At 42.4% G+C, this 71,850-nt stretch overlaps 2 protein-coding genes across 4 annotated transcripts; one reads left to right on the top strand and one right to left on the bottom strand.

The window, feature by feature from the left end:
- The first annotated feature begins 27,739 nt into the window (after positions 1-27,739).
- Positions 27,740-38,422, top strand: ENPP5 (ectonucleotide pyrophosphatase/phosphodiesterase family member 5). 2 transcript variants are annotated; one of them, XM_027127436.1, is made up of 4 exons: positions 27,740-27,809; positions 30,474-31,337; positions 32,828-33,004; positions 36,177-38,422. In XM_027127436.1, exons 2-4 carry the CDS (start codon positions 30,509-30,511, stop codon positions 36,602-36,604), a joined length of 1,434 nt encoding a protein of 477 aa, XP_026983237.1. In that variant the 5' UTR covers positions 27,740-27,809; positions 30,474-30,508; the 3' UTR covers positions 36,605-38,422. The 2 variants fall into 2 exon arrangements, with proteins under 2 accessions (XP_026983237.1, XP_026983236.1); XM_027127435.1 differs by lacking the exon at positions 27,740-27,809 and adding an exon at positions 27,827-27,955.
- A 4,355-nt stretch (positions 38,423-42,777) lies between these two features.
- Positions 42,778-54,188, bottom strand: ENPP4 (ectonucleotide pyrophosphatase/phosphodiesterase 4). 2 transcript variants are annotated; one of them, XM_027127432.1, is made up of 4 exons: positions 53,853-54,188; positions 47,265-48,123; positions 45,884-46,054; positions 42,778-43,853 (listed from the first exon to the last, which is right to left on the bottom strand). In XM_027127432.1, the coding sequence occupies exons 2-4, from the start codon at positions 48,097-48,099 to the stop codon at positions 43,489-43,491; spliced, it is 1,371 nt and encodes a 456-aa protein (XP_026983233.1). In that variant the 5' UTR covers positions 48,100-48,123; positions 53,853-54,188; the 3' UTR covers positions 42,778-43,488. The 2 variants fall into 2 exon arrangements, with proteins under 2 accessions (XP_026983233.1, XP_026983234.1); XM_027127433.1 differs by lacking the exon at positions 53,853-54,188 and adding an exon at positions 53,419-53,517.
- Positions 54,189-71,850: the final 17,662 nt, after the last annotated feature.

Genomic DNA, 71,850 nt, shown 5'->3' with positions numbered 1-71,850 from the left:
TTAAAATGGTAGATGGAACACGTATGTTTACTGCCCAACTGATCCTCTGAAATTGCTTGGAAATTACAGCAAAAGTTAGCAAAAGAAAATATACTTAATAGCTCTGAAACCCAATAAAGGGTGTCATCAGCTCTCCAGAAGATGAGTCACTTGTGGAATACAGAAAGCGGATCCACAGAGAAACCAGACCTGATGAAGCCACAATAGAAAACCTACAGGTGAAGGCGACCGTTGGGGTGGGAGCCATTCTTTCCAGTTGAGGCTAAGAGAAATCCAGAGTTCAGAGCCAGCAAATAGAGAGGAGTGGGCGGGGAGAGGAAGGAGGGTGTTGGGAACAGCTGAGGCCAGTGGAGCCTCTCTGCACCACCAGCACTGGCCACAGCTGCAGAATGGCCTCACGGCCAAGTCCCCGAGACTTGTTCCCTGACCAAGTGAAAGAGATTCCTGGTGGGTCCATCAGAGCCTCGAAACCACGTTTGACCTCCAGTGAACTCACGGATGAGGAGAAAGGTGTCTAGTTTTGACATAGGATATTTTTCTGTAGCTTCCCTAACAAAGGAAGCATGAAAAGTACATTGTACAAGACCTCACAGGTCTGAAAATGGCGTTATTATACCTTCACACTTGATGATAGTTTGGTTTGTTGGAATTTCTTCTGAATGGTGAAGACATCACTGCATTGCTTTTCTAGCTCCTACAAGCCCCATGTCATTCTAATTTCTGAATCTTTTATGTACCCTGTATTTCCTCCCTGGATGCTTTTAGGACTGCTTTGTCCCAACTGTTCAGAAAATTCAGATGCTGGTTTCCTCATGGGTCCTTTCAATATAGAAACTCATATTCTTCAATTGTGGACATTTTCCTTGAACTAATTACTTGAAACTTCCCTCCTCTGTATCTTTTATGTGCTCTCTTTTGGAAGAGCCATTACTTGGATCTTATATCATCTGAAATTATCCTCTAATTTTTTTCTTTTCTCTCTACAATTTTCTGTCTCTTTGCCTTTTTTATTCTATTTTCTAGGGAATTTCTTCAACTTTCTCTTTAACCTTCTATTTAATTTTTTCTTTCTGTTAACATGTATTCTATTTATATTTCATTGTCAGAATTTTTCTTTCATATTGCCTCCTGTTCTTGTTTTATGAATACATTATCTTCTCACTCTGGAGATATTTTTTTTGCTTATTTTTACTATTTCCTGCACATTCTCTTTTCTTCCTATTTCCTTTTTAACTATTTATTTATTTATTTGGATAATTCTCTCTCCCTCTCTCTCTCTCTCTCTCTCTCTCTCTCTCTCTCTCTCTCATACTTGAGCAGAAGTTCTCTACAGAGAAATATTTTGTTCACAGGGAACACTTTTGTTGTCACAGCTGGGGACTTGTGCTACTAATAGCTGATAGGTAGAGACCAGGGACGCTGCTGAGGGTTTTACAATGCACAGTAAGCCCCCACGAGAAGAAATTATCTGGCCCCAAATATCAAGAGTGCTGAGGTTGAGAAACTCTGTGTTAGGAGTTCTCTCCAGGGTCCTGTGATCCTTGGTGCTTTGCTCATGTTTTGGGTGAAACAATGAACATGTGATTGGATTCCTTGTGTGGTTATAAGTGGATCTCATTAACTATGAACTTCACTGCAGGTTAACCTGGATGTCAGTTTCACTGTAGGGCTTCGAACTCTCTGTATCCCTCCCTTCTTTTTATAGACAATATAACCCTATTTTTTAATTTTTACTTTACATGGGACTATAGTTGGTTTACGATGTTGTGTTAGTTTCAGGTGTATAGCAAAGTGATTCAGTTATACATATACATGTATCTATTCTTTTTCAAATTCTTTTCCCATTTAGGTTATTACAGAATATTGAGCAGAATTCCCTGTGCTATACAGTAGGTCCTTGTCGGTTACCTATTTTAAATACAGTAGTGTGTATATGTGTATTGCCCCCTTTTTGGAGTTTAGGAATAATTTAATTACACAATTATGGAGTTCGATACAACACTTAATCGCCATTTTTCCTATTAGACTTTATTTTTAAGAACAGTTTAGATTTACAGAAAAGCTGTGCAATGAGTACAGATGGTTTCTATAAACACTGTTCCCAGCTTCCCCTACCACGAATCATTTACATTAGATAAGGTGCATTTGTTACAATTAATGAACCAATACTATTGCATTATCATTAACTAAAATTCACAACGAAGAGCCGATCTCCTGCCTAGAGGGTTGAAGTCTGGCTGCCTGCAGTCTAGGGGCCCACAGAAAAGACAGCCATTCAGTCTGCAAGCTGCCTTCGTGCAGAGGCTCACTCCCACCGCCATGTGCCCCAGTGGTACCCAGTACCCCCGATGCCTGAGGCTTTCTAGTTCCGACTCTCCAGGGAGGAGATCTAGATGAACAAAAGTTAAATGAATAGCCCAAAGTGCTGAGCTTCGAGCTCGGGCAGTCTGTGTCTAGAGACTACAGGACACTGCACCTCACCCCTGTTGGGGTAGTAGTAGTAATGATGGACAGTGGTGGCAGCTAGAGCTAACCCATACCTCACCGCTGGACCTGAGGGTTGACAAAGTGCTGGCACACATGCTACATTATTTGACCTCATTTAATGCCCACGGGACACTAGCTGATGCCACAGGTGAAATACCCAACACCGAATAGACGGCAGGGACACTAACACAAAGTGTGAAACTCTCCAGGGTGGCAGGACTCCTTCTGCATTACTATTCATTCCTGTCCTAGGACTTTCTCAGCCCCACTCTGGGTCTGTCACCAGCTCAGTGATTTCCTGCAAAGGGCACAGTCTTGGTTTGTGTCTAACGTTGTTTCTGGTCCCAGAAGGGTACGCAGACCTTTCCAGGAGTGATGGGCTCAGGTAGTGACAGTTCCGATCTTTGGTCTCTTGTCGTTCTTTCTTTCTGGAATTGGACAGTGGAAGTTGGCCCTGAGTCCCTGGATTCATCGATCCCTGAGCAGAGAGAAGCATGAGCAAGACAGGTTCAGTTTCCTACACTCAGACAGGTCCGTAGCTGATCTATGCAAGGCCCCACAGGGAACTAAACAATTCAAAAATACTGGGGAAAATCATAACAAAATAAGTGGGATCCAAACATGCAAATGTGTAAAACATGGATCGAGTTATCTGGGGATTAAGGAGTGACAGGGCAAGCCCAAGCTGCTGGCCAGCTTCAGATTCAGCAGGACTGGCTGTAATTTGATGCCACCTTGCGGCGGTTATCCTTTTCAGCTTAAATACTGCTGCGGACAGCTCTGGGTCCTGTGGCTGCCTGGGATTCCCAGGAAAGGCAGCAAAGATGTGAAGAATTTCCTCATAGATGTTGGCACAGTCTGGGAAGATCAGTCAGGAGGGTCCTAAAAACATAGGGACCCGTCCGCCCCTTGCCTGCTTCCAGAGCCGGGCTGCCTGCCATGCACTGCAGTCCTTCCCTCCCTTCCTCAGCCTCCTTTCTCCCCTCCCTGCACCTTTGAAGATAAATACTGGCGCGTGCTCCTATTTGTGTATGGGAGCGTGGCAGAAGGTGAGAGGCAATCACAAAACACTCATTTCTTATTCTCTCAGGTGCCTTGTAATGGAGTTTTACGCGAATAAGTTTTAAAGTGCTTCCAAATCTTACCTGAACTACTTCTACCAGTTCTTACGCAGCCCTGCCATCAAGAAAGCTTCACCTTCTAGCAGGTATCCTTTCTGTTTTACTTAGGATTAGATTCTCTTACTAATCATCAGGGAAGCAAAGTGGGCTCTTTCAATGGTTCTTTTTTGTATATTATAGTTCTGTGGTTACATAACTGCTCCCCGAGGTCTCCACATCCCTCAATAAGCACGTGGCAAATGTTTTAGGAGTAAGGAAGGTGTCTTACCCTCCTTAGCTTGACCCACAGCACTCTGATCCTGTGCTGAGCATCTATTAGGTGCTCAATAAATCTTAGATGAACGAAATGGGTGAATAAATCTGATGATTCGATATCCTAATGATATACACAAATCATATAATAAAACTGAAAAGGACTTTATACAAGACAATGTGAAAACTGTCCACCTTTAATGAAAAAATATATACCTGGCTACTTGGCTTATTCTCACAGACTCCTCGATTGTGATCTTAATCAGATGGGAAAGAAAGACTCCATCATTCATTCACTCAACAAACATTTTTTGAGAACCTACTAGGCTCCAGGCACTGTAATAGGCCTTGGAAAAATGAGACATCTTGGTGAAAAAGACAATCCAAGTTCCTTCCCTAACTGAGCTTACTTTTTATAGGTATTTAGGGGTTGGAAAGTGTTACAGACTGAGTTGTGTCCCCCCACTCAAAATCCATATGTTGAAGCCCTAACACCCAATGTGACTGTATTTAGCAGCAGGGGCTTTACAGAGATGATTAGTATTCAATAAGGTCAAGAGAATGGGGCCCTAATCTGATAGGACTAGTGTCCTTATAAGAAGAGGAAGAGGGACTTCCCTGGTGGTGCAGTGGATAAGACTCCGCACTCCCAATGCAGGGAGCCTGGGATTCAATCCCTGGTCAGGGAACTAGATCCCACATGCATGCCGCAACTAAGGAGCCAGCGAGCGGCAACTAGGGAGCCCACCTTCCGCAACTAAGACCTGGGACAACCAAATAAATAAATATATATTTAAAAAAAAGAAGAAGAAGAGGAAGACACACCAGAGATCTCCGTCTCTCCCCACACACGGGGGAAAGGCCATGTGAGGACACGGCAAGAAGGTGGCCATTTATAAGGCAGAAGGAGAACCCCCACCAGAATTGAACCCTGCTGGTACCTTGACCTTGGACTTCCAGCCTCCATAACTATGACAAAATAAATTTCTGTTGTTTAAGCCACCCAGCTTAGGGAGTTTCATTATGGCAGCCCAGGCTGACTAATACACAAAGCATCAGTGGTTACTGTGAAAGATGGGAGAGGAGAAAGGAAAGAAAGAAAATTGCTCACAGGACAGGAGTACTGAGTGATTTTGATCATCAATTCGAATTCTTGTTATTTATCTAACAAGTTAAGATCACTCCTATTCTTTCAGGGATTCCAGTAAAGGAATATCTACTTCTCTTGAGACTCCTCTTGATGATTACCTGGCATTCTCAGCCCTGTCGAAAGCCTTTCACTGCAAGGTTATGTTCATTGTTTATCTACCTCCTGAGACTCAGAGTCTCCTCCCATGTGGCAAGTCTCAGCCTCGTCCATATGCCAGCTGCTGTTGCTCAGAGTCTGGCCTAAATATAGCTGCATCCCTCTCAGGGTTTTCTCATTTCTCCTGTGAACAAAATGCTTTGATTCCCAGTTCTGGTTTTAATTGGACACCTGGGTAATTTATTTCCATAGATGAGCAATCTCTCTGCAGTCTTTTTGAATCACCAAGACAGTCTGCCCTCCCTCGCGTCTTGGAATTAGGTAAGCATATACCCCAGTCAGCTGCTACGTGGGCCTGGTCCCTGTTCACATGGCTAAACTTGGGGTGTTTGCATTTGTTATCTATTGCCATTTAACAAATTACCACAGAGTTAGCTGTTTAAGCAACACAGATATATTATCTTCATTTCTATGGACCAGGAATCCAAGCTTAGCTGGCTTTTCTACTTCAGGGCCTCTCACATGGTTGCATCAGTTTGTCTCATCTGAAAGCTTGACTGGGGAAGGATAAACGTTCAGGCTCACTCGGGTTATTGTCAGAACGCTGTTCCTTAAGGCCTGCTGGACTGAGGGCCTCTGTGCCCTGCTGGTCGTTGACCAGAGGTCACCCTTGGTTCCTTGCCACGTGGGCCTCTCCAACATGTGCATTTACTTCGGCCAACCATGAAAGCCAAGTGGGCAAACAGAGAGAGTCTGCTCGCAAGACAGAGGCGACAATCTCTTGTAACCTAATCATTGGGATGACATCCCATCGTCTTTGCCATTGTTCTGTTGATCAGGAACAAGTCACCAGGCCCAGACTACTCAAGGGTGGTGTGAGCTGATTACAAGAGGATGTGGCTATGTGGAGGTGGCCATCTTAGAAGTTACCTACCGCAGTGCTGGTGAGCAGAAAAGGAGCCACTCTGAGCCAATGGTCGTCTCTACGTTTCTTCCACACCCTTGGAAGAACTACTTACTTCCTTACTCCTTAAGGGAAGGAAATCTAGGAAGGTGATACTGATTTGATTGTGATCTACGTTATAGAAGCCATGTCAACTCTGTCTATGAAATATCTCCAGATTCCTCATACCTATTACCCTCAGCCACTTGAACGACTGACAGTTACCACCTGGTAAATGCATCCAATATGGAACTTACGTTATGTCTGCCAAACACCACTCTTCCTGTCTCGGGAAATGGACCATCGCATCCCACGTTCTCAAGCCAGAAACTAAGAAGTGACCCCTGACTACTTCCCCTCTTTACTCTGCCTTCACTGAATAAAATATTAATAAGTAGTTCAATAAGTTATGGTAAGTTATGTAGAAGGGGACCTACATGTCTATAGGGGTAATTATTTGGGGATGATGAAGGCAGGGCAACAAAAAAAATTCCCATGTGGGGCTTCCCTGGTGGCGCAGTGGTTGAGAGTCTGCCTGCTGATGCAGGGGACACGGGTTCGTAACCCGGTCCGGGAAGATCCCACATGCCGCTGAGCCCGCGCATCCGGAGCCTGTGCTCCGCAACGGGAGAGGCCACAGCAATGAGAGGCCCGCGTACCGCAAAAAAAAAAAAAAAAAAAAAAAAAAATTCCCATGTGATTTGGGTAAATTAATTTACCTCCCTTAGATCTAGTTTTCTTTACTAAAAAATGATGGGGTAATACTGGGAGACATATGTCAAAGAGTTGCTATGAGGATCAAATTAAATGATATCTGTAAAATGCTTAGATTATTATTTTACGTCTTGGGAGCCCTCCATATGTCAGCTACCATACCAGCTATGAGAGAACCACATGGTGACTGCCATCGTTTGTTCACTAAATCAGCAGTCTCCTCTCTCTTCCACTTTAGAGGCTAAAAAGCTAAACACACATTTTCCCAACCTCTCTTGTAGCTGGGGATGCCCAGGGGACATAGTTCTTGGAAAGAAAAAGTCTTCTGATAAGAACCTCTTCCTTCCTTGAATAAGGATTCAGTGTCTTCCATTTGCATCCATGAGGTAGCAACATGCGGTTGAATTCCAACACACTAATGATGGTGGAAAGAGTGTGCTCCTAACGACATTGTCAAACAGCAGAACCAATGCCAGCACCCAGCTACCTTCAGGCTTCTTGTCATCTAAAAGAAAGAAACCGACCTCTACGTGTATTCTGTTATTTGCAGTTGAAAGCATGCCTAACAGATACCTGTTTCAATAGCCTGGAACTCAAATATCAGAAAATCTAGGACAGAAATATTTTCACCAAGGTCACAGCTTCTATATCAATCCAAGATTTGAAATTCTGTCTTTTTCCACATTGAATAACATCTTATAGCTCTTATAAATGCAGCAAAATTGTGTGGACTTCACAATATGTTCCGTTTGTTCTTCTTCTTAATTTGGTATATTTACTTTAAAATTATATTCCTGACAGTGAAAAGAGCTCCACACACTTAAGGCTTTAATATGATGTCAAAGAAGCAGTAAAGGAAAAAAGGGAAGGTGGGAGCAGAAAAAAGGCAGAGCCTCTGAAAAAGACAATAAACAGAAAAGGAGATAAGTATATTGATACAACTGTATGTAATGTCAACCTTGAATTGCTGAAGTTTTTACAATGTTGACCTTAGACTTTGCCTACAGGAGTAAATTTATTATGAGACATGTTTTCCCTCATCCTGTCTCTTCCTAAGAATTCCCAAAAGTGGTATTTTAGGATCATAAGAGACATATATGTAGACATCAGAGGCACAACATGCAAAGTAAGTTAAGGGCCCAGGAAGAACTTACTGATACAAAATCTTTGGTCTACACTCCTGCCTAGAAATGCCAAGACCTGGCTGAATGTACTATCATAAGATTTACTAAAGTACAGATAATACAGCCACGAGACTGACTGTAGAGGTGCAATGGCCACTCACCACCCATGACTATAGAGCACTTGACATGTGGCCAGTGCCATATGTTGATATGGAAATATTTTGTATACATTGGGATAAAAGAAAATATATCCTAAAATTAATTACACTTTTTCTTTTCATTTATAACATGGTCACTAGAATTTTAAAAATTATACATGTGGGGTTTCCCTGGTGGCACAGTGGTTGAGAATCCGCCTGCCAATGCAGGGGACACAGGTTTGAGCCCTGGTCAGGGAAGATCCCACATGCCACGGAGCAACTAAGCCCGTGAGCCACAACTACCGAGTCTGAGCTCTAGAGCCCGCGAGCCACAACTACTGAGCCCCTGCGCCACAACGACTGAAGCCCACGTGCCTAGAGCCCATACTCCGCAACAAGAGAAGCCACCACAATGAGAAGCCCGCGCACCACAACGAAGAGTAGCCCCTGCTCACCACAACTAGAGAGAGCCCGCGCACAGCAACAAAGACCCAACACAGTCAAAAATAAATAAATTAAAAAATATATGTATATATATACACGTGGTTCTCACTATATTTTTATCAGAGAGTATCCCTCTAGAACATGATGGCTCTCGTTAGCCATGAGTGTGACCCAACTTCACTTACCGGATTGAAAGAAATGAGTCTAAACAGACTAATGACAGGATGTGGACATTTCCACGTGGAGGACAGAAAGTTTGAAAAGGATGGGTCTAAGCAGAAAGTGGGCGTGATTCTGACAAACGAAGAGCATGCTTATGGAGGTTCATGAGAGGCTGGGGGATGGAAGAAAAGGGAAAATCCTTAAGAAAGACAGTGGCTCCCAAATCGTGTGTAGGCCATGGTGCAATCTCACCTGGGGCCCATTCCATCCGCCTCTGCTTCTTGTACTGTTTGTCCACCACAGTCACCTTCTCAGGGACACTTGGTCTCCACGAGCTATTTTTCTTAGAGCCCCTTCCAGGTCTCCCAGTGTGATGAAGGATTTTAATGCCCTGGGGCCACTACTATAGAATTCTAGTTGCAAGGTGGCTTTTTTTTTTTTTTTGCGGTACGCGGGCCTCTCACTGTTGTGGCCTCTCCCGTTGCGGAGCACAGACTCCGGACGCGCAGGCACAGTGGCCATGGCTCACGGGCCCAGCCGCTCCGCGGCATGTGGGATCTTCCCGGACCGGGACACGAACCCGTGTGCCCTGCATCGGCAGGCGGACTCCCGACCACTGCGCCACCAGGGAAGCCCCCTGCAAGGTGGGTTAATGGAACCGAAATGACAAATGTTTTTCTGCACGGCAGAGCCTTAATCAGTTAGCTCAAACATGGAACTCCTGAGCTAGCCTTGAAATGAGCTGCTAAGAGACTCTCATCCATCTTCTGTTTGAAGCCTTCCAGGTCTCCGTCCCCTGTGATATATTGTCAGTTTCCACTAAAAGCCTGGAGTCCCGAAGCACTTACTCTCTGAAGGACCTTGGCTGTTCTGCAGAAACCTATTAAATGAACAAGTCAGCAGAGCTTCAATAAACAATCAGATTAACAGCCCAGTGGGAGAGTGAAAATCCCACAAGTAATAGATTTAAAACCCCACTAAGTCCCAAGTTGTGGGTCAGCAGAGGAATTTGCCTCCAAATGTTTTTTGGGCAAAGAGCCATTACATTACCTGGTGGTCTCTGTGTGGGTTCCTTTTACATTTAGTCCTCTTTGAGAGTATCAAAAAAGGCATTTTCCGGATGACAGGACTTTGTGTTTTATAATGCTCTGTGAGCCAAACCCAAAACATTCCACATTTTTAAAATTAATGTAGCAAAAAGAAAAATATATGTACTTGGGGTTGGAGCTACTAGTCAGATTTGAAGGATGCTTAACTCCAGTGGATGCCTTAAGTATAGAGGTCTCCTGGCAAGGGCTTCTCCCTTTCTTTGGAGGAGAAGCCAAGCTATTCCAAGGCCTTCAAGTCTTCAGCCAGCTCAGCTAGCATGAAGGGGAGGCAAACAGTCACACAAACACTAAACCCTGAATGCAAGAAGAAAGATTCCTTCCACCTCAATGAAAAGTCAGTTGGTGAACCTTCCACCAGGAAGGTCACGTAGATAACTCCTGTATATGAATTAGAAATCTGGAATTGCAGGGAAGCCATCCATAGAGGTGCGGAAAGCTAAGAGCACACCTCCTTTGCCTGTGGACAGCCTCCAGGAAGTTAGAACCAAGAGTCAGAGCACGGAATGCTGTGGCTGAGTGTTGCTAAGGAAACTCACCTACCTCAAGAAGGATTTCCCTGGCTGGGAGCTACTTGGGAAGGTCGGCCAAGCCATGGCAGGGTAAGAACTCACCCTGGGAAAAGTGGCCAGACACTGCCAAGGAAGAATGTGGGGATCCATTGACTCCCTTGGTAAGAAAGACAGTCAGACCCCGATGCTGGTAAAGCCACTCATTTGAAGAGTGCAGTCAACTCTTGAATTCAGATACCAGTGCTGGGCTCTGGGATTTGGCCAGTACGGTTGCATCTGCCTCCTGCTGCCTGTGACGTGGTCACTGCATCATGTGGCAGGCGCTATTGCTTGCTCTTCCCCAAACTGTTACACAGTAGTTTTTCCTCGCTGGCAGAGGTTTATAAGGGCCAACAATGCCAGATGCTTCTCTTCCAGAATCCTTGAAGCCAGAATTTATTTCACAGGACTTAGGGGGAGTGTAGAGTGTGTTTTCAGAGGAAGGTTTCTTCTCCCTGTGAAAGAAGAAATGCCCCTTTCATTCCCTGTATTAGTTTCCAATGGCTGCGATAACAAATGACCACAAACTTGGGGGCTTAAAACAAGAGAAATTTATTCTCTCATAACTTTGGGGGATAGAAGTTCAAACTCACATCACTGGGTCGAAAGCAAGGTGTTGACATAGCCACCTCCCTCCAGAGTTGCTAGGGGACCATCTGTTTCTTGCCTCTTTCAGCTTTGGAGGCTGTTGGCATTCCTTGGTTTGTGGCCACATTACTCCAATTTCTGCCTCTGTGTTCACTTTCCTTATTCTCCCTTGGAAATTTTCAAAACTTACAAATTCCAAGAAAATTCAACAACCTAATCCCAATTCCAAGCATTCTTTTCCTTTCACATGTTCCCCCAGCCGGTTTTTAAACACAGTAGCGGTACCTGATAGTATATCATTGGCTCTAATTCCTTCCCAAAACACTAGACAGGATGGAAATTAACTGTTAAAAATTCATAAATTATTTATGTCTGGAAATCCTGTTTCAGCAGCTTCTCAATAACCAAGATAAGTAAACCCTTTCATTCATGAGTCAGTGTGACTTAACTATTTATTCCAGAAAATTATTTCCCAGGAAAATGAGACTCTTTAATAATAATTGGACTGTGTAAGAAAATTCCTGCAAATACATCTGTCCAGTTTGCTGAAATGGAGAAGCAGTTCCCCTATCGAGACCATAGAGGGCGCACCTGGGCAACGCCTTCACTGATCGCACAGCAGTTCACTTTCCAGATTCACTTCAAGACGCATGCTTGTTGCACCTACCAACCCAAAGTATATGATGTCATAAATTTTGTCCAGTTCACAATCAGTCCTCTGCCTTGAAAGACCTGCCTTAAACCCCTTGGTACCCGCCCCTCCCAGCAACAAAATCCTGCAAGTGACCTCTGGGGGCCTCCCCTCTGGGACATAAGACTCTGCCAAAGTGGAGTTCCCCTTCGCTGCAGTGGGTCCAATAAACTTGGCTTTGCTTGATCAGTAGGTTTTTCCAGTGGTCGTTTGGGGAGTTGATGGCAAACCTCTACCAGTTCGCAAGTTAAATTTGTTTCCTTAAATAGTATTAAGTTCCCAATTCTGGTCTGGACCACGAGGAGGACAACTGTAGGTGAGGGTTCGTGAATGGCTGCTCTTACATGGCATTTTCCCTTTCCGTTTCCTGGAGGCCACTCTGGGGGTTCCCGCTCCCACTACGCAGAAAGCAGTTATTCGGAAGGTAGAGAATTGGGACCCTTGTTTATTTTGTACTCCTGGTGCCTGGCATCGTGTTTATTTTCCATTTGTCTCCCCAAATGCATCTAAAGCCCCAATTCTGAGAATACCTCTTGAGAATGTAGCAGCCCTACATTCTAAAGCAAGGTACTAGGCACATTCCTTACGGAGTTACAAAATAGCAAAACTAGACTTGTAACCTCTACCCCGGCCCCCACCCCCAGCCTATAAAAGGGAAGACTGCATGGCTGAGTGGGCTTGGGGAGCCCCGCTGGGTAGAGGGTTGCTGACCTTGTAATGACAGCTATTACATTTTCTGCCCTGTTCCACCTGATTTTTAAAATCTGTTTATATTGGGACCCACAGTTGAAAATACTTTTTACATTGAGTCTCAGTACACGAATACGTGTGTGTGTGTGTGTGTGTGTGTGTGTATAAACTGAAAGTTTTCATAAAATAATGGCTACCCTTGTTACATGTAGTGTACTCTGATACTCTGATATTCCTATTCCAATTCATTGTATTCTTTTTTTTTTTTTTGGCTGTCTGGCATGCGGGATCTTAGTTCCCTGACCAGGGATCTAACCCGTGCCCCCTGCAGTGGAAGTGCAAAGTCTTAACCACTGGACCACCAGGGAAGTCCCCTTCATTATTTTTAAAATGTAGTTACCAACCCCTAAATGAATTTGACAACCAATGGACCACAAACCCCAGGTTAGGAAATTCTCTCAGAGATACACCTATAGAAAACAGCAGCGAGCTTCTTAATGCAGGCTAGGTGATGGGGATCTCAGCTTTAACTCCGCAATTTCAGTCCAGAGGAGTCATGGGGCCAAAGTGAGTCAGGCTGAACTGATTTCAGGGCTCGCTAATGAGTCACAATCCACAGAATGAAAGGCAATAACAAACCCAGCTTCATTCCTAGACTTCACTGGGGTTGCCGATTGCCAGATAGGGCCGGGAGAAATGAGAGCCAGGAAACCTTTCCCTGACGTGGCCACTTAATCCTTGTGACACAGTTTTTCACAATGTTCCCCTCTTTCCTTTCTCCCGTAGATGGTGATTCTAAAATCCAGGGTGTACAAATAAAAAGAAAACGTGTTCTAGTGCTCCTGGTAAGTGGAGGAGAAACGGTTCTCTGGATTCCCAGTTGAGGAGAGTAATAGTGAATGTTTTACTGGGAAGAGTCTTTTTTTTTTTAAATTGAAGTATAGTTGATTTACAATGTTGTGTTCATTTCTGGTGTACAGCAAAGTGATTCAGTTATATAACTAATATATATATATATATATATATATATATATAAAACATATATACACACATATATATATATATATTTTTTCAGATTGTTTTCCCTTATAGGTTATTACAAGATATTGAATATAGTTCCCTGTGCTAAATAGTAGGTCCTTGCTGTTTATTTTATATATAGTAGTGTGGATCTGTTAATCCCAAACTCCTAATTTACCCCTCCCCCCTTACCCTTTGGTAACCATAAATTTGCTTTCTATGTCTGTGGGTCTATTTCTGTTTTGTAAATAAATTATTTGTAGCATTTTTTTTATTCCCCATATAAGTGATATCATATTTGTCTTTGTCTGACTTACTTCACTTAGTATGATAATCTCTAAGTTCATCCATGTTGCTGCAAATGGCATTATTTCATTCTCTTTTATGACTGAGTAATATTCCACCATATCTATGTACCACAACTTCTTTATCCATTGAAAGGGTCTCTGCTTGGGGAGAAGTGTCTCCGTCCCACAGCATGGCTAGATACTGTGTGACAGGCTTTGCCTGGGATATGCCTGTGTGTCGATGCAAACACTTTTTACCATTATCTTCCAGAGAAGAAAGACCTTTCTCTTTATTTCCCATATTTCCTGAGAAACCACAATGTAGAAAGTTTTTTCACAATCCTAAAAGTCCTAACCATGAGAGAAGAGCAATATTGTAAATATTTCCTTCACCTTCCATCGAGAAAAACAGCAATATATGTAAAACCAGGAAAAATAATTTTCATAATGCCAGCTGTATACAAAGCTCTTTTCCTATCTCTTCAGAAACAAAGACCCCACTGGCCCATTTCCTAACCTGCTCTAACTTCTCCCATTCAAATAGAATGTCACATTTAGAGTCAGACATTCACAGGGGTTGTTGAATCTCATTTTTAAAAAATCAAATAGATTCTGAGTCCAGGATGAATGGCGTAAGCCAGAAAGAAGGGACAGGATAAGAGAAATGTTCCTACGTATAGCAAAAATGACTTTGCCCAAGCAAGAACATTTAGTTCTGAAATCAAGTTAATGATGAAGTTACCCAGACATCATGGGCTGAAAAGAAAAAACAAAACAAAACAAAAAAAAACCCTGAAGGCACATGTGCACACAGTTGGTTCAGAAACCACCTTGTGGTCCAAACCTTCCAGGCAAGGCCACTGGACCACTCATCCCCGCTTCCCCCACTGACCCTTTGTCACACACTTCAGGTTTGTTTCCTTTATTTCCTCAAGGCCACCAACCACATTTCCCTTAGCTTGGGGACTGCTGAGTGCTGGGGACAGGAGAGAACCCAGTGTGATTTTCCCTGGATGAACACCCCCAAGAGTGGTTCTGTGTCTTCCCCAGCAGTGCTGATAGCATCTGGGAGGGGGAGTGATGAATGCAAAGATAGAACGGTCCAAAAAAGGGACACAGAACCTCACAAAAGCCCTCAGACAGCTGCCTGAAAAACACTACTCAGTAGTCGCTTCAAGAACCCCAACAGAGTGAAACTCTCCTGAGGCAGGGAAATCATTTTTGAAAACATAACTAATAGGTTCCTTTATTACCTAATCTTACGACAGCACTAGGAGAAAAAGATCATGGAATGTTTCTCATCATACAGATAAAAAAACTAATCAGAAAAGTGGAGATTTACTTAATGTTCCTCATCTAGTGAGTGGCAGGACCAAGGCTCAAGCCAGTTATAACTCCAAGGTTAATGTTCTTTCCTTAGGCTTGTCAGGGGCAGAAGGGGCATGTAGAGCCTTGGAGAAGAGCAATGACATAAAGTGTGAAACAAAGCCCACCTTCAAGTCCTAGTTACAATCGCAGCATCCCATCCAGGGCTGAGATGCTGATATGAGAGAAAATATTTCACTTCTGGGAGAGGGGAAATTATATTAACCCTCTGTTGCATTTTATTAAACAACATTTACCTATAAAACTTCATTTGGAATGAAGTCATGTATTCAACAATTTGGGGATGAAGTGATTTAATCCTAAAGGCCTGTCATGTTTATTTTGAGAAAGAATTTGCCATCTATTTGGGTCCTCTCTCTCAGGTCATTTGACTTAATTTTAAGGAGATGCCTTAAAACAGAGAAACGGGCTTCCCTGGCGGCACAGCGGTTGAGAGTCCGCCTGCCGATGCAGGGGACGCGGGTTCGTGCCCCAATCCGGGAAGATCCCACATGCCGCGGAGCGGCTGGGCCCGTGAGCCATGGCCGCTGAGCCTGCGCGTCCGGAGCCTGTGCTCCGCAGCGGGAGAGGCCACAACAGGGAGAGGCCCGCGTACCGCAAAAGAAAAAAAAAAAGAAACATTCAGATGTACGACCTGTATCATTTCTGAAGTTTTTCTAATGAAGAATGTTCTGAGTTCTGAGTCCAGTGAGGTCCTGGATGCTCTGTTTTGTGCAGCTGGCCTGGCAGCCTCTCTTGGGTAGGGAACTTGTGTGTGGTTTACACAACGTCCCCCTTTGGAGCTGGGAAGATGTTAATCTACTGTTTCTTCTTTACTCACTTTAGAAGCATTGAGCTGAGCGCTGTGTGGTGCCTGGGTGTTGGGGACACACTGGTCTCTGCTCTCAAACGATCAGACAAGTGGAGGAGGCCCAAGCTATAAACAGGGCCTGACGATGTAAGGCAGTGGGAGGGTCAGAGCACATGTGCTGGAAAGCGACAGACCCTGGGTGGATCCCAGCTTCAGGGCTCCTATGACTCTGCGCAGGGTCTTAACTGGGCTGAGTTCATTTTCTCATTTATAGAAGCAAGTGATAATAAGACCAACCACACAGTTTCCTTGTGAGGAAGAAACAAGCAAGTACATGTGAAAAGCTAGGCATCACCTAGCACATAGTAATATCTCAATAAATATCAGCCTTGACAGAGGAGAATCAGGAAAGGCTTCCCAGTTCCCTGATGGTCTAATGTTAGGATTCCGGGCTTTCACTGTCATGGCCCGGGTTCAATCCGTGGTCCGGTTATTGGGGAATTGAGATCCTGCAAGCCATGCAGCGCAGCAAAAAAAAAAGGAAAGGCTTCCCAGAAAATGCGACACCAGAGCAGGGAGAGGCAGAATAATGAGTAGAGCTTCTCAACCGGGGGCACATTTAGCAATGTCTGGAGACATCTTTGGTTGTCACAACTGGGGCAGTGGCGGGGTGGGGGGAGCCGTGAATGCTACTGGCCTCTAGTGGGAAGAGGCCAGGGATGCTATTAACCTACAATGCACAGGATGGCCCCCAGCAAAGAACTGTCCAGTCCAAATGCCAATTGTGCTGGGGTTGAGAAACCCTGATTTAGAGCGTGGATTCTATAGCCAAAATGCCTGGGTTTTGTAGGGGAGGGAAGTCTTGCTTCTCTTCTCTCTTAGTTTTAATAACAGGAGGCTGCCAATTAAGCTGAAAAAAGGTCAACAGGAGGAAAGGGGTGATTCGTATTGCACACAGGGGTCTAGAAAAGAAGTAGCTGCTGCGTTACATGGCTACAGTTAAAGGCTTATATGTACACCTAACTTAGCAGAGAAAAGGGAGGGGGAGAAAGGCTTCTAGGGAAAGAACAAATAGGCATCTTTAGGAAGACAAATGGGTTTTTAGAAAAATAGGAGATAAAGTTTGTGATAATGTTTGTCTGCACAGGTATCAGTGGTCTTTTGTCTTCTTCAGGACCACAGATCTACCCCAAAGAGGGATCTATGGTAGGTTTACTTTGGGGAGTAGAAGTTGCCCCTTAGGGGGAATTTATGGCAGCCCTAATTTCTCAGAAGTCTCTGCTTTTGGTCAGATAAAGGAAGCTCTGAGAAGACTTGTTTCTGCATCTTTTGAATTTCAAATATCTTCAGCTTAAAATAGTCTTTATCCCAACTCTGAGGTTCCAGGTGGGACATGACAGTTTAAATTCTGGCTCTGTCACTTACTAGCTGTGTGACTTAGGGCAAGTTACTGAACCTTTCTGTGCTTCACTTAACTCATTTGTAAATGGAGAAATTAAGAAAACTTATTGGGTTATTTTTTTTTCAATTTATTTATTTTTTGGCTGTGCTGGGTCTTCATTGCTGCGTGCCGGTTTTCTCTAGTTGTGGTGAGCAGGGGCTACTCTTCGTTGTGGTGCGCGGGCTTCTCATTGCAGTGGCTTCTCTTGTTGCGGAGCACGGGCTGTAGGTGCACAGGCTTCAGTAGTTGCGGCACGTAGGCTCAGTAGTTGTGGCTCGCGGGCTCTAGGGCACAGGCTCAGTAGTTGTGGCGCAAGGGCTTAGTTGCTCCACAGCATGTGGGACCTTCCTGGACCAGGGCTCAAACCCGTGTCCCCTGCATTGGCAGGCAGACTCTTAACCACTGCGCCACCAGGGAAGTCCACTTATTGAGTTATGGGTAAATAGCTGGAACATACTAAGTACGACATTTATACTTACATAAATTCCAATGTCCAAATCCTAACGGATATTTTCCCCCAAATCAGGAGTAACGACCTCTTTCTATGCCTTATGTAGCTTCCAGACAGATCACCCTCAGTCCCGTGGAGTTCTAGTGAGTCTTTCCTTTGGCCTCTATATCTTTAGCCAAGTCTCAGCCTGGTTTACTTGGCTCTGTTAGTCGAGCATGATTTAAAACTCACATATAAGATGTGCAGTGTACAAACATGGAGCACCCTGGGATGCCGCTGGAGAAAGGGCAAAGGGGGCAGGGAGGATGCAGAGCTGGGGGACCATTACTAGCATCTCTTTTGCAACTTCTGCTTTTATTATTTTATATTTACTCTCCATTTTCCCTTTCTGTTCAGGACTCATATCCCCAACACCTCTAAAACATTCCTCTGCGATTTTTCTTAAGAACTATCATGATAAGGCTTTATAGCTTCTTACTGTTCAAGGGCATTTTAGAATAGTAGTCTGTGCTTGGCTAGTTGAAGGATAGATGAGCAGTCGGATTCTTGGATTTCTTTATGATTTCTCTCTTAGCAGAGCAAAAGGCCAGGTGGACCAATGGTGTATTTATACAAGCACCTGCACGTGAGCCATTCGTAAAAGAAAAGGATTAGAATCAACAGCACCTATGGCAAGCGAGTTCAGAATGGAGCATATTTGAAACAGGATGATTCTTATTTTTCTCTGAATATTTCTCCCCCACTTTTTTCTTCCATATTCCTTGTGACTATCAAAAATCTGTCCTTCAGGCTGTATGCTTTCAGAGTCTTCTAAAAACTTTCTGAACCTAGGTAAGCATCCAGTGGTGGCCGTGAAATTTGAATTCACTCAGGGGCACTGTCACCCCTCTTCCTCAAAGACGGTTTTCAGCCTCCTTCTGGATCATTTCACTGTATCATTTCTTGTTTGTTTCAGTCCTTAGACCAAAGAAACATTTTTCAAAGCATCAACACCACCTGAAAGGCCAACCAAATTCAGAAATTGTATTTAGGGTACTCACAATAGGATGAGGAGAAGAGACCAGCTCCACAATACATTTGAAATGCAGCACATCAAGTTGTTTGTTTACTTTCCTTAGACAGCCAATCCAAGACGGGCCATCAAGATCATTAGCAAAAATACTTGCTCTCTCGCCTATAGCATCTTCCAAAAATTTGACATCGATGAACCCAGTTCCTTATAAAAAAGGCTCTGACAGGGACTAGGTTGCTTTTTCTATCTACTCTTCTTATGAAATAAGTTGTGGAATTGGAATTGGTTATTGGGGGAGATTTATAGACTTTTGTGATTCACCTTCAATCAGAGCTGATTTTACAAAATAGAGTTTTAAATGTCTCATCATAAAACAGCTTCCTGTGCAAATATGTTCCATGATTCTAAAAATGGGACAGCTCTGGCAGGATGAGAAGAACAAGGATATATGTTGCCAGGGCAAAATTCAACCTGAGAGAATAATTCCTTGTTTTCTTTTATAAATAAACACTCAGGGGCTCTTAGTAAGTAGTCCTGGGCTCATTTCTTTTTTGTTTCTGCTGCTGCTTTTTCTTTTTCCTGCCTTCTCCGTCTCCTTCTCCCCCTTCTTTACAAAGACCTTAAAAAGACTGACATTTCTCTTGCTTCCTTGTTTCCTATTTGAGATTCTGTCCCCGAGGTTATTGGGTTTTCATAAGGTTACTAGTGTTGGGTCTCAGTAAAACTACATGGTTAATATCAAAATTTGAATTTTCTGTGACCCGTTAAAATAAAAGAACACGGATAATTATGTTTAAAAAAAGGAAGGGGGCTTCCCTGGTGGCGCAGTGGTTGAGAGTCCGCCTGCCGATGCAGGGGACACGGGTTCATGCCCCCGTCAGTGAGGAGCCCGCGTACCGCAAAAAAAAAAAAAAAAAAGGGAGGTCAGGAATAATTTTATTTAGTGGCCCAAATCCCTAGAACAGAGGTTCACAATCAAATCCAGCACACAGGCTGTTTTTCTACAGTCTTAGGATATTTTTACATTTTGAAAAAATTGCAAAAAAACAAAACAAAAAACTCCCAAAAAGCCCAAACAGAAAAAAATGCAGCAGACATCTTACATGGCTCTCAAAGCTTTACTATTTGCTCTTTGGTTTTTTACAGAAAATGCTTGCTGAGTCCTGCTCCACTGCGTCCTTTTTCTCCTGGCCTGATAGATCACTAATCTAGTCATCTTCAGATTGTTCAGCTGAGCTTACATTTTCTATTTGGTCTATCTTTTTGGTCTAAAAACACTTGTAATATTATTCCTTGGATTTATTTTTTGTGGTGACTAATTTTCTGTTGTCAGTCATGCATTCATATTTATTGAGTTACTAAAACATTCCAGCCACTGAGATACTACTTGGGGTAAACTAATCTGTGATTACCAATAAAAGCCAAAGTCCAGTGGCTTAAAGATGTATTTCAAACAAATATTAGACTCATTTAAGCTTCCTTTTAAAAATCGCTCTGATAGTAAATATGCATCTTTGTTATTTCATAACTTAAAAGTCTTCTATGGTTTCCCTTTCCCTACAGGACACAGTGCAAACTACTTAGCCTGGATGGCTTTAGGGCTTCCCACAACTGTCTTTCTAATCTCCCCTCCCACTAGTTCCCCACAGGGACCCTACACAGGATCAGCTGGACTATTCGTTATCAACTAAACATAAGTTGTTCTTTGCTCTATTCATTCTGTTGAACACGCTAATCTCGTAGCTTAGAAAAACACTCCAGATATTTCCACTAAAAATAAAATGAGTTGATAGAAAAGCTGTTATGAATACATGGTGGCTAAAAGTGGCAAACCATTCTTATACAAGTCTTGTTTAACATGATGAACAGTTTCATCCTCAAATATTAAAGGACAGTGAATTCAGAGCATTGAACAAGACTAATGTGTCCGGCCTGGTGTTGGGGCTGAAGCACGGTCCTTGTTCTCAGAAGATATCAAAGTTTAGAACCCAAACTTACCTCTGGATCTCTCAACACTCCTTTCCTCCTCATTCACTCATCCATTCATTCAGTAAACTTTTATTGCAGTGACCAGGAACACACAAGTCATCAGGCCCCATCTCAGCCACCTGGAACATTAACCAACAACTACAAAGGCAATGGCTGAGGAACGCAGGGCCCTCTGGGGTACATGGGGGCACATAACCAGGCAGGGCTGCAAAAGGGTGGGTGTCCTGGAGGAAGGTACTTATGACCTTGGTCTTTAAAAATTTAGGGGAGGTAGCCAGGCAAAGAGTAGACAGAGAAGTGTCCAGACTAGATTTCTCACCTCAGCTGTTTCATCCGTAGCTGTGAATATTATTGCTTTTTGAAAGTACCATGCTTGTCCAAGAATGGGGGGAAATGTTGTAGAAGGGGTTGGTTCTTTTTTCTCGATGTTCCTTTTACTAGATTGCATGGCTTGACAACAGAAAATGTATCTTGCTCTTTGGTATATTTAATCTTTTGCCATAAGTGATAAGTCCAAGTTAAATATGTACCAGTGGGACTATGAGATTCCTACATTCATCCCTGTGGTGTTGCTAAGTTGAGAACTGATCATTTCAAGAAAGAAAAAGAAAATTAACTATAAATAGACGTAAAGGAAATGCCAAAGTAGTGACTTAAAAAGGCAAGCCAGTGAACTACTTTGCAAATTATCTTTGTGCAAAAAATTAATTATCATTGTGCTATTAGGATCTTAGGATATATCGGAGACAGTATAGAATTAAGAGTGTATACTTTAAAGCCAAACTTCTTAGGGTCAAATCTCAGCTCTGACAGCACCTAGCTATGTGAACTAGGTAAATTGTTTAATCTCTCTGGACCAGGGTCCTCATATATAAAATGAGGAATAATAATAGTACCCACCTCACTGGGCCATTGTGAGAACTAAAGAAATTAATGGAGGGAAACGGCTTAAATAAGTGCTTGATACCGACTTTCTATCATGACTAAATCAATGAACAGGTTTCTGCAGCAGGATTTTATCAAATTCCACGGCAAATTACGTTTCCAGGTCCTAAAATCCTACCCGTGTGGAGGAATGGGGATGGAATGCAGTGAGCGAAGCACAATCAGGTCGCTCTGGGGGGTTATCCAGGGCCCCTTGGTGAGTTTATGCTGCAGTTGTAGTTTTTTTTAGACCATGCATGCTCACGAGCTGTCCAAGATATAGCAGGGGAGGTATAGCAGCAGCCCACTTTCCCCACATCATGTTCAATTCAAGTACCCACAGTCATCGTTGCCAGTCTCTTTATTCACTCCTGCCCGATGATACCCATGGGGTTTCCTATACTTTATTGAGCCAGTGAGTGCACTGGCTAACTCAGCCCTTTCTATGTGTGAGCATTACTTACCTCCTGACTTCACGCCTATCTTTCTCCAGGGACAGATCCCTTCCCTTTCTAACTCTGATGCAATGAACATCAGATAATAAGTCTAACGTATGGCCCCTCCGATTCCTCCGTTAAATTACAAACAGATGGATAGAAGATGTGAGACTCCTGACATAAAGTTGGTCCTGCTTATTTTTTCTGCCCATTCTTATATCGAGGAAGATAATTCATGATTGAGTATAAACAGCGCTCCCGATATAGTCACGCAGCCATGATCTAGAAGGCCAGAGGGCTCGTAACATCATTTAGGAAAAAAATAGGAATTCCTCTGGCCAGCTGTGGGATGCAAAACACATCACTGGCTATTCTACCCAAAAATGCTAAGATCCCACAGAGGAAATTAAATGTCATGAGATGCTCTTAATCATGAGAGTTGGCAAAATTGTTCTTCAAAGAGTACAGGGCAACTTAAAGAGCATCACGGGACAGTCAGGGGACAGAGAGAAGGGCGCACAAAAGGCGTGGTGCTGTGTGGAGGGGAGCTCATCCCCTCTACGTTTCTTAAGTTGTGCGGCCAGACTGATAATAAAATTGACATGAGACAAATTAACAGGAGAAAAAGATACTAATTTTAATTCATGCACACAAGGGTGACCAGTCTATTTACTCGCCTTTCAAAAGAAAATGCCCATCCTACTGACCCATTCCTATAAGGGCCTTTCTGTCCTACAAACTATGCTCCTCTGAGTGAGTCAGACTTAGTCACACACGTGTGCAAGCCAATGGCTAACAGAGGTAGATCGGCATCACGCCTGCAAGAAAAGCCTTAACACAAAGAGATGACTTTCCAATTATAAAATTGTAGCCATTGGGGAATGGGGCAGGGAGAACCGTCCCATGGTTTTCCCTACTCTTCCAGGCCAAGAAAGCATGAAGCCGTAAAAGCAATTGCTACCTGCTTTGTCTATTCATAAACTGTAATACTGACAAAAGAACCCAGGGCACACTCAAACTACATAATAGTTGCAAAGGATGTTTATATGTACGTTTTAAATATAAATACCTAGAGTGTCTTTTTGGTCTGAAAGGGGGACCATATGTTTAGGTCCTCCGACACTGAGTAAATCTGCAGAATTACAATTCCCATGATAAGCCAATGCTTTTCAAAATAAATGGTGAGGTTAAACCAGGTACTACTTAGAGACTTCTGAGGGTTGTATTCTCCACGAAGAGCTGAGGATGCGGTTCTGACTAAATGTTTTCATCCCGTACACCACAAACACGCGTGCAGTTTTGTATTTGGCTTCCTCTGAGAACTTCTTGTTTCAAGATAGACCTCAAACCAGGTACCAGAAGACAACGGTCCCTCCTGCCTGCATCAGCACATCCTAAACTGATTTGGTGATTCAACCAATGACATTCAGTTCTAGCCTAGAAAAGAATCCTTTCTTTCCCGTATGGTTTCCAGACTTCGTTTCATAAAGTGAAAGAACGTGAAAAGCAGCAGAGCAGGGGCCCCGAGGAGTCCCTAGACTTGCAAGTTCAAGTTCTTATATGCTGCAGACTGAGCTGATCGGCTCACTGCTACGCACAGAAACGTGACCACTAAAAGTCAGTCTCCCCTAGGCCTAATTCATGAACTTTGTGGGGGAAGAGCACAAAGCAGGGCTTATTTTTTGTTGCTCTTGTTTATTGAGGTATAATTTATATAGAGGAAAATTCAATATTTTCAGGTATATGGTTCTCTGGATTTCGACAAACTTAGACAGTCATGTAACCACCATCACAATCAAAAGTCCCTCACATCAGAAAGTTCCCTTGTGGCCCCTTGTAGCCAATCCCCTCCCTTCACGATCGGCCCTTGGAAAACACCAATCTAATTTCTGTTCCTATTGTTTTGCCTTCTCTAGAAGGTCATGTAAATGGAGTCATACAGCACATAGCCATTTGTATCTGCATTCTTTCATGTAGCAAAATGCTTTTGAGACTCATCCAGGTTGTTGCATGTATCAGTACTTCATTCCTTCTTATTGATGAATAGTCTTCCATTTATGGATATACCAGAATTTTGTGTATCTATGCACTGTTGAGGACCTTTGGGTTGTTTCTAGCTTTTAATAATGAATAAAGCTATTAAACTTTGCTTATAACTTTTTGAGTGGATATCTTCATTTCTCTTGGAGTAGGATCCCTCGGTTATATAAGTGCACATTTAACTTTATATGAAACTTTTCCAGAATGGCTGTACCGTTCCCACCAGCAATATATCATAGTTGCAGTTGCTCTGCAATAGATGTTGTCAGTGTCCTTGATTTGAGCTATTTTAATCATGATTCATGGACTTTGGATCTAGGATGAGCCGTAAAATTAAATATTCTGCTAGCTACGTATACTGGGTTGAATAGCGTTCAACCCTCCAAATTCACATTCTCCTGGAACCTCAGAATATGACCTTATTTGCAAATAGGATCTTTGCAGCTGTAACGAGTTAAATTTAGATGAAGTCTTACTAGATTAAAGAGGGCCTTATTCCAATGGCTTGTGTCCTCATACAAGGCCATGTGGAGACACAGAGACATACAGAGGAGAACACCATGTGACAGTGGGGGCAGTGATTGGAGATGCAACAGGCCCAGGAACGCCAGAACCAATGGAAGCTGGAAGAGACAAGGCCGCATTCTTCCTTAGAGCCTCTGGAGGGAGGGTGGACCTGCCAACATCTTGATTTCAGACTTCAAGCCTCCAAAGCTGTAAGAGAATAAATTTCTGTTGACCTAAGCCACCCAGTTTGTGTGCTTTGTTCCAGTAGCCCGAGGAAAATAATATACTATGAATACAATTTGCAAAATCCAGTAATGCAAAGAAGTTTACACAGTTATATTTGACTGACATAAAGCTTTCTGAGAATAAAACATACTAATTGTTTGTGTGAAAATATAGTTCTAAGTAGTACAAATATATCATTAGCGGCCTAAATTACTAATAGGCATAAAATTACTTGGACTAAATCTTTGAATAATCTGTAATTTAACTTTTCACTCATTGGGTTGAACTTCTGCTAATGAGTCCAAATTAGTGGAGACCTACTATTTATCAAGAATTAAGGTCAGTCCTGGAGGGGGGAGGGGAAGGGATAAATTAGGAATTTGGGATTAACAGATACACATTATTATATATAAAATAGATAAACAACAAGGACCTACTGTATAGCACAAGGAAAAGAATCTGAAAAGGAATATTTATATATACATATATATATATATATATATATATATATATATATGACTGAATCACTTTGCTGTACACCTGAAACATTGTCAGTCAACTATACATCAATCAAAAAAAAAAAAAAAAAGAATTAAGGTCTGTCCAGAACGAGAATCCTGATGGTTCCTAATCTATGGATGTTCAATATGTGAGACCCATATTTTGCAGAATGTTCTATAAAGGATTAAGAGATAGACTTTGTTTATTTTAGTTGTTGTGGTGGAGTATATTACAACCTTAAAGATTTTTAAAACTGTGAAATAATTTGCTCATTTTCCCTACCACATGGTATAGACTAGTTTTGAAAACAAAACATCTGTGGCAGAGACAGTCTTGGCTATTTCATTAAAAAAAAAAGAGATCCTATTCCAGTTTTACCACAAACCTCTTCCAGCTCCTGAGGAAGAAAATAATTCAGCTCTCCAACCCCTATTAGGCAGGCAGAGGGACCCCCATCTCCAGCCCAAAACCCATGAAAGAAGTTGATTCTTCTGTTACACCATTATTCAGAAAAATATTACTAGCTCAATGATTACATATATTAATTCAATAATATAAAACAAAGGAATAGCTACAGTTAACAGGTTGTGGCTTAGGCGACCATAACTGGCTGAGTAGTGATTGCATTTGGACAGAAATCAAGGTAACAGGGAGGACAGAGGGCTGGTACAGATGTGGAAGCAGGAATTCCATGTTTTTACAATCATTCCTGTAGCTGTACTATGTAAGCCAGATTGTTTTTACCATTAGAGACATAAGTTATATAACAAGCCTGCCAGCTGACACTAGATGTCATTATATGGGGATCTGGGCAGTGTCTCTGGCACTCGCTGGCCCCCTCATGCCTCGTTTTCCGTGCTGTGCACTGTGGTTAACAGCTGCACCATGCCTGTTTCACAGGGGTGGGTTGTGAATACAATCGTGTCTTCCACAAAAAGTTTGCAGAGTCAGGCAGTGTCATCTGAACAGAGTCCAACAATGCCCAGCGAGACAGGCCTGTTTTCACTGCTCTGCTCTCTAATCAGCATATGCTGTTCTCTGACTGTTTTGGGAGAACATAGGGGGGCCTGTTCTAGGGGGACAAAGACATAATCCCGGGCCACCCCATTCCGAGTTGCGGCACTTTCAAAGGACAGGGCTCTGGGGACTTGGAACAACCTGTACAACTTCATTGTCACTGGGTCTGGGTAAACAGAGACACCAGCTTCCCTCTTAATCCCCATCCCACATGTGGAAAACCATAAGCTCAAGTCACTACAAATAAAAGGCCATGGAAGAGTGCCCAGACACCCCTGGGGATGGTATGATGCATTTGGAAGGAAGCCATTGGGGCAGGGACTGTCCCTCCATGAGAAGTTGAGAGAAAGAGAAAAAACAAGGACCGAAATGTTTGCCTCATTTAATTAAATATCAGCAGGGCTGTCATTCATCTTACAGTCCCCGTATACCAGACAGGGGATGGGAGCCCTGGAGGGGACCCAGAGCTACTGGCTTTGCTCTCCATTTTAACGACTTAAGTTGTTGAAGCTGAAGTTGTGACAACCAAGCAGATATTATTGCCCATTGCATGGTGGTCAGAATTAGGCCTGGGAATTCTGTAGATGGACAAATTCAGAGGAGCTCAAAGTCACTGCTACAATTTATGATAAATATAGTTGGGACCAAACTGGCAAACTGTGCACATGCCTGCACTCCCTCTGACCTAAAAATACCACTGATTACAAAAACACCTGAAAAATTAATCCACTGTGGTAAGGGAGCAGAAGAAACAAGGCCAAAGAAGACTTCCTGAAAGAGGCATCAGACCTTACGTTCTTAGCTTTATTGCATATTTGGAAACAAAGCTAGGAGCAGAGTGTGGCCCTGCAGGCACCCATGTTGTCCAGTCTCTCACCCTGTGTAAATTAGCCCGATTGGGAACCCGGCTTGGTGTAATATGTGCATTCTTAGGTGCCACACTATTGCAGATCCCTCAGAGACCTGACATTGCCAAAACCTGGACAATAAACATTGGGGCTGCCGAGCTCACTAAATTAAATCCTTTTCAATTAGATTTTGCATCGTCCTATCGATATCCTGGGATGCTCAGGTGTTCCTCGGAGTAAAGTCCAGGGTATGGTGCCACCCATTTGTGGTAAGAAAACAAAACAAAAAAATGGGATAGCGCACTATGATCTCTCTGCATCACTGACTACAGGCACAACTGCCCGTCTAGAACAAGCACAGCGCATAAAGGTTTCGTGACCCGGCAGAGAAGGCCTTAGCGAGCGCCCGGCACCTTCGCCTCCCCGCCCTCGGGCCTCCCGGCCGGGTCCACGCCTCCTCGAGCTCCCCCGGCTCCCGCCCTATCCACCCTCCGAACCCCACAGCGCCCGCCCCGCTCGCGCTGATTGACAGGCGGGACAGCGATCCCAGGAGCCCGGCTTTTGCTCCGCAACCCCAGCAGGAACCGTCCCACTGTAGCCAATGGGAGCCAAGAGGCGGGGCCTGCGTCGGGCCTGCGGTGCTGGTCAGGTGCTCTGCGCTGAGGTGGCTTAAAGGTGAGGGACTGCAGGTTCTGGGGGGGGGGGGGGTGTCCCTTGCTCGCCGCCTCCCCGCTATTGCCCCCGGTGTGCGGGAGGGAGCCCCTCCAGGCCCTCCCTCCCATTGCCCCAAGCAGATGTGGACTGAGCGGATCGCCGCGAGGGTAAGAGTCCGGGAGTGTGGGAGGCTGGCCTGCCGGGGACCCACCCGCCTCCTGCGGGCTCCCCAAACTACCCTCCCACCCATTTCCACTGCACACATACCCAGAGCACGTTAGGGCATCTGCCAGCCTTGGTGGGCGGGAGGTTTGCGAATTGGAAACGTACCCTACCTCGGGATCCTTCCAGGAGCTAGGATGGAATCCCGGTGAAGAAGATGGGGCGATGCATCACCCTCCTCTTGATGTATATTCGCTCTACACACACCTGCTCCTCCTTCAGTGTCCTTCCTCTCGTTTCTTGGCGCCCCGTCCCTCCAGATTTCCAAGGCTGTCTGTGGGGGAAGGGTTGGAGGGGAGGAGGAACTGGAATGCAGCTCAGTGAAATCTGGGCCCAGAACTAGGGATTCCACTGCGCAGTGGAGCATTTTGTGCGTGGAGAAGAAATCAGATCTCCTTTCATCCCTACCCCCACTTCCCAGTTTGTTGCTTTATGTCATCGATGTGATGATGTTGTCTTACCAAACATTCCTAAGCTTGAGGCAACACTTAGCCTTTGTTTGTTTTCATTTGTCCCAGGAAAGCAGTTCTTTCCTGCTTACCACAGTTGCTGAATTAATTTATTAAAATAGAGGAAAATCAGATGTTTCATATAGTTGATTCTTTTTTAGCCTTAAATTGCATTTGGTTCATAGTATCCTTCCTTGTGTTAGGAAGGTGAAGGAGAGAAAGAGGAAAGGATCACCATTCTTAGCCAGAAATGTTAATAAGTATACTTGCAGTTCCTTATGGGAACTGATTATTCACATTCCTTCCAGGTTTTGAAAGTTTATTGCTGTTTGAGAAATAGTTTTTAAATTTAATTTTTGAACCATTGTCTGGAGACCAATACCTAAAACAATTTCAGTTTAAGCAACAATTTCAGTTGTAGGTATGCTGAAATCAATTAAAAAACAAAACAGAATTCTTGCCCCTGACAGCAAAGCAAGCACACCAAGCAGTTTTTATTTACCTGCACTTACAGCAAGGCAAGACAGGGTCTAATTTTGAGGTTTAAGTATGTCTTCAGCATATTCAAATTAGGAAGATGTCCAAAGCTGAATTCGATTGCTTTTTTTAATATCAATTTATTTATTTATCTATCTATTTATTTATTTTGGGGGCCGCGTTGAGTCTTCGTTGCTGTGCGTGGGCTTTCTGGAGTTGCGGCGAGTGGGGGCTACTCTTTGTTGCTCTGCACAGGCTTCTCATTGCAGTGGCTTCTCTTGTTGCGGAGCACGGGCTCTAGGCATGCGGGCTTCAGTAGTTGTGGCTCACGGGCTCTAGAGGCTCAGTAGTTGTGGCACACGGGCTTAGCTGCTCTGTGGCATGTGGGATCTTCCCGGACCAGGGATCGAACCCGTGTCCCGTGCATTGGCAGGCGGATTCTTAACCACTGCGCCAGCAGGGAAGCCTCTCAAGAGATTTCTTGACACAAAATACGGTTAGATCCAGGTTTCGGTGGGCTTATAAATACCTTCATGCAAGAATGGACAGCAGAGGGAGAGAACGGAAGATCCTTACTGGATTTGCAAACCTAATGGGAACTGACCAAATTTACCTATGTATTGTTTTTTCATATTATCTCTTATTAGCTTTCTTGAATAGAATAAAAGCTTTTTAGAAATATAGGCGGATTACCAACGACAATAACAACAACCTTGATCCCAAGAGATAATTTAATCCTGGGAAGTGCCTTTTCTACACACATCACTGATAAGACTAAATGTTGATGAATTTTAAGATTAGGAAGGCCAACATCAAGTTTTAGAATTACGTTTCAGTTTATACTTAGTTCATAATCTAATTGTTTTGTTTAAAGAAGGCTATGCTTTGATTGACAATACATGAATGCAAATTACATTTCTCAAATATATTTGAATGTCACAAATTTTGTCACTTCAGGATACCAAGTTAATCTATTTTCTCCTTTCTCTCGTGACATCTCTCACATCTCTTACCATGATGGACCAGACACAAGGCCTTGCCCTTGAAAAACAGAGGTGTACACATGTACTTTTAAAAAGTATTATTTTTAAATTTGCTAGTGCAAAGTTGCTTGTTGCTAGGTCCCTATAGCCCATCTAACCATAATGATAAATATGTCCACAGGTATTTGACTATATAATGTTTCTGACCAGGAGTCAGAAGTCTGAGTCAACCTGAAAATGTTTCTGAAAAGTTGTATGTAAATTATATCATCTTTTAAAATGATATCTGAGGAGCTTATTTACATAATTTCTTTGAGGAGTGTTTCAATAAATTCTTGGAAACTAAAACAGTTTCTAAAATGCAAATAGAAGTTTTAGCTTTATTTACACAGGGAGCCCCAGGTCTCTTGTTTTAAGATGAAGTTCTGCAGCGTAATCCTTCCAGGCTGTGATTTACGATGTAACAGGGATTACTCAGCACCGTCCCTCTCCGTTTTGGGTGAAGTATACAAAACAAAATGATTGCCATTAACTTCTATATGTTTCTTAAACAGATTGTCTTACACTGAACTGATCAAGTACTTTGAAAATGACTTCAAAACTTCTCTGGGTGTCCTTCATACTTGCTGCATTGACACTTTCAATTACATTTTCTCTCCAACCAGACCAGCCAAAGGTTCTACTAGTTTCATTTGATGGATTCCGTTGGGATTACTTATACAGAGTTCCAACACCCCATTTTCATCATGTTAAAGAATATGGTGTCCACGTGAAGCAAGTTACTAATATTTTTATTACAAAGACCTACCCTAACCATTATACTTTGGTAACTGGCCTCTTTGCCGAGAATCATGGCATTGTGGCCAATGACATGTTTGATCCTGTTCTGAACAAATCTTTCTCCTTGGATAATATGAACATTTATGATTCTGAGTTTTGGGAAGAAGCGACGCCAATATGGATCACAAATCAGAGGGCGGGACACACGAGTGGTGCAGCCATGTGGCCCGGAACAGATGTCAAAATACATAAAAGCTTTCCTACTTACTATATGCCTTACAATGAGTCCGTTTCATTTGAAGAGAGAGTTGCCAAAATTATTGAATGGTTTACATCGAAAGAGCCCATCAATCTTGGTCTTCTCTATTGGGAAGAACCTGATGACATGGGCCACCTTTTGGGACCAGACAGCCCACTCATGGGGCCTGTCATTTCAGATATTGACCAGAGGTTAGGGTATCTCATACGAATGCTGAAAAAGGCAAAGTTGTGGAACGTTCTGAACCTAATCATCACAAGTGATCACGGAATGACGCAGTGTTCTGAGGAAAGGATCATAGAGCTTGACCAGTATCTGGATAAAGACCACTATACCCTGATTGACAAGTCGCCGGTGGCAGCCATCTTGCCCAAAGAAGGTAAGTCTGAACTGACTGGGGGTCTGGGGCCTGGTCTGCGTGTGCCCAGTGCGATTGAGTGGGGGATTTTTGTTTCTGTGTCTTTCAAGTGTGCTTGCCTTTGTCATGGTAATATTCTGGGATTTAATCCTTAGTCTCTGAAAAGACAAACTCTCTTTTCTCAGAGTCTGATTTTTCACTTTTTCCTAGAATATTAAAACTGATACTCTCTCTATGTATTTATGGTAGTCGCGTTTAACCATTTTGGAGTCATTGGATATGGTGAAAGCTACAGCCTCCATTCTCAGAGAAATTGAGATGGGAAGATAAATACAAAATGTGCCTGCAGTTAACAGTGATTTTATGGAAGCCCTAAAGCCTTCAGTGGATCCTTAGTCAGGACCTGCTTAATAGGGAAGCAGTGGGGTATAGGAAGGAGAGAGTTTCGGTCGTCCTGAGATTTAGTTTTCTTATCTGTAAACAGGGGAAGTAGTAACAGTACCTCAAACTTTTTACAAACCTCTCCTGGAAGCCTCATACCAGCTCTGTCTCTCGTTATTTCTGTTTTAAAGATAGGTGAACAAGCTCAAAAGGTTTAACATCCCCAGGTCAAAAGGTAAGTGCAGAGCAAGACTCAGACTTGCAACTCCTGACGTTTGTTTTATCACCTCCTGGGGTCAGTCTAGGCATCCAATGAGAAAACAGATCTTGAAAAGCGGAAGAGCTCACAAATGAGAGTTAGATCCCTCGCAGGGGAATTAAGAGGATCATAGGAAACAGTGAATGTTAAAATAGGCACGTGCAGCGGCACACAAACATTTCTACCAATTCAATACAAAATAGCAATCTTCTGTGGTTCAGAAAATTGCATTAACCCTTCAGTTCCCCTGATCAAGTTGGTATGGTGTTCCCTTGTCGGCAGGGAGGAAGCCCCAACAAATGGATTTGAAAAACAAGAAAAGGATGAAAGATATTGCCCAGGTGTACTGCGTTTGAAGTTACAGGGAGTACTTCTGCAACGCCTCCAGGGTTTCAAAGAACGTTTGACCAACCCTCACCCTCCACTTACCGAATTTTCTTGTCTTGAGAGTCTCTATTTCTGTACTCAGAACTACCAGAACTTAGCTCTTTGGTTTTGTTTAGATGTTGCAGTGCCCTTGACATTTTACTTTGTGCCACCACTTAGTACCTGTGTGTGTGTGTGTGTGTGTGTGTGTGTGTGTGTGTGTATTTAATCTTTAGGGATTAGAGATTTCTGTTTCTGTAAAATGTCTTCTCTTAAGGTGAATTTACTTTAAGAGAAGATTATTTCTCAGTTTCCCCCACAAGATGATTTCCTCAAAGGGGATGGGAGTTCTAAAGTGTCTGGTGAGCCTTCATTACCTTGAACTTGCTGGCTGTCTACGTCAGTAGGATGTCTGCATTGATTGACCTGTGTTGCCATGGTTGTTTCTTTGGCTGTAGCAGTGAGTGTCTTGTTCTGACTGCCTCTCCTCATCCTTCTCTTTTAGGCAGATTTGATGAAGTCTATGAAGCACTAGCTCATGCTCATCCTAATCTGACTGTTTACAAAAAAGAAGAGATTCCAGACAGATGGCATTACAAACACAACAGTCGAATTCAGCCAATTCTCGCAGTGGCTGACGAAGGGTGGTATATTTTACGGAATAAGTCAGATGACTTTCTGTGTGAGTATGTTATAGTATTTCTCCCCATTCTGCATCGTTGTCTGCTAAAGTGGAGGCTAAGTGGGAGTTGTTTCTGCCGTATTCAACAGTCTGTTTATCGATTGAATAACTAGCTAGTGTCACACATTAATAGCTAAATAAAGATCCAATAAAGATCCCAATAAAGATTTATTGGGGCTTTAAAATGAGGTAACCTCCTAAAAGTGGAACATTTACTTCTCTTGAAGCCTTCAGACCAAAGAAAAGCACAGTGCCCTGTACTGCTTATTATAACCATTATGTTCCGGAGGAAGACCTAACTGAATTTTATAAATTGAATCATTTTCTGCATCGTTTTATACTCTGATTTCCAAAGAGTTTAATCTCTGTTTTTCTTTTCAGTTGCTAGCTTTCTAGTTTCTTTTGCGCTTCTGGCTCTACCAAATATAGGCCAGCTTTGCTTTACACCTTGGAAACATTTCTAAAAATAAGTGCATATTGGCATGGATAAAAATATATCAAGATATATTTTCCTAATGAATATCTAGTGGTATAATTTTGGAGATATTTCCATTGAATAAATTTAGAATATAATGTAAATCCTATTTAAAATTAAAGCATGCAAAATAAAGAGCTTCCTGCTATCCTTTTTTTTTTTAAATTTATTTTTGGCCACACCATGCAGCTTGTGGGATCTTAGCTCCCCACCCAGGGATCGAACCCACGCCCCCTGCACTGGAAGCGCAGAGTCTTAACCACTGGACCACCATGGAGGTCCCCCTGCTATCCTTTTTTCTTTTTTTTTTGCGGCACGCGGGCCTCTCACTGTTGTCGCCTCTCCCGCTGTGGAGCACAGGCTCCGGACGCGCAGGCTCAGCGGCCATGGCTCACGGGCCCAGCCGCTCCGCGGCATGTGGGATCTTCCCGGACCGGGGCATGAACCCGTGTCCCCTGCATCGGCAGGCGGACTCTCAACCACTGCGCCACCAGGGAAGCCCCCCCTGCTATCCTTAAGTGTAGTTTCCCCTTCTCATGTAGCTTTTAACAAGTTAGTCAAATGGAAAAGTCATCCACAGGATTTTTATTTTGCCTGTTATTTGCATATTTGCTCTCAAACTCCCCGCCCTTACCCTGCTCTGCTTTCTATCAGCAGTGACAGATCCCTACAGACTAAATTTCCCAGGCTCCTTTGCTAACTGGTTTCTGGTTCAGTTTGGTCAATAGAGGACCTTTGCAGGAGTGTGGAAGGCTGGAGTTTGGGAGAAAGCCAGGGTATTTTTCCCCCACTCTCTCTGCCCCAGGCTGTGTCTCTAACAGTGACTTCATGTCCTCTGTGATCCCAGCTCTGGACGACTTCCTGCTCTATGGCCTCAGTGCCTACTGGGTAGTCCTGGCTTTGGGGTTCTGGGGACACTACCTCTTCCTTCTGTCCCTCCAGCGTGGGGGCCATGGGAGGTTCCCACTGTTCTACTCACTGGGTAACCTTGCCATCCCATGTTTGCTTCTGAGCTTCAGCACTTTCGTAACGAGCCCCCATCTGAAATTCTCTCTCTTGGATGCGTTCCACTTTCTCAGCTGATGGAGATATTAACACACACTACCAATCAATTCACTGGGAGTTGTTTCCATTCTGTTACTTGAATGTTGAAGCAAGCACATGGTGTCAACACTATCTAGAAATGTTCTTTTAGGCACTGGTCCTTGATACATATAAAAGATGAACAAAATGTCCCTTTAGCTAGAATTGGGTTCCCATCATGTTTATTGATAAAGAGAAAAGCAGTTGCCTGGCCATGGCATTTGTAGAGCATATGTAAGGCATATTGGCAGATGTATACAGGTACATGGGTTCTGGTCCTGAAAACAGGTTTTACATATAGATAATAATCTGTAAAACAATATTTGATCAGGCCAGGAGAGCTGTTTTAAGAAGGCTTTTACAAGTAATTTCCTTGGCCAGGAGAATAGTTGCCACCTTTATATGTTCAGGTTTTCATGTATTGTGCAGGTAGCTCTTAGGTTGGAGGGGTTGCTCAAAAAAGAACTGCTATCTCTGAGGAGATTGAATGACAATTTACAATTAACATAAATGTAAGTGGCTCTCTTGAAATTCTGGTTTGGTGAACTACACATACTAGATGAGTCACACCTATTTTGAGCAGAAAACCTTAATAGTGCTCCTATTTCTGTTACATCATGTTCAGCGTAATTGTCTATTCAACAAATAATTAAGTACTGGCTACTACAGTCCTCAGCCTGAGTTCTATAAGAGAATTCAGCCCTAATGTCCAAAAGCAGTGGTTCTCAAAGTGTGTTCCCTGGACCAGCAGCACCCAAATCACCTGGGAACTTGTTAGAAATGCAGATTCTTGGGCCCAACCAGATCTACTGAACTAGAAACTGTGAGGGTAGAGCCCAGCAATCTGTGTTTTTACCTGCACCCATCCCCCTACCCCGGGGTCTCAAGCTTGAGATTCAAGTTTGAGAACCTCTGCCCTTAGGCATCCATTATTAATAATAGACAGTATTTAAATACTGTCTACTGGATCAAGCATTTATTGTAGGGGCTACCATTATGAAACAAAGTCCCTCTTCATGGGAAAAGTTTTCTAAGTCATAGTGAGTTCACTTCAAATCTGATTTTCTAGTAAGAAGTGTGATATGATTTATCTTTGCCTCCATGATTAGAGTCTAGATCCAACTTTTCATAGACATGAGCACAGCAGTCATCCAATCAATTACAAATTATATAATGGCACATTTCCCAAGGTTACTATCGATTAATTAACTAGAATAGCACAGTCCCGTCAGATGATTCCTAGTGATTCATAACTCCAGCGTTATTTTCACTTGAATAATAAACTCAAAAGAATCATGGCGGGCTTCCCTGGTGGCGCAGTGGTTGAGAGTCCGCCTGCCGATGCAGGGGACACGGGTTCGTGCCCCGGTCCAGGAGGATCCCGCATGCCACGGAGTGGCTGGGCCCGTGAGCCATGGCCACTGAGCCTGCGTGTCCGGAGCCTGTGCTCCAAAATGGGAGAGGCCACAACAGTGAGAGGCCCGTGTACCACAAAGGAAAAAAAAAAAAAAAAAGTCAAATTAGATAAAATTTAAGTTCACAATTTGATGATACAATTATTCCATTTTAATACCATATGGTTGGCTAACTTGTTCATGCATTTTATCTTCACAGTAGGCAACCACGGTTATGATAATGCATTAGCAGAAATGCATCCCATGTTTTTAGCCCACGGTCCTGCCTTCCGAAAGAATTTCACAAAAGAGGCCATGAACTCAACAGATCTGTACCCCCTGCTCTGCCACCTCCTCAATATCACTGCGGTGCCACACAACGGATCACTCAGGAACGTCCAGGATCTGCTCAGTTCACCAACTCCAAGAGCAAGTCCTTATACACAGAGCCCTCCTCTCCTCCATGGTAGTGTCAAACCAAGAGAAAATGAACAAGAGGAACCATATGCTTATTTCATAGGGGTCTCTCTCGGTAGCATTATAGTTATTGTGTTTTTAATAATTTTCATTAAACATTTAATTCGCAGTCAAATACCTGCCTTACCAGATTTTCAGGCTGAAATATCTCAACCATTATTACAAGCCTAATGCTCCTTTGATGTGGAGATTGCATAGTTATGTCAGTGTTTAAAGGTTTCAAATTCTAGGAAACCAGCTTCAAACATTTGCACAGACCATTAAGCAGTTACATACATATGCAGAGGCAGTCCTACACACACACACACACACACACTCATGCACATGGACCAAAATACACATACCTGCAAAGGATGAAAGATGGGGAAGTATGTTTCCATTGTCCTCTCTGGCTTCTGGTAGGTAAGATCCTGCTTTATTTGGACTTGGCACATACAATGTATATATTTAACAACTTTGCACTATTTGAAGTACCTTACATATTGCACTTTAAATTAGTCTCCTAATGGGTACATTTATGTGAAATGCACTTTATTGACAATTACGTCTGATAACTCGGTTGAAAAAGACAACTTTTGCACCCATGTCCCAGAATACCTGTTATTCCTTGTTCAAACGGAACGAAATTTCTAATAATTCCTGAATACTGTAGAAATCTACCTATCTTCTTAAATTGGGAGAGCATGAAGAAAGTGAAAACTGTTGAAAATGAAATGTGATGACCTTTGAACACTGAATTTTGAAGAGATGCATTCCCAACAGCAGGGTGCATCTGTGGGCACTCCTTGTCATATTTCTTTGCAATGGACATGGGTTTTCATTTACTTTTTCCCCCCAAAAAGAGATCCAAATACTGACGGATTCATTCCAGGTATGTTGTTTCCATCATGAAATTCATTATTGCTGTTTCCTGATTAGTCATTTTACTCTGATTTTAATAGTAAGACACCATGAGACCTCTACTCTGTAGGCTTGAAAAAAAAATAATAAGACACCATGAATATACATTTCTTTCCTCTCGAGTCTAGCACTGGTCTGACTAGAAGGCATCAGGCACCACCTCAGCAATATTTTCTCTTGCTCTGTAATTATTTGCTTCCTTGAAAACGAAATCACTATTAATCGCATTACAAAATCAGATGAGATAAAACAGTGTTTTCTTTCTGGTAATCTGTAGTGACAGAGCACAAGCATCTTTTAGATTTCAGGATGTGAAGGTCTGGAATTGCAAGAGAGCACAAACTACATTAGGGAAAATGTAGGCCACACAATCCTTGAAAAGAACTGTGTGGAGCTTGGGGGAAAAAAAATTAGACAGAAACTTGGGGGAAAAAATTAGGCAGGGCCATTGTTTGCAGTGTACCCAGGACAATGCTAAAGGGTGCCTGGTGGCAAAAAATAGTGAAGCTCCTAGAGGTAACAGGTAATTGAAACAAGAGGAGCTGAGGTTATAGCCTTGTTTCCTGAAATATCTGAATATCCACTCACCAAATGCTCAGTGGACTCAAAGATGAATCCAGGTTCACAAATAGACTTTACCTCCTGGGTAGGTTTTTTCACCTGCCTGTTCATCTCAGCTTCCCATTCCCTTCCATGGAAAGATGTGCCTTAGATCTCTTAAGTAGGCTGGTTAGGGAGAGGGTAGTGTTACCTATGGTTTCTTAGAGGAAAGAGAAGGCCCTGGAAAGAATAGCTTTCCTTGAAGAAAATAGAAACCAGTTTATAGACACGTGGCCCACAGAAAATACTGTGATTTTGTGTATATTTATGCACCAACTCGCTAAAAGTAGGTAAAGTGGTAAATGTATTCCAGAAAGGATAAACTAGATGTAAAGAACAAAAGTGGCATAGTGAAAAATATAATTGAAGTGCTTCCTAAAATCAGGTGAATGAATTATTTTTTTTTTATTTTATTTTTTTTGTGGTACGTGGGCCCCTCACCGTTGTGGCCTCTCCCGCTGCGGAGCACAGGCTCCGGACGCGCAGGCTCAAGCGGCCATGGCTCACGGGCCCAGCCGCTCCGCGGCGTGTGGGATCTTCCCGGACCGGGGCACAAACCCGCGTCCGCTGCATCGGCAAGCGGACTCTCAACCACTAGCGCCACCAGGGAAGCCCAAATGAATTATTTTTAAATGATGATACCAGTAAACAGTGTTAGCACTTAATTCTCATGTCACCAATACAACCTCTAAATGGGATAGAATGGAATCGCTGGAAATGTACTATAGATGAAAAAGCTGAGAAGTGGGATGGTAGATAGCAGACTCCTCAAGAAGTCTGAACTCCGGATTAGACATTTTACAACATGTGACCACGCGTATTGGCTTGCTTTGTAGCGATGAACTTATCTGCGTTATTGAGATGCCAATCTAATGACTGAAAGATGAAACTGGTCTATTTAAAAGCATTATTATTCAAGTGCTCTCTGTGTATTTAAACTAATTGTTGCATTAAATTCATTTTAGAGGGTGCTATTACCTTAGTAGTAAGAAGAGAGTAAATTCTGTAACACTGATGAAATCATGAAAATTCTGATATGAAGATTTGATTATTGAATGGTTTCCTTTATCTGCAGATACTTATTTTCCTGTAAATATCAGCAGGAGAGTTTACCTGAAGGAAAATAAAATTTTAAACTTTGCTGGGGAAATATCTAGTCACTCATCATTTTTCGATAGTTTCATTGTTGTTTTGGTTTTATCTGCATGTCTCTGTGGTCAAACTTTGTATGCAGTCAACACAAATGAGCATATAGAAATAACATGTAGACCAGCTAATCTTCCTAACTGTAAGTAAGAACTTTTAAAAGGTCCCAGGAATGGAATCCCCCCATCACAACACTGACATGTTTGCTCTAAATCCTCTGTCGTCTATTTTGAAGTTGATTAGTTGATAACGATTTTTCTTGTTCAGCATGTATTTTGCAATGTCTTCTCCCTTTGCCACCTGCCATTTAAGTTGAAAATTGCTTTTCAAAATGCTTTCTGTCCTCTTAAGTAAAATTAGGATCGATTCTATTATTAGTTTCAGTTTCTTACAAGAGCCTATTTCTAGAAAATCTATAGTTTTCTTTTTTTGATGCTATTTTTATCAGGTTTGATATCAATGTTATATGCCCCTCAAAAACTCATGCTTTTTTTTCTACAACACTAGTTTTATGAAGCAAATATAACAGGGATAATCAAACCCAACCAAGGGGCACTAAAAGAGATCACTGTTTTGGGGGCCTGAAACTTTTTTGTAGAATAGTTTATACTTTCTCAATCTTTAATTAAGAAATTGGTTTTAATGTTCTTTCTCTATTGGAATCAATTTTATTCAGTAAATCTGGCATCCAAACTTCGGGAAGCGCAGGGCCTGGGAAATGGTTCTGGATCCAAGGACCTTAGCCCAGGAGTTAAACCATGAGGAGACAAAAGTAATTTGTTAGTACAAAGTTTTACCACTTTTGAAATGCTACAGAACTCTCTTCCAAAGTAAAGTGCCTTTTTTTTTGTTTTCCCACAGTTCCTAGAAGTATTCAATGAATGTCAAAAGAGGAAATTAATCACTGCTCTATTAGAGGAAACTTTGTTGAATCTATATTAGAAAAGACGTTAAATACTCTGGCCATGTACAAAACTAAGTTTAAATACTGTAATCCCGCCCTCACCCTGAGTGTTTTGTAATCACCTTTTTTCAAACTTCTTCCTGTCTACTGTAAGTCAATAAATTACAGCTCTAGAAACTCTGCAAAATTTATCTTGGCTTTCTTTCCAGTGATGTCCTTATGTTGGATTGCATATTTATACACTGCTTTAAAAATCTGGTTAAATGTTGCAAACTGAATCCTGGTTTTAAAAAAATTGTAATGAATGCCTAGGTGGATTTTGCAGTATTACTAAGTCATGTCGACATCTATCACAGTATGTATATTTTGCGAGAAGGTGACAAATTAAAAAGTCATCAGTGACATCACATTGTATATTGAATAATTGTGGTTAAAATGTTTTGGTAGATTTTATTCACATAAAGTTTTTAAAATCATAACGAAGTCATAACTACGAATTCAAACAATATGGTCAAAATATATTTAACTTAAGGCACTACACACAAATTTCTTTAAAGCACACTCATGTCATTTATTTACATAGTATTTTAGGAATTTACAATACATACACATGTCCCATCTCATCTTTGTCCTTCACTTGTAGCTTTATATCCTCACAATGAAGTAAAAACCTCCAAATAAAAGGTATTAAATGCAATTATCCTTAAAGCTTACCAGATATGGGCAAGAGAAGGAAATACCCAAGAACAAGGCAAAGTTTTTTTTAATCCTTTAATGTTCCAAGTATCTTTCAATTCTTATACCAAGCTTAATGGAACAGTAACACAAAACCAGTGGTACAGAGCATTGAAATAATTCTTATTCTATTGCTGTTTACCAGAAAAACTTGCACATTAAGAATAGCAGCAGAACTGTCCCTACATTTACATAAGTAAATGTACTTATTCTGAATTCACTCACTGAATTAACAAACTTACTAAAAAGTTTTCCTATTACCTTTGAGTATTGTTGTCATAAACAGTTAAATCTTTCCTGGAGCCAAATACTTTCTACCACCCAGAAAACACAGAAGCATATTAGTCAATTATTTAACAAAATACACACCAAGTGAAAAAGGCTGGCTTTACTGAAATATTTTCTCAGTGTACTAGAGCAGTCATTGGCTTTAAGTGATCATTTTTAAATATACAACTGAATTAACATAAAGTTCAATATAATAATATATAAACGTCTCTTTGATTAAATACTCTTCTTGTCCCATCAACATATACAAAAAACATTTACAACTTTAATTCAAGTTAGTATTTTGAGAATGGAATAAAGAACAAGACAAATAATAGGTCTTCTGTTCAAAGGGCTGAGACACTGCTGGGGCATCCCTTCCTATTCCATCCTCCATAAAATCCACTCACAGGTTGCATGCTATGGACCGACTTCTGAAACTCATAACTGCCAATCAAGCCAGTACAACCACTAAAGCTCACACCACTGCAAAGACCAAGCTCTCCTCAATTAGTATTTTAGACATTTCAAAAAAATGCTCACTGCTTTAAATGTGACTGTTCTCCTGTCTTTTTTTTTTTTTTAATGGAAATGGAAGTAGAAAGAAATTTTTCTATTATTTTGTTCAGATCAACGATTAACCTTTAGGATAACTTTTATGTGAGGCAAAAACATCAGAAATAAAATCTGTCAAAAAGCAAAATGAGTCCTGGTGGTTTTATTTATTTATCATGCTGTTCTTAATACAGTCACCTACGACTGCATGCATGGACTATTCATGCAGGGTGTAGAAATGCTTCTCAAGAACCCCAAGTACAATGGGTACCAAATACCGGGATCAGGAGATCAGCAGTGACCACAGGATGAATTACGTTTGACGACTGGCACCACTGTTCTTGACCACCACGGATAATCAGCATTTAAGTGGGCTGCATATTTACTGTAGATTATCTTTGTATCTGTAAAACAGTTCCCTAGTTTATTTGTCAAAACTTTAAAGATCGCACTAGTAATATTAACTGCTTGCCTCAGCTGCTGATGAATGGTTCTTGAACTCAATTTTTCCTCTAATAGATGGAATCTCGTCTGCCACAATTCAGTTTCTTCCTACTAATCATGATTGTTAGAAGGTACCACTTAGCAAAGCTAGGATAACAGTTATTCACAACAAATCCTTCGCTCTGAACAAGTATGTTTTAAAAAATATGAGCGGAGTGGTTATTTCTATGAACCAAATATGGGAGAAAAACGCAGAGGCAGCGTTCAGGCTACTGAAGGTTAACAGAGTCCTGAGAGTTTCTTCAGCCACTTAACGCATGATTCATGTAAAAGATCAGAAGATACTAAATTCCATTTTAAATTTAGCTGCGCTATAGCCTAAAAAGTAAGGCATAAAATTCCCAAAGGTAAATAGAAAAATCTCTTTTCCTCATTCTGACCCAATCAAAACCAGATTCGTATCAGGTCATACATTTCTCGGCAGCACCTGGAGACCTCTGGTTACAAAAAACATGAGAAAGTTAAAAATGGTAACAAAAATTAATGAATTTTTAAAAATTATGATTTTACCTTGTGAGTTAGAAGAAAGTACACGAAAGTGAAGTGCAATTATAACCTTTCCTGAGAGCTGGGTTCTATGGGGATGTGGGAGGCTGCTCCCAGGCCACTCACCTCCCACCACCTGCTGTAAGTCACACAAAGTGTACACACATACATGCAACACACTGGTACGTACATACACACAACTAAATAACTTACACAAAGGCATTGAGTACAAAGTGAGGAAAGCACGTTTCCCTATTTTCTTAGTCTCTTCTTAGCAATACTCTTCAAAAGGTTTAACTTTTGAGGCCTCAATAGCTTAAGGGTCTTAACAAAGACACACTGGTGAAGAAGACTTAGGCTTTGTATCACGGGGTCTTTGCTTGTTTTTTATAATAGTTTTTCTTAAAATAATTTCTTCATATGCTAGATCTTTTCTGCCTGCTTGATCCATTTCAATTAACCATCACAGAGAATTTCCTACCTCAAGGGTTTACTTGGGATACAAACTCTATTAAAGGCACATATAAAAATATAGGAAAGTTTTCCTTCCTGATACACAAAATCCACACATTTTATAAAGATTTCTGTTGTGTAATTTACAAATGTAAAAATTTATTCAAAAAGCATACCCACTAAATTTTTGCATATTTTCATCTATAGATGTGTCTAATCTTCGTTGCAAAAAAAAAAAAAAGGGCAAAGGCAGTATTTTTCTTAAAAAAAACCTTTCTAGTTAGGGAAACAGTTGGTGTTAACTAATGATTTACTAGCAATGTTTTCTACGGTCAGAGTTTTTTGTATTAGCTAATGCCGCAAAACAAAACACAAGGAAAAACAAAATAATTGTAGCATGCTTGGTCTAAGATCTTTGTCTTTCAAAGTATACTTTTTCATAGTTGTAACACCATTCCTTGGGTGTGTCCTAATCACAGCCACTTTGTATAAACCCCAGCACATGTCACCCAATTAAAGGATCATCGTCATCATCTTGTAGCTGAAGTCGGGAAAATGGCCGGGGTCCAGAGAGTCTATTCTGCATGATTATGATGAGGCAGGTCAGAGTGGTTAAGACCAAGAGCGCACCGATAACAATTCCTATGGCTTCTGGGAGATTAATGCACCACTGGTCCACTAACAAACACTTAGTGTGGCCGAAGGTTCCATTATTGGGATGTGGCTTTAATCCCAGGATGTGGCACATCATTGGGTAGATATCCACAATGTTAATGGTGCTGTGCTGGTAGCCTTTGTGAAATGCAGGACCGTGGGCAGCTAGAAATGGATTCATACTAGGCAAAGAATTATCGTAACCATGGTCACCTACTGGAAAAGAACAAGATGATGTCAGTAAATAAGAGCAGCTTTTCTACCACAAAATAACTTGCTTCTAGTGTAAATACACTGCATTCTTGCCAGTGTCATTCCCATTAAAATTCTGATTAGTTGGGCCAAACAGGTGCCAGCAGTACAATTTTCTGTTTTCTTCAAGTCACAGCCACGTCCTCTATTTCACACACACACCACCCCCACCTCTTCTCGATCCGTCATGACCTCAGGCTTTAAAACTCTCTCTCAGTCCCAGCCCCACGTATTTCACCTGCCAGTGTCCAGCACTGTTTGCGCAAGCCCACTGCAAACAGCACCAGTGATAGAAAGAGTGGGCGGCCTGAGGGTCCTGAGTAACTGGGGAGAGCAGAAGTGAGTAAAACCAGTGAGTGGCAAGGAAGTTAGCCTGAAGCCTGACCTACGTCAGCTGCTCCTGGACAAGACATAGGATGTGGAATACACCACTGGTCTACTGACAGCTGATGGACACCTCAGCATCTGGAGGGCCAGGGGACTGAGCACGTTACGGAAGGGATTCTTGCCTTGAATGTGACGTCTAACCTGGTGACTCCAACTTGTAACTCTAGTAAAAGTCTAACTCAAAGAAAAACCTGATGGTCCCTGATATCATTCCAATACCAGATTCTCAAGCTTTTGCTTTATTTTTTAAAATATTGCCTTTTAATGCAGACCAGTTACATTTAATAAGCTCCTACTTCCATATGAAGTGCAGGTGACTAAGTGATGAGTGGATCAGTGTTACATATTCTTTAATTGTATGTTTGAAATATTTCATAAGAAAAACAACCCACGTGACCAATACAATAAAAAGCACAATATAACATTATATATAGGTATTATGATTTCAGTAATATAAATGTATATGATTATAATGTGAATAATATAAACCATATGATTTAATAATAAAAATATGCATTTGTATGTAACAGAGAAAAAGATTAGAAGGAGGAAAACACCCACAATTAACATCTGACTGTACTTCTGTATCGAAGGATCATGGATAGTTTTTGTTCTCTTTTCTGAACTTTTCTGTATTTTCCAAGTTTTCAATAATTAGGATACAACGTAAGTATCAATAATATATCAACTCTAATGGCCCTCAGTCTCATCCTTGCCTGATGCGTCTGAACTGCTATAGATCAGGGATCTGCAGACTACAGCACCTGGCCAAATTTAGCCCTCCGCCTGTTTCTGTAAAGGAAGCTTCATTGGAACAGCCCATGTCAGTTTGTTTATGTATTGCCTGTGGCTGCCTTCCCACTATAAAGGTAGGATTGAGTAGTTGAGACAGAGACCAGCTGTCCCACAAAGCCTAAAATATTTACTATTTGGCTTTTTACAGAAAAATTTTCTGACCCCTGCTATGGTTTACAAAATCAGATTTTTGAAAAATGTACTTGAATTGAATTTTCCTTATGGGCAAAAAGCTGTAATTCTCCCCTATACATTTCTTCAGTCTGAGGAGAGATTTTGATCCATCTGTTTTGTTTACTTGGTCGATTTTTGCTTGCATACTTTCTGGTTCTTGCCCAGTGTTCTAACTAGCTGTAGCACTCAGGTAAACAATTTCATCACTGGGGAAAGACTTAAGGTTACCTGGACACATTTTTTTAACACAAAAAAAGAAAAAAGGATTTGAACTAGCTAATCTCTCCCCCTTCACTTTGTTTCTTGACTTCTCTTTTATTTTCTTTGTTTCTTTACTACTCTCTTATTTTTACAAATCAAGAGAACCAGCCTTGAAAGTTACTGCCAGTAACTGAAGTTTTTGTAAAAAAGTAAAACTACTCCTTCACCCTTAAGATCACCCAACCTTCTAATCTAAGGATGAAACTGTGGTTTCTAAAAATGGCTCTCAGATGAAAACCTGAGAATCACCTAGTTGAAAATCAAACTAATTATACTGTGTGGACATCTCTAAATGAAAGTATCCTGTTGGTGGAACAACGTCCCGATGTGTGATTTGTCCCTAGGAGTCAAAAGGAAAATTCTAAATCAATACTTACATTTTAGTGATGATTTATTTAGCACAATTGTCCAGCCTTCATCAGCCATCAAAATAATAGGTTGAATTCGATCATTATGTTGGTAATGAAACCTGGCAGGAATGTCTTCTTTGAGATAAACATTCATGTGAGGGTCACAGACTTTCAGTTTGTTATAAACCTTTGTTCTGTCTGGAAGAAAAGGAAACAGCAAAGGAAAAAGTCATGTTGACTGATAAGGAAAAAATATTTCTAACTAGAATAACTGGAAATAAGTCCTGAACAATGTTATCTATTAAAGCCCTTTAATCATTAAAAAAACAGAATAATAATGATGTAACAGTGTTGGGGACACACACACACACACACACACACACACACACCTTTCCAAGCATTCACGTATCTCTCTTCATTTTGTGATTATCCCTGGTGGACTTTTATACAAAGAGGACAAATTTCACATCTAGCTTCCTAAGTAAATATAAACTAATTACATATTACTGCTAACTACTAATTCTAAGATTGGTAGACGAAAGGTATATCTCACACAAAAGTCCAAGATGTTTTTTAAGGATAAAAATTTCCTTTTTCCATTAGTGTGAATAAGTAAGAAATATATCAACAAAGACCTACTGTATAGCACAGGGAACTATATTCAATATCTTATAATAACCTATAATGGAAAAGAATCTGAAAAAGAATATATATATATATATATATATGTGTGTGTGTGTGTGTGTGTAAAACTGCATTTTGTTGCTGTACACCAGAAACCTTATAAATCAACTATACTTCAATAAAAAAATAAAAATTAAAAAAAAGAAATACATCAAAAAGCAAGGAGGGACTTCCCTGGTGGCGCAGTGGTTGGGAATCTGCCTGCCAATGCGGGGGACACGGATTTGGAGCCCTGGTCTGGGAAGATCTCACATGCCGCGGAGCAACTGAGCCTGTGCGCCACAACTACTGAGCCTGCGCTCTAGAGCCCGCAAGCCACAACTACTGAGCCCGCGTGCCACAACTACTGAGTCCACGTGCCTAGAGCCCGTGCTCTGCAACAAGAGAAGCCACCGCAATGAGAAGCCTGCATGCTGCAATGAAGAGTAGCCCCTGCTCGCTGCAACTAGAGAAAGCCTGCATGCAGCAACGAAGACCCAACGCAGCCAAAAATAAATTAATTAACTTAAAGAAAAAAAAGCAAAGAAATAATCCCTTTGAACCTAAACCTTAAGCTAACTGCCTAAAAACTTATACATCAGGGGGAAAACATAATCCCGCTCTGAGTGAGTATAGGAGTGTATGGCTGTGAACTACAAAACGTCTGAGCTTCGTTCTTTTACAAAACCCTTCCTCCTCAATCAACCGCCCCATTCAAATATTCCTTGGCTAAAAGTTTACTTACTTATTTTGGGAAGTATTGCAGCAACGGGGGTCAAGTCTACAAGAGTGTAGTCTGAGGGGTCGATGCAGCGATCCAAGTTTATCAGCTTGTCCTCAGAACACTGGGTCATCCCATGATCACTTGTAATGATCACATTAAGATCTTCCCACAGTCCTAACACCTTGAGTTTGTGAACTAGCTCCCCGATATGGTCATCTATTTCTTTCAACACTCGGCGCATGTTTTCTTTATCTTCAGGGCCATATTTGTGGCCACTTGCGTCTGGCTCTTCCCAATAGAGTGTTGCAAAGGTGACAGGTGGGTTCGAATTGCTCAGCCACGTGGAGACGTTACTGAGTCTCTCCTCAAATGACACTGAGGGGCTGTAATTCATGAAATAGGAAGGTGTGGTATTGTGAATGGGCACGTCGGTACCAGGCCACATAGCAGCAGCACTTGATCTGTTTTCCTGAAGCTGGTTGGTCACCCAAATAGGGACTGCCTCATTCCACCAAAAAGGATCCTTGTCATTACTGTCAGAAAAATGTTTCTTTGTGATGACATCATACATGGAATTAGCCACAATGCCATGGCTTTCTTCATACAGGCCTGTCACGATGCTGTAGTGGTTTGGAAATGTTTTTGTGATAAAGGCATTTTTAACCTGCTCTACCAAGACACCTTCTTTGATAAAATTCTGGAGATGAGGAAATTCATAGTTGTGTAGATAGTCAGCTCTGAAGCCATCAAAGGATACCAGTAGTAACTTGGGTGGCAAAGTACAGGAAGAGTTCCCTCTACAACCAGTTATAAGTCCAGAAAACAAACATATCAGCAATAACTTCATAGTGAACATGCTGAAGGAGGGTAGTCAGGGTTCCTAAAATATAAAAACACAATTCATAAGTAGTAATGCTATTTGAGTTGGATTAGGTTTCAGAAGTTTAGTCATCGGGAGAAGAAAACCAACATTTATAAACTTTTTATACACCAGCTTTACCTACATCAACTTGAAAATTAAATAATGTCACTTACTGAAAGATAACTGAATAAAGATAAAGTGGGAAAAAATAAAAATTGCCTTTACTTGTCCAGTTGTATGTCCTGCCCCATTTTTCATGCTCTGAAGGGGATATGGGTCGTTCTTGTGCCCCATACCAATGGGCTGCCTTGTTTGTTTGCAGCAGCAGAAGTTATTCTAAAGGTTTAATAAGAACAAACGAAGAAACAAAAACAACCCTTTTGCACAAAACAGAAATAACGCCAAGCTTTCAGAGGCTCCAGGGAGGGCGATTATTTTTCTAGTTTCATGACTGGTACCCTATAGTTCCTTTCAATCCACAGAAATAGGGGGTGGAAACTCTACCATACTGGCTCATCATCAGTTCCTGTTGAAAAATACTGGCATGAAAAAGGGGAGTAAGTAATAAATACTACGTGAGGAAAAGGTCCCACCTCAATCTGAACCTGCCCAATATTCACAGGAGGCTGACAGACAGACAAAGCCTACAGGAACTTGGATGTCACGGTAGTTTCTGAGGAAATGCAACAGCTGTTGAAATGCATTTCATCACCACATCCCTTTTAAACTTCCTTTTTACTGTCAAAGACGTACAGTTGGCCCTCCATATCCACGGGTTTTACATCCATGGATTCAACCAACCGCGGATGGAAAATCCAGAAGGCTGACTGTATTCGTGTACTATTGCCACTTTATATAAGAGACTTGAGCACCTGCAGCTTTTGGTATCTGCTGGGGCTCCTGGAACCAATCTCCCTGCGGATAATGAGGGGCCACTGTAACTATCCTGCCTACCACCCTAGGCTCAGAGCGCTCCCTGATTTTTTGGTTCTTTTTTTAACAATCTACTGATTACAAAAAAACAGATTTCCCCAAACAAATCTCCCTACCTTCAGACTCTATCTTCTTTGGTTCCTAAGCAAATAGGAGATGTCATTTAGGTAGAGTGAGTCTCCGCTGCTGCCGTACTTCTTTTTTTATTATTTTTTAATTTTTTTGCCACGCCAAGAGGCCTATGGGATCTTAGTCCCGTGACCAGGGATTGAACCTGTGCCCTCTGCATTGGAAGTGCAGAGTCTTAACCACTGGACCGCCAGGTAAGTCCCCTGCCACACTTCTTCAAGTCCCCAGGGCCTCCTGTCCAGAGCCCTTCCATCTCTTAACTGACCTTCCTACCTCGATCACCGTCCCCTTATTCACCCAACATCCGCTCCCAACTTAACCTTCCCAGGAATAGCCCTGTCCATGACATTTCCTTGATAAAATCAGTATTCAAAGTCCCCCAGCCTATACAGAAACACCTCTGCCTGGCATTCAAGTCCCTCCATTATCCAGGCACAACTCACGTACAAATTACTATGAAACAGTTACAGAAATCATGGTCAACCTTAATTCCCTTTTACCACACATTGCTGTCACAGTCTGTCTGAGATGTATTACAGAGACAATAATCGTTTATCTAGGTGACCTATAGGTGACCTATAACAGCTCTTCAGTAATAATTTGTGTTTCCAAACCTCTTAAAGTTACTTTCTACACATGAAATCTTTGCCCAAATACTCTCTTAGGTCAATAAAAAAAAAATCATTCAATAAATAATATAACTGAAGTCTATAACACCAAAATTTATGTATGTGCCATTTATCAGAGGACAAGGGCTTTATACTTTTCAAACATAAAATACTCAAAATAGGGGCATAAATAATCAAAACAACGAATCTGGCTGTCATCTTGGAAGAACAAAGACGAGCTTGAATGAATTCTGTTCTACAACACCACGATTTCTTGTAATGCTGCGCTTGAGACCCATACATCATAAAGCATTGTTTTTAAAACTAAGCCCTTTGAGGAATCATGTCACAGTATGTCTAAAACTTTTCCAACGGAGTTCCTCTAAGAGCAGAGGGGTGCCGAGACAACTGTATATCCACGTGCAAAAGAATGAATTTGGACCCCTCAGCTCATACCATGTACAAAAATAAACTCAAAATGACCAAGATTAAGAGCTAAAACTATAAAACTCTTAGCAGAAAATATAGGAATAAGTCTTCATGACCTTGAGTTAGGCAAAGCCTTCTAAGATACAGCATCAAAAGCACAAGTGACGAAAATCATAAATAAATAAATTGGACTTCACCAAAATTGAAAGCTTTTCCATTTCAAAGGATATAATAGAGAGAACAGAAAACCCACAGAACGGGAGACAATATTTGCAAATCATATATCTGGTAAAGGATTTATATCTAGAATATATAAAGAACTGTAACAACTCTAAAAGTTAAATAATCCAATTAAAAAATGAGCAAAGGATCTGAAAAGATATTTCTCCAGATATAGAGATGGCAAATAAGCACATGAAATTATGTTCAACATCATTAGCCATCAGGGAAATGCAAATCAAAACCACAATGAGATACCCCTTCACACCCAGTAGGATGGATATAATAAAAAAGATAATAACAAGTATTGGCAAGGATGTAGAGAAACTAGAACTTTTATACACTGCTGGTGAGAATGAAAATGGTACAGGCACTTGGAAAACATTCTGGTAGTTCTTCAAAAGTTTAAACAGAGTTACCGTACGACCCAGAAAATCTACTAGTAGGCATATGCCTCAGAGAAATTAAAACACAAGTCAATGATAAAACTTGTACACAAATGATCACAGCAGCATTATCTGTAAGAGCCATGAAGTGGAAACATCTCAAATGTCCGTAAGTGATAAATGGATAAGATGTGGTATATCCATACAATGGAATATTATTTGGCAATAAAAAGGAATGAAGTGCAAATATATGTTATTGCTTGGATAAACCTTTGAAACATTGTGCTAAGTAAAACAAAAGGCAGTCACAAAAGATCACTTATTGTATGATTCTATTTAGATGAAATGCCTAGATAGGCAAATCTATAGAGATAGAAAGTATATTAGATTTGTCTGGAGCAAGGGGTTGAGGAGAAATGAGGAGTAAATGCTCATGGATACCAGGTTTCTTTTTGGGGTGATGAAAATGTTCTCAAATTGACTGTGGTAATGGTTGCACAATTCGTAAAAATGTACACTTTAAATGAGTAAACTAGACAGTATGTGGATTTTACCTCAATAAAACCATTATATTAAAAAAAAAGAGTAGAGAGAAATGAAATTGTAATCTTAAAAGCATCTGGATTGTCCTGCCACAAAACAGGAAACATCTCTGATGTTTCATCTTACCTCAAAAATTATGTGAAATGTGTACTCTACACCACAGACCTGAGTTTTTTAACGTGAATGTGTTTCACCTCATTTCCCATGTGCAAAACAATAAAACAAAAACCTGTGTCCGCCCCTCTCTCACACAAAATACATACCAATCAAAATCTTTCTTCCCCAAATCTTGAGTGAATAGGAGGGTCAAGGCACATGTGCTGTTTACCCTGTGGTTCACTAACCCCTAGCACACTGCTGGATTCTTGTCTCCAGACTTAGAAGCACAGACAAAGTGGAAAGATTAGAGGCTCTGAAATCAGAAGGATCCCAGAACTTGAGCCCACATTTAGTAGACGGGCAACTGTGGGCAGATCTACCAGCTTCAGTTTCTGTGTTTGTAAAATGCGGATACATAAAGTGTTAAACAATATAGGCCCTCAAATTTAGTCTCTTTTTTATCCACAGTTACAAAGCTGTTATGTTAGGAAAAAAGTCTGTACCGTGACAGGCGGAATGATACTACTGTGAAACTATAAAGTAGATAGAAATAATTTAGGCTAACCTCTTCTTTTTACACAGGATGAAGATGAAGTCCCTGGATTGGCCAAACTCAGGAAGCAATTCGTAGCCTTACTGTCTGTACTCTTACGAATTTCAGGTCCTTAACAAGTTTATAAATCTAGTAACAGCGAGTTTACAAGTCTGGTTTTAATCTCCAAACTATGAACGGGACTTTTCCTGCTTTCATTAATGGTGCCTGTATCTATGTCTACTGCATTCTGTTTCATCCCAACAGGAGTGTTAAGCTATAAACAAAACACCAGTGAGAAGTTCTCAAGTATTTCCAAGGAATAAGAAAATCACTAATTGCTATATTACAAAGCACTGGGAGAAATTCTGTAATTTTTCAAACCAAAAAGATATCAAAGGGAAGGAAAAAAAGCAGAGTCACCGGAACGACACCCAGATAATCCCAACCGAAGTTGTGTGTAGTTTTCTTCAATTCAGGGCCAAAACACACTCTCCCTCATCTGGGATGACTTTCTTACTTGGATGAAATGTATCTCGGGCAATTCTCACTGGCATTCTTAGCTGAAATTGGGGGAGTGTGATAGTCAAAGGATATGATGAAAGCTATTTGCCGCCATTAGCATGCCATCTGCTCTGTAATACAAAAGCCTTATTCTAAACACTTCACAAATACTATTTATAATGAAACTCTTACACAGCTTTAAAATAAAATAAAAATAAAATAGCATTGTCTATTCACATAGATAACATTGGTGGTTTTCCCTAGATTATTATTATTAATTTTCTTGATATTCTAAAGAAAAACTAAAACTACTCTCTGAAAGACTCTTAACAACTCTAGGATTCTAAAGTATTCTTCAATTTTCCAGCACATACAAACTTTTCCGGCATCTTCAAAACAGCTATACTTAATCTTACTTTCTACATATATTATTTCTTTCTACAAAATAACTCCTTGTGTACTTCTTCTGTGTTCATCAAATTTCTCCCAAATTATATTTTGTAGCTGATTTAAAAGCAGGGAGGAGATATTTATATTTTATATATTTTAGTTATAAAATATCTCCTCCCTGCTTTTAAATTCTTTTAATTTCCTTAAAATAGCTTGGAACAACCTCTGGAAAAAAGGAAGAAAGAAAAGAAAACCGGAATATTAAAAGGAGCAGTTGACTTTCTATAGTACTGGCAAGGTTTCCAGCTTGGGTCCACCAGATGGCCTGGTGGTTAAAGAAGAAACCCTAGTGGAGTCAAGGCTGGAATAAACCTGAATCTGTTCGTGGTCACTAGCTGTGCTTCACGTCTCTGAGCAGGACTTTCCCCATCTGTATAATGGGACGCTGTGATCTCACAGGGTTGCAGTGCCCAGAAAAGGAAGCGTTATTTGTAAAATGCTTAACACAGTGCCCGGCCGATAAAAAGCACTTCAGTGTTACCTTTCTTGTTAGGTTTTCTAGGAAATTCGTTTTTAAATTTGGCTGTGTCACTCCCATCAACTCTAATCGAATACTCAGGCGGAGGTAGGTCGATCGATACCTTGGACCGCGTTCCTGTAAAATCAAACGCCCGCCCCCTCGGCCTCCACCTCCGTCCCGCCACCGCCCCCCGCCTCCACCCCATACCCCACCGTCCGCCCAGGCCGCGCCTACCTGCTCAGTTTCCTTTCCTCTTCCCACCCCGCCCTCGGCCGCCCCCAGCCAGGTACCTCCCGGCCGCTCCGGGGTCCCTCGCGGCTGTCCGCTAGGGGGATGTGTGTGTGTGTGTATCAAGGGTAGGGGATCTCACCACCTCTATTTTCAAAGCCCCTAGTGGACGGGGGAGGGGGTGGCATTTCCCTCCGGAACGCCGGGCGCGCTAGGCTCACACTCACCCGCTGCCGCCGCTTCTCTGCAGCACGCGGACCCGGCGCGCGCGGAACCCGGCGCTCCTGGGTCTTGGGAGCGACGGAGACCTGAAGGCGCAGGAGCCAGACCGAGCTCTTCCTGAGGCGCCTGCGCACTAACGGGCGCCCCTGATAACAGCCCCTTCCTCCCTGAGATTCGCGCTACCCGAGGCGCTCCGAGGGTGCTCGGCTGCCCCGCGCGCGACTGCGGAACAGTTTTACAGCTCGTGGGGACTCAGCGGGCGACGGAGTGTGACACATGTCCTCGGATTGGACACCTCAGCCGCCGTCGATGTAACTCCCTTTCCGATTGGTTGGATTCAGGTACAACCTGGAGACAGAGGCCTTGGGGGGGTCGAGTTGGATCTAGTAGGAGAGGTTAGTTCCACTCTCCTGCCACGCCCCATCTTCTAGCGTCCCAGGGCTGGTTGCCCTTCAGGGGACCTGAAACACAGCGAGTCCCTGAAAGGGCACCTGGATATTGTCAGCCTCAGGCTTACTGCCATTCTCCGTTCGCCCCTAGTTAACATGCACCTGGCGGTAAGGTGTCTGCAGGAAAAACGACTTTGGCAGCCCCAGGGCCCAGCACGAGCAGCTTTAGCCAGTTCCAGTTACTTGGGAAAAATACAGTGTGGCTCTACCAAAGCAGTATGTGTCCGTGTTGCTGGAGAAGTGATCACCGTATTACACGCGAATTGAGTACTAGGCAATTTATGAGTAAGGTTGCAAGAAATACAGAAACACGGTCCTTGCAGTAGGGAACTAGGAATGGCTACCAGCTGAGAAATGGGCGTTTCTTTTTAACACGCGTGTGGGTCTGGAGCTTTAGTGTAGAGCCATTACCAAGACCCCAGAGTCTGGAAGCAGCTGCAGAGACAATCTGGGGCTGGATATTTTCTGTCGATTATTAGTTTGTACCTTCAGAAGTTAATTCCAGTTTCAAAGCTCAAGGCTGGCCTATGCACTGGTGAATTGGGGCATCTTAGATCCGTCCGTGGGCTGCCAGAGCTGGAAGGAGTGGCAGAGGCCACGCTGTCCAGTCCCTGCGATCTGCCAGACCTGAGTTTGAATCCTCACTCAGCAGCTGAGCAATCCTGGGCCAGTATCTCCGCCTGTTTGAGCCTCCATGCCCTCATCTGCAAAACAGGCCCCCTTACAGTACTAGCCTCTTCGGGTTATTATCAAAAAATGAGATAAAACAGTAAAGTACTCAGCACACGTGCTAAGTGTCAGTGATTGTTATTGCTATGACCAGAAAAATGTTCCTCGACGTGAACAATGGTCAGGGGAAAGCTGAGCTCTGGGGGAAATTACATGACATACAACTGAGTTAAATTTAAACGTCCTGGCATTTGGGGCGTAAGATTATGCATGTCCCGTTTGTTCATTCACTGGGTACAAGACTGCATAAAGAGTAGACAGAAACCGGCTGCCGTATACGTCAGGTGGTGATGGAGACAGCTGCTGTACGGGCATCAGAAGAGAAGGGCTCCCTTCAGTCACTGTCCCTGCCCCTGCCCATGTGACTGGGTCAGATCAGGGAGTCCTATGCAGCCTGGTCTCCCCTGTAAGATAACGTGGTCAAGAACAGAGGGACAGAATGATTCATAAGGATCTTTTTGTCCCAAGCATCTGTTATCCTACAAATATTTACTATGTCAACCACAAATGAAAATCTATTTCAGATGCTTAAATAATAAGGATATTTCTCATCTCACAAAACAGGAAGGCCAGAGGTAGGGCAGCCTTCAGAACTGGTTGAATTAGCAGCTCAACAATGTCACCGTGTCCTGAGTTCTTTCTAACTCCTCATGGAGCTATTAACAGAATTGGCTTCTGGTTCCTCTAGTGGTAAAGATAACAGTAGCAGCAGGGATCATATGACTCATTTTTCACTTCCTCTGGGCAATGGACGTGACTTCTTAGTTTTTTTGTTTTTTGTGTTTGGCTCCAGCAACTATCTCCTTCAGTCACTCTACAATTGTGTCATATGCCCAAACCTAAGCCAGCATATGAAATTCAGCAGACCAATTCAGTCTGCACTTCGAGCTGAGTTCTCTTTACCAACCTGCACTTCTTCTGTCAATGGAAGTGAGGTGTAGTGGGTGCTGGGAAGGCCACCAGAGAGTCCACTATAGGGTCATTGGAAGCATTTAATGATAATAAAAGAAAACATAACAGTAACAAATTCTCCATTTCCAGTGTGATTTTTCTGATATGTTCCTTTATATAGAGAGACAAAATAATAATGTTCATTTATAATTTTCTTTCAGCTCAGCTTTTGAAAAAGGAATTTCATATAAATCTTAGAAATAGGGATGAAATTTAAGCCCATTTTTGTGTTGGAGATTGAAATGAACTAGGAGCTATAGTCTAAATCCGTCATGTACAAATGAATGTGGTGCCCCAGAGAGAACCGACTTGGCTAAATTCACACAAACTAATTACAACTAGAGTCTTTGCCTCCATGGCCAATGTCAAGTTTGGAAGCAGCATGTTAGAGGGAGTATCTTTTTCCCCCCATTAAGTAGACTCAAGACTTAACATTTATTCATTAGTGTAAAATATTTAAAATGTTTTATCCTGTTTTCAGAATCAACGACATAGCTCTTCATGCAGTTATTTTTCTTTTAAACTCCTAATTGGGACGCATCACTCATTGTTGGCAGGAATGGGTCAGAAGCTAGAAATTACAGGAAAAAAGTTTCACAAGAAAAGTCACACCCTGCCCCAAGAAAAACAATTCCTGTCCACTGCTCAGTCTGGTTTAACGACAAAACTGAAACCAGTGAATCAAATTTCAAGTCGCAAGGAATGTATTTTAAGTTTCACTTTTTAATATATATTAGATGTTACTGTGAAGAAAACATAATAGAGGTTTTTCTCTTACATATGATGGGGAAAGGACCTTAGGAATCATAGTACTTTAATAATTTTGAAAGTTTAACACAAACTCTGCATCCACCCCATTTTCAGCAAGATTGCATTTCAATAATCTCAACAAATAAGACTATAAACTATTTTAAATGCTCATGTTAAAAGTGATCCTGTATTATCCATCATGAACTACTTAGTGTTAGACATTCTTCCCTCTACAGGAATTTTTTTAAGTATTTAATAAAGTTGTGCAAGAAATAGGAGAAATTCTTTTGAGGCCCTCCTATGTGGAAGGCAGTGCGCTAAATTTTAGGAAAGATGCAAAAATAAGTAAGATTCAATCACTGTCCTCAAGGTACCTCTAATCCAGAAAGGCACATGGAGAAGATATTACTTTGTTTCTTGGCCTTCCCAGAATCCATTTCCCCTTCTGGGTGTTCCTCCAGAAAACCACCCCACCTTCACTCCTAGTCGTGAGAGTCTTTTGGGGCTGACAACACTCCCCTCTTCTCCGGCATGGACATCTTTAGGGCAAATTTTGACCTAACTTGAGGGGTTTCCTGGGGCATGGGACTTCTAGTGCCAAAACCAGAAAAGTCCCAGACAAATTGCGATGAGCTGGTTACACTTAACTCAGACCCAAGCCTGGCCTGTTCGAGCTAATTCTGCTTCCTTGACCAGAGGAATTAGTTCTGTGATGGGTGGTGGGGACACGCCCCAGGCCAGACTAAAGAGATTCAATCCTGAAACATTTGTTGAAACAATAGAGAGTCAGTCTTTCAGCAGGAGCAGCTAAATAAGTAGAATACAGGCATCCCTCATTTTACTGCCCTTCACAGATACTGCGTTTTTTAACACATTGAAGGTTTGTGGCAACCCTGCATCGAGCAACTCTATCAGCACCATTTTCCCAACAGCATTTGCTCACTTTGTGTCTCTGTGTCACATTTTGGCAATTCTTACAGTATTTCAAACTTTTACATCATGATGATACTTGTTATGCTGGTCTGTGATCAGTGACCTTTGATGTTACTCATGTAATTGTTTTGGGGCACCACAAACTGCTCCCATGTAGGACAGCACATTCAATCAACAAAAGCTGTGTGTGTTCTGACTGCTCTACCAACCAGCTGTTCCCCCATCTCTCTTCCTCTCCTCACGCCTCCATATTCCCTGAGACACAACAATATTGAAAATAGGCTAATTAATAACCCTACAGTGACCTCTGAGTGTTCCTATGAAAGGAGGATTCCCATGTCCCTCACTTTAAATCAGAAGCTAGAGATGATTAGTCTCAGTGAGGAAGGCACGCTGAAAACCAAGGTCGGCTGAAAGGGAGCCGAGGTGTGAAAGCAAAGGAAAAGTTCTTAAAGGAAGTTAAAAGTGCTGCTCCGGTGAACACGTGAATGATAAGAAAGTGAAACAGCCTTAATGCTGATACGGAAAAAGTGTTAGCGGTCTGGATGGAAGATTAAACCAGCCACAGCATTCCCTTAAACCAAAGCCTGATCCAGAGCAAGGCCCTAACTCTGTTCAATTCTATGAAAGCTAAGAGAGATAAGGAAGCTGCAGAAGAAGGGTTTGAAGCTAGCAGGGCCGGTTCATGAGGTTTAAGGAAAGAATCTTTTTCCATAACATAAAAGTGCAAGGTGAAGCAGCAGGTAGTGATGTAGAAGCTGCAGCAAGTTATCCAAAAGATCCAGCTAAGATAATTAACGAAGACGGTTACATTAAACAACAGACTTTCAATGTAAATGCAACAGGCTTCTATTGAAAGAAGCTGGCATCTAGGACTTTCATAGCTAGAGAGGAGAAGTCAATGCCTGACTTCAAAACTTCAAAGGACAGGCTGACTTTCTTGCTAGGGGCTAACGCCGCTGGTGACTTTAAGTTGAAGCCAGAGCTCATTTACCATTCCAAAAATCCTAGGGCCCTTCAGAATTATGCAAAATCTACTCTGCCTGTGCTCTATAAATTGAACAGCAAAACCTGGATGATAGCACATCTGTTAAAAATATGGTTTACTGAATATCTTAAGCCTACTGTTGAGAGCAACTGCTCAGGAAAAAATACTTCTTTCAAAATGTTCCTACTTATTGATAATGAAGTGAATGAAGGGAGCCCTTCTCTCCTGATGCCCATACAGCAGCTGTCTCCATCACCCCCTGACGCATACGGCAGCCAGTTTGTGTCTACTCTTTATGCAGTCATGTACCCAGTGAATGAACAAACGGGACATGCATAATCTTACGCCCCAAATGCCAGGACGTTTAAATTTAACTCGGTCATATGTCATGTAATTTCCCCCAGAGCTCAGCTTTCCCCTGACCATTGTTCACGTCGAGGAACATTTTTCTGGTCATAGCAATAACAATCACTGACACTTAGCACGTGTACTGAGTACTTTACTGTTTTATCTCATTTTTTGATAATAACCCGAAGAAGCTAGTACTGTAAGGGGGCCTGTTTTGCAGATGAGGGCATGGAGGCTCAAACAGGCGGAGATACTGGCCCAGGATTGCTCAGCTGCTGAGTGAGGATTCAAACCCAGGTCTGGCAGATCGCAGGGACTGGACAGCGTGGCCTCTGCCACTCCTTCCAGCTCTGGCAGCCCACGGACGGATCTGAGATGCCCCAATTCACCAGTGCACAGGCCAGCCTTGAGCTTTGAAACTGGAATTAACTTCTGAAGGTACAAACTAATAATCAACAGAAAATATCCAGCCCCAGATTGTCTCTGCAGCTGCTTCCAGACTCTGGGGTCTTGGTAATGGCTCTACACTAAAGCTCAGACTACTGGGGTCAGGGCCCAGCTCTCCTAAATGCTGAGGCACACACTCTAACAAAAATAATTCAGGGGGCTTCCCTGGTGGCGCAGTGGTTGAGAGTCCGCCTGCCGATGCAGGGGACACAGGTTCGTGCCCCGGTCCGGGAGGATCCCATGTGCCGCGGAGCGGCTGGGCCCTTGAGCCATGGCCGCTGAGCCTGCGCGTCCGGAGTCTGTGCTCCGCAGCGGGAGACACCGCAACAGTAAGAGGCCCGCGTACCGCAAAAAAATTCAGGTATATTACAGAGGAGGATGGACAAAATAGCAAGAGTCTTTATAATTATATCCAAGATTTCCAGATAATTTCATATTTGCTTTGAACTGCTTTGGAATGTTTCAGGCTAATTTTCTTTCCTGAAGATACCTATCCTTTCTTCTTTGCCATGAGAAAAACTGGCTGTGCCCTTTCCTATTTCTGACCGGTCATGAATGTAATCTGCCTTACTTAACCTAAGGCATCTAGATCTGTTATGTAATTGGTTCTGTTAGGTGAATTATATTTGTTCCAGGTACGGTACAGGAGCCCTGGATATTCTGATGCTTTCTGACACCACTTATAATAAAAGATGTACTTGTTCCGTTGGCATAATTTGTCGGAAATAAACAGAAGGCTGCTTCTGTTTCCTAGAAGTCACTTTTCTAGAAGGAGTACAAAATTGGTTAGCAAAACTTAATTGGGTTATTGCTTCCTGAAAGTCAAAGCATACCAACAAACAAAATGGAATCTTTTAAGAAATGTCACTCTTTATACTAAAACTCAAAATTAAAGAAAAAAAGAAAAAAGACCTTTATAAAATCATAGGACTGGATGAGCGCACAGAGCAGCTCATCTGTGCTGCCCTCCCGGGCCTAGTCTGGGTCTGAACAGATTCTGCAGACACAGAAACAGGTGAGGGAGCAAGAAATGTGGTAAAGCTAAACAGCTGGTACGAAGAGAAAGTCAGATCATGCACTCAGCCCCAACGTACCACCTCAGAGAAGAATTAGGTGGATTTCTGGCCCCTTTTCCAGAAGCCAGTGGAGTCCTGACTCCTCCCTTCTGCTGCTTTAGGTCCTAGTGGTATCGTTACTGACTCCCCGCAGGGCATCCAGGCCCAACTCCCCCCAGGACACCCAGCATCATGGTTTTTCAACTGCCCACACAAGCTTCTCAACCACAGGCCCCGATGTCCTCAAGGATCGCCTGCTATGGTCCAGCCTCTAGGGATTCAGTGGAGTCACCGTGCTGCTCACCGAAATCCCGTATCTTCTCATTTTCCCCTCCGTGTAACGCATCTGCAACACTCAGATACTCTTGTTGCCAGTGAGCTGTTTTGCTGTCATCTTGGATGTTTGCCAGGTCACCCACTGATTGGCCGAATCCCCCCTGTAGCGCCTGAACTTCAGATGATCCCTGCACGTCTTCCATGTGCTCAGCAGCCTCTCTCAGCTACTTGGATGTGGGACTCAGACCATGCAGGACCTCCCAAAGATTCAGGGAAGTTATCCGCCTGTATTAGTTTTCTGGGGCTGCCATTACAAAGTACCACAGACTGGGTGGCTTAAACAACAGAAATTTATTTTCTCATGATTCTACGTTCCGTGAGAAACTTTGAGTTAAGTCGAAGTTTCTTGGACTTCTAGCCTTCAGAAGGTGTCAGCAGGGTTGGTTTCTTCCGAGGGCCTCTCTCTTTGACTCGTAGATGACCATCTTCTCTCTCTTTGTCTTCACATGGGCTTCCCCTGTGCATGTCTGCGTCCTAATCTCTTCTTGTAAGGACACCAGTCGTATTTGGATTTGGCTCACCCTTAGGACCTCATTTGACCTTAATCACTTCTTTAAAGGCCCTGTCGAAGTGCTGGGGGTCAGGACTTTGACCTCTGAGTTTGCAAGGGACACAATTCATAACCTACTCAAAGAGGTGGCTGGTCCACCTGCCTGAGCAATTTACCTGATTGCAAGTGTGCCCTACCTGCTGGTCAGTGTCCCATACTTGCTGGCCAGGGTCACGTGGCTGCTTGCTGACATCACCCACCTGCCTGTGACAGAACCCGCCCCCGGGCCGGGGTGACCAACTTTTGCCCTAAAGAAAACCCCGGCTTCCTGACACAACAGCCTGACCCCTGACCTCACCTACTTGCAAGGATACCCCCAGTTTGCTTCTTACCTCCTCCTGCAGTACCTCAGCCACCTTCTCTTCTTCCCTGGACTCAGCTACGCCCCCTCCTGGGCTGTTTGCTTCCCTTCCTGCCCCTTGCTGTCTAGTCCTCACTCAGCATTCTGCTGGAGCTTTTGTTAGAAAATCCCTTCCTATGGCTCAGACCCCACCAGTGGGCTCTCATCACACCCAGAACTCATCTAGGCTCCTACAGCTGCTGCTCTGTATCACCTGAGTATTCCTTGGACCTCGGTTCCCTCCAGCTCACTGCCTCACACATCATTCCTGACACACTGGCCTCTCCTTCCCAAAGACACAAATCTCATTCCCACCCTGAAACTTTTGCCCCATTCCCACTGCCCGTATCACCCTCCACATGAGCTTTACACACCTCTCTCCCCATACTCGTTAAATCTCTGCTTATATAGAAATTCACTTGGTTAATAGAGCTTACACAGTTGTTCATAATTTCAGATGTTTTGAAGACTGCAGTGTTGTAAAAACTTAAAATTACAGAGATAAAATTTATACTAATTAATGGTCTTTTCAAGAAGAATGACATTTAAGGCGCCCTAGGTAGATGGTTATTTATCTCCTTTCTCAGTCCTACACAAAGGGAGACTGTATACAATTTTTCAGGAGCCCATTCTTTTCTTTAATGATCCTAATTATGTGTTCCACCAAAACTAGTTATGTGACTACAGGCAAATTAGTTAATCTGTCCAAGTCCTTTGTAAATGGAAACATTTCTGTTTGCCATCCTCAAGGAGCTGTGTGATACACACATGGGGCAAACTCAAATGAGAGAATACTTGGAGTGGGTATTGAGCAAGTTAAAGAGAGAAAAATTTTATCTCATCTGGATATTTCATGCTGTATTTGAACGCGTGCCCATCCATAAGGGAGAGATGGAGACTATTATCACTGGTCCTTTGTATGGCATTCTCTGTTGGAGTTTGTCCCAACCTTGTTTTTCTTTTCTCTGATATTTACTTTTAGTTTATATGATGCCACCTTAAGTCCTTTCTGGAATAAGTTGAAGTTACATATAAATACATTGTTAAAACAGCACTCATCCTTTGTATACTGGAATCATGCTTTTAAAAAATTAATTTAAAAATTCAACTACACTTTGAGCTCTGTGACATATTAGCCCTTTCTTTTCAACCTATAGTTTGAAGATGGCTAGAGTCATTTTGCAAATAAGGAAGCAGAAAACATTAAAATAACCTAGGATGTGAGTTTATCCTTCTGTTATCTCATTCTTCACCCCCACGCACACACATTTTTTTTTTCTTTTTGATTTCTCAATGTATCTAGAACGCACCTGGAATGAACCTAAAAATATTTCTTCCCTGAGCATGGTATGTAATGTATGAAATGATTATTTCCAAGGTGTTTAAGTTTATGAATGACTACAGAAAGTTAAAGCCAAAAAGGACCTCAGAGATTATTGAAATCAAGCGTGTGTTTTACATGTAGGAAGCTTTAATTACCTACTTAGTTCTGAATAGCAAATTTGAAACACTCATGTCTTCCCTCAGGGCATTATAAAGCTGTCAGATTATATTGTACTACTTTGAACAGCCTTCTGAGGCATGTTTGTACCTGCTTCTTGGGTACTTTAGGAACTTCCTAAGCACTGAAGCAGTCTTGTAACCCGACTATCTTCCATCTGGGCAGATTCGTGTGTCTGGATCTGTTCACTGAACAGATTGGCATGGGGTGCACATCGACCCTGGGTCAGTTTTTTGAGCACAGAGAATTTTCTCCTCTACAAGATGCATTTCAAGCCCTCACAGCCTCCACGGGACATTCTTTGTTTTATGGTGGATTAGGTGAGAAGAGTAGGATGTCTCAGTCCAACTCTTTTCATTCAATGCATTATTGAGGGCCTACTGTGTGCATAATTCTGTGTTAACCCAGGTAAGAATAGTCAAGAGTTAGCTTCTTCCAGGACCTTGTAGTCTAGTTACCCATCAATCCAGCTAGGAGACTGTCACCAAGCAAATGCCTAGATGGTGGTCAGGTGCACCATCTTGGTTAAACATGTCAATAAGCCATTTCCTGGTCTTAATAATGTGGCGCAGTGGCTTGGGTGAGAAAGAAACTTAAGTGGCTTCTCCTGCTTCAGTAATGGAGGCAAACATAGACTCATCAAATGTGAAAGTTGGAAGGGACCTTAGAAGGTATGTGAGTCCATCCTATTTGCTGTCCAGGTAGGGAGGCTGAGGCCCAGGGGGGCAGGTTCGAGATCACAGCCCATTACTGTCTGACCCGGAACCTCCAGCTGGGTTCCCATTGCAAGTCCTGAGCCCTCTTCCCCTCTCTCCATGTCCTCAGGACTAACTGTGCCTTTAAGCAGTAGCTCAGTGCCCTGGGGCAATTGTATTGACGCAGCTAACGTTGAGGTCCAGAGGGCAGAGATGTAGGGGATTCTCACCAACATTCAGGCATCCTGAGAAAGCATATGGCAGATCTCCTTGTTTGATTCACGATCTGGGTTGTATTCTTCATCTTAAAAGATAGAGTTTAGGATGGAAGCACTATGAAGTTGCTCCCGAGCTGATAGCTCACACCGGTCTTAGTACACCACACCCCGCTTGTCCCACAGTACTGTGCGTGGACCACAGGATTCAGTTGGACAGAGAAGAAAAATACCACCAGAGATATCAGTGGTCAGCTGGCCCCACCTCTGTGCTGGTGCCAACGGCTGAAGGGTGTGTGCACAGAAATAGCTGAGAGTGGCCAGTGACCTAAGCTCCATCCCCAGCTTGAGAACAAGTGTTCTGGACAGTTCTTCCCTGCCACCCCTGCCTGTGATGTCAATGGAAGCATGTATCTTTGCTACCCGTCATTTTCCTGCTTTTGTGACCTGCCGTATCTTAGGATATACCTCATTAACTGGACCCATTTACGAAGGGGGTGGGGGGTTGCTAAAGAGATGAGCCAGGTGTAGATGCCAGGAGGAAGTTCATTCTGGCACACAGAGCCCTGTGTTGGGGCCACTGCAGGCTCTCAGGCTCTGCTCTTGGGCTGGGATTCAAGGGCGGAGGACATTTGAGGGCAAGGACAGCCCACCAAATTAAGAGGATCTGGCTTGCTGAGCATGTTAGCAGTACAGCGATGTATCATGGACCCACTGATCAGGTCTAGGGTACACCGTCAGGGTTGGACCCTGGTTAGACCCAGACAAAAAGCAGAGTTGATGCTGAGGTTTAGAGGGCTGGGAGAGAGCTCATTAAAAACCTCCTTCTTGGGCTTCCCTGGTGGCGCAGTGGTTGAGAGTCCGCCTGCCGATGCAGGGGACATGGGTTTGTGCCCCAGTCCAGGAAGATCCCACATGCCGCGGAGCGGCTGGGCCCGTGAACCATGGCCGCTGAGCCTGCGCGTCCAGAGTCTGTGCTCCGCAACGGGAGAGGCCACAACAGTGAGAGGCCCGTGTACCGCAAAAAAAACCAAAAAAAAAAACAACCTCCTTCTTAAGCCAGCTTTGGTTCTAGAGAATGAGAAAGGAGATGTTCCAGGGCTGGTCTGTGGTACAAGAAGAGACGAGAGGAAGGAGATGAGGCAGCCCACGAGGTGATCCCAGACATATGGCGCCAGAATAAACTCTGTTCACTCCTGTACCCTCTGCGCTGTTTCTACGGCCCCCGCTCTTGTTCAGACCTGCATTGCTGCTCCCCTACCTTGACTTGTCCTCCTTACGAGCTGTCCCAGCCCAGGCCTCATGTTTCGGGAACATGAAACTAGAAAGAACTAGAGCAGGAGGCATATAGCGATCACCATAGCAAGCGTTTTGACAGTTGTTTTGCTGGACAGTGTGCACCAATGACCTTGTGGTCGCCTCCAGAGACAGAGTGAATCTTCGAGTATGTCTCTTGAGGCAGGAGGTAGATGAACACAGGGAGAGGATTAAGAAGGCTTTTCACTTTTTATTTTATATTCTTTGATAGCCTTTGAATTTCTTACGTTGTGCCTGCTTTCATGTATTTCTTATATAATTTAAAATTAAAATATATAAAATGACTTGTAAAAATTAGAATGACAGCATCAGTCTGCTTGGGCCCCGATAAGTCGCTGCCATCATGGTCTTAACGGTGTGGAACTGGCACACGAGGAGGGGAAGGGCAGGGCAGGGCAGAGGGTGGGTACAAATTTGTAGCCAGTGCCAAGGCAGATGGCATCACGGGCCAGACTCTGGCACCACCATGGGGCAGGCAACACGAGAGCAGAGTTGGGGAACTCTTAACTCAGGGCACCCCCAGAACCTTTCCATGCCTCAGTTTCCTCATCTTTAAAATGGGAGTAGGGGCGATGACATTAGCCCCAGCCAACTCACAGGATTTGGGTTTTGTTTTTTTCTTTGGTTTTGTTCTTTCCTGGTGACTTGATGTTCCCATGCATTGTGGGTGTGACATAGTGATTGGATATTGAAGCAAGGTGAAGGGTCAAAGGCAGACAAAATGACTGGAGCCAAGGTGGGACGAGTTAACGACCTGATACATGTTGTAATGACCTACTTCCGCTTGGCATCTTCAGAGAGCTAAAAGCAGGACATAACCACCATCGTTTCCAAGAAAAGAAAGCTAGTGGCATTTTGTCAGAGTGGCAGAAGAGAGGGCTCAGCCCTGTTTTTGATGGTCTTACGAATTTTAAATGACCACAGGAAAGCAGTGGAGGCTTTTCTTGAGATATAAATCTCTCTCTCTATCCTTTAAGAAAGCTCCACAAACAAAATACTATCAAAATGATCACTATTCTGCCAGTCATACTAATGAGGAAATGTACACTTAAAAATTTTTCCCTTCCCTCTCCTCATGACGGAAGCCCAGAGAATGCCAGCTCCAAGGCCAAGTTATCCATCCATAACTAAATGCATGGGCAAGAGCATACACCTGCAGTTTTTTCATTGAAATATAGTTGATTTGCAGTGTTGTGTTAGTTCCAGGTGTACAGCATGTGATTTATATATATATTTTTTCAGATTCTTTTCCCTTATAGGTTATTACAAGATATTGAATATAGTTCCCTGTGCTGTACAGTAGGTCCTTGTTGTTTATCTATTTTGTATATAGGAGTGTGTATCTGTTCATCCCCAGCTCCTAATTTGTCCCTCCCCTCCCCTTTCCCCTTTGGTAACCTTAAGTTTGTTTTCTATGTCTGTGAGTCTGTTTCTGTTTTGTAAATAAGTTCATTTGTGTCATTTATTTTAGATTCCACATATAAGCGATATCATACTGGTCTTTCTCTGCCTGACTTACTTCACTTAGTATGATAATCTCTAGGTCCATCCATGTTGCTGCAGATGACATTATTTCATTCTTTTTTATGGCTGAGTAATATTCCATTGTGTATATATTCCACATCTTTTTTATCCATTCACCTGTTGACATACACTTAAGTTGCTTCTGGGTCTTGGCTGCTGTAAATATATCTGCAGTTTTTAAACTAATTTTACTATAGAACTAACTTCATGGTTCTCCTGAGTTTTAGTTGTTCACGGTCTTTGTATAAATAAATAAATACACACACACATATGTACACACATAAAGTAAGGTGTTCTAGAAATGTAGAAAAAAAGAGTACAATTCTTCCACAGTCCCACCACCCAAAGATAACTGTGACAATTTTGTGTGTGTGTGTTTTTGAAAAGTGTGTTTTCTTTTGCACACATTTAAATTTTTTTCCTGCATTGATACATCAGAAAGACCAATAGCAAGATGATAGCTGTACAGTTTTTACCCTTTCAATGCATAGTGATAATGGAGCAAAGCCTCTGTTTTGCTTTCCAGAAAGTCCTGTTTCTGAGGGAGGTTGCCTCATTCACTCTCTCTCTCTTTTTCTTTTCTTTTTTTTTTTTTGGCCACACGGCATGTGGGATCTTAGTTCCCTGACCAGGGATCAAACCGGCATCCCCTGCGTTGGAAGCACGGAGTCTTAACCACTGGACCACCAGGGAAGTCCTATTCACTCTCTCTTATTCACAACGGGGGGCTGCCCTGCAGTTGAAGGGATTATTCCACGTTGTTCGGGAGGGAGAACTTGGAGAACTAGGTCTGGTCGTTTTTCTGGCCCTCCTACTTGCTACAGGTCAGACATCCTGAAGGCCAAGAAGAGTTTTGACATTTGGACAAAACCCTAACTGTGGAGGAGCGTCTGCACATTTAGTCCAGTGGAGTTTAGTGCGTTCTTCCTGGAGTTTAGTGTTCTGGTTTGATTGTTACTGGCCTGACTTTTTAGCCATTTTCTGTCCGTTTCTCTAATAAGAGAAACTCTGAAACCTGTAAATTGCGGGAAGTTTCTAACGGTCTGTGGAACACCTGCTGTGTGCCCTCCCCACTCCTACCCCCAGGCAGCCAGTGCTAGTTCCCCACACCTGATCCCCAGGCTCTGGAAGCTTCTCGGGGCCAGCTCTGCACTGGCTCCAGGCCCTGCTCAGCAAACAAAGGACAATTAGCACGTTGTTCTCAATCGAGTTCATAGTGCAAAACCTGCTGGGCCAGGCGCAAGCTCTCTCCGCTGCCCTCCTCCTCCTCTGGTACTTTGACTTTCTAATTGACTGGTGCTGACTCCTGTCTGGGGACCAAAGGAGAACAGAGGGCGGGAAGCAAGGTGATCCCTCGGTGCAGAAGCCCCTTCCACTCCCTCAGCCAGGCTGCGAGCAGCTTTCATGTCCACAATCCTGGCAACGGCCATGGTTCCTCCCAGCCTCCCATAGATAGAATAACTGTAATCAATGCTAATATAATTATATATTTTTCTTTTTTACCATAATGACTCCTCTCACACAACTTTGGAAATAGCAAATATAAATTTTTTTCCAAGTATATATTTTGGCATCTGCCCTAAACACGTGCTGAGCCCACCTTTAAGGTAATCCAGCTATGCTGATCAGATATACACACATCAGAATTTGGGACACTGGTAGCGTTCTCCTAGATGTCAGTTTCCATAGGATTAAACTAATTTCTGCCAATGAGATCTTATTAATTCTGGGAATCTAAAGCTGAAGTTTGTCCTGTTTAATAAGCACTCATCAACCTATATCGCACTTTGACATGTATCTCTAAGAGTTGGAAGAAATAGATGCCCGCAAAACTTAAAAACCTTTACCCAAAGCAGCATTTTTTAAGTAAAATTTTATCTTCTTCGCAGTCCCTTTGAAAACTTTTTAACTTTGAAAATTTAAGGTCTAGTTATGTGACACATATTAAACTCACCAGGAGAGCATTTAAAAAGTACAGGGGAGGGAACTCCCTGGCGGTCCAGTGGTTAAGACTCCAAGCTTCCACTGCAGGGGGTGCAGGTTTGATCCCTGGTCAGGGAACTAAGATCCTGCAAGCTGCATGGCGTGGCCAAAAAATATATAAACAAATAAAAATAAAAAGTACGGATGCCCAGGCCTCTCTCCTACCCGCCTTCCCATGTAGATTCAACTGTCCTGGGGGGCCAGCATCACCCTGGCTTTAAAAGCTCCCCAGGTGATTCTAGAAGTAAGCCAGCTTTGGGGATCAGTGTTCCACTCAGTAAGAAGAGGCGCCTACACCCCATTGGATGGTCCAGCAATGAATGACATTGCTGATATCCAACTGAAATCAATTAACAAAGGAGGTTACCATTTCAAATTAACCCAGCAGAAAGACTATGCATTAAATGGACAAAAAGTACTAAAGAGTTAGATTTACACATAGAATTGCAGACATTTCTAGGTTAACTATGTCAACATATGTTAGATTTTAACCACCAAGACATTTCATTAGGGTATTTGTGAATCATGTATGGCCTGGAATGATGAACAGGTCTCAGATTTTCTCTCTCCTGTTCTCCCAGCCACTCTGGTTGCCACTGGCAGCCTCAGTCCATGTTGGTCTGTGTTCTTCAGGAGGCTTAGGTCCTCTGTAAGTAACTGAAGGTCCCACATCGACCAGTATTTGTAGACCTTTGCCATGTTGCTCTCCATCTGTCCGAGTGCACACCTGATTTTTTTCTCTCTGCACAGGTGGTGAGCTGCACAGTGCTGTCAGGGCCTCTCCAAATGGATGTTAGAGGCATCAGCCCTGAGCTGGGATCAGGGGTACAGATATAAGCAGAAGTGTCTCCTCACTGTCGTAGGTTGTTTTCTTTTAAACATTTTATTATGAGAATTTTCAAGCATTCAGAAAACTTAAAAAAACACCCATATGCCCACCATCTAGATTCTGCAGTAGAGTTGTCCCTTCAACAATGTGGCTTTGAACTACGTGGCTCCACTTATATATTGGATTTTTTCAAGAAATAGTACTACAGTACTACACAACCTGCAGTTGATGGAACCCGTGAATATGGAAACATGGATACAGTTATAAAGGAAGTTATAATCGGAGTTTTGACTGCACGGAAGGTTGGCACTCCTAACCCTGACATTGTTCAAGAATCAGCTGTAAACATATTCTGTACTTGCTTTACCCATGTATCTAGCCATCTGTTCATCCGTCAATTCATCTTATTGTTTGATGCATTTCAATGTCAGTTCTCATTGTTGTCAGTACACTTCACTTAGAAACATTTCAGCAGCAGCATATCAATAATGGTAGTACAGAATTTGTTTAGAGTTATTCTTCTTTTTAAATAAAATTTACAAAGACTAAAATGTACAAATCTAAAATATACTGTTCTGAGTTTTGACAAATACATACACCTGTGTAATTCAAAGTCCTGTCAAAACACACGACGTTTCATTCCCCTGGGCAAGTACCTTTCTAACCCTTCCTGTCTACCCCTTTCCCCAGGTAACCGCTGTTTGACTTTTTTAAAAGTTATAGATTTGTTTTACCCTCTGTAACATCATATAAAAGGAATAAAATCATATAATAAGTACTCTTTTGTGTCTGGTTGTTTCACTAACATGATGCATTTGAAATTTACCCATGTTGTTGTGTGTATCAGTACTTCATACCTTTTTATTAGGAGTTTTGGCCCAACATTGACCAAGAAAGCCTCAAGACAGGCCTGGCAGCAGGTTGGAGCCAGGCAAGGCCACAGCAGTCCTCTCTCATGGATCACTCAGTGACAGAAGTCAGTGGCCTTTCATTAGGACACTCATGCAGCTCCATGGAGAGCAGCGTGTGGGAAGGAACTGAGGTCCCCTGCCAACAGCCAGATGAGTGAGCCATCCTGGAAGCAAGTTCTGCAGCCCCAGGCAAGCCTTCCGATGACTGCAGCTCTACCTTACATAATTGCAACCTCATGGGAGAACTCAAGCCAGTATTCCATGGTGTTGAAATAGTAGCCAGCATTGCACAGTACAGCTATACCACAATTTATTTATCCATTTACCAGTTAATGGACACAGGAGTATTTTCAGTTTTTGGCTGTTGTGAATAAAGCTGTTTTGAACATTCTTGTACAGGTCTTTTTTGTGGACGTGTGTTTTCATTTCTCTTTGGTAAATATCTAAGAGAGGAACTACTAGATATAGGGTAAGTATATGATAATTTTTTAAAAAAAAGAAAAAGACAGCCAGATCTTAAAGTAGGTACACTATTTTAAATCCCCATTTTATGAGAATCCAGGCACTCAGACATCTGTACCAACAATTGATGTTGCCATAGTGGTGGTTGTGTAGTGCTATCTCATTTTCTTTGCATTTGCTTTCTAACTTTTAATTTTCTAGTACATGTGAGTTAACACCTGCCATGTGTAAAACATTATGCAAGGGACTTGCTGCTCAAAGCGTGGCCCATGAACCTGTAGTATTAATATTCTCTGGGAAATGCAGAGTCGCAGGCCCCACCCCAGGCCTACTGAATCAGAATCAGTATTTCAACAAGATCCCCATAGAGTTCTTATGCACGTTCAAGCTTAAGCATGGCATTAGGGGATGTAAAGATAAATAATATTGTCCTCAAGAAGTGGTGCAGGATAAAAAAGGTGTCGGGGAGGGAAAAAAGGCGAGGCTATTTTAATAGGTAGGATATGATGCTTGTACCATCAGACATGAAAACAAAGTCTGGAGAGATGGGAGAGGCCTTCATGGGAAGGCATCACCTATCTGGGTCATGAGCAATAGATAGGAAAGAGGAAGGAAGACACGTAACCTTAGCTGCATTGTAGGTTACTTACCCTGGTAAAAAGCAGGAGTTAGATTGAGAGGTGGTGGTAG

The sequence above is a fragment of the Aethalodelphis obliquidens genome, unplaced genomic scaffold (assembly GCF_003676395.1).
Source record: "Aethalodelphis obliquidens isolate GAN/ISIS:26980383/991018 unplaced genomic scaffold, ASM367639v1 scaffold31, whole genome shotgun sequence".
In the NCBI taxonomy this organism is placed as follows: Eukaryota; Metazoa; Chordata; class Mammalia; order Artiodactyla; family Delphinidae; genus Aethalodelphis; species Aethalodelphis obliquidens.
Note: the sequence above shows the minus strand (reverse complement) of the source record. Positions and strands in the feature narration are given on the sequence as shown.

Bases quoted from the DNA above. Each gene is read 5' to 3' on its own strand.
- ENPP5 (XM_027127436.1), top strand. From the start codon at position 30,509: ATGACTTCAAAACTTCTCTGGGTGTCCTTCATACTTGCTGCATTGACA. The intron at 31,338-32,827 runs GTAAGTCTGAAC...CTTCTCTTTTAG, and splicing joins AGCCATCTTGCCCAAAGAAG to GCAGATTTGATGAAGTCTAT. The intron at 33,005-36,176 runs GTGAGTATGTTA...TTATCTTCACAG, and splicing joins TAAGTCAGATGACTTTCTGT to TAGGCAACCACGGTTATGAT.
- ENPP4 (XM_027127432.1), bottom strand. From the start codon at position 48,099: ATGTTCACTATGAAGTTATTGCTGATATGTTTGTTTTCTGGACTTATA. The intron at 46,055-47,264 runs GTAAGTAAACTT...CTTTTCTTCCAG, and splicing joins TGCAATACTTCCCAAAATAA to ACAGAACAAAGGTTTATAAC. The intron at 43,854-45,883 runs GTAAGTATTGAT...GTTCTTTTCCAG, and splicing joins AAATAAATCATCACTAAAAT to TAGGTGACCATGGTTACGAT.